Here is a 72089-nt window from a genome sequence, read left to right on the forward strand (position 1 = left end):
TGTGATGAAACCATTTCACAATTGATATTTTTTTCAAAAGGAACTATTTAGTCTTCACTCCAATTTCAAACCTGTTGTTACCACAGCCTCATTCAGTATACAGTACCACTCAGCCACTCAAGTGAAAAGTAGTGGTCATTTTTGATTATCCTCTTTCCACCACTCTCCATAGATATTCCACCAATAAATTTTGCAGAATATATCTCAAAACTATATCTCGAATCAATTTGGTTCTATCTCTCCTGCTACCATTATTGTGATACAGTCCCCACTATTTTTTGCCTACATTACTGCAGTTGCTTCCTAACAATCCCTTGGCTTCCACCTCTTGCACCTTCAACTCATTTTTCCACTGTCATCGGGGTAATCTTTTTAAAATGTAAATACAAATCACATCACCCCCCCCACTTGAAGTGCTTCAATTTTTCCCTTAGCAATTAGACCAATGTTTAAAATCTCTATCATGATTCTCATGGTTATATTGACTTCTGATCTTTTCCTCGACTATTCTTCTTTCTCTTCTAACTCATGGCATTGGTTCTTGCTTTCTTGGTTTCCTTTCTGCCCAGAATGAATTTTCTCTGTGGCTTAAAATAACTGACACTCTAGTCTTTCAAATCTCATGTTAAATGTCCCCACTCCAGGACATCTACCCTCGTCACCTACACTAGGTTCTTAGCCTAGTTACTCTCCAGCATATGAACCTGTTTGATTTCCCTACTTGAATACAAATTAAAGTAAAAGCATTGCATTTTTCTTTTATACAACCAAATGCCCATAATCCCACATAGTAACTGCCCTGAAATATTTTTTCAATTAATAAATTAATTGATAAGAGAGCGCACTTGTGATTTAAAGGCCATAGGATAAACACATAAACACAACGTAGTACATTCTCCAATTCAAGTGGCTGTAACAGTCTTAAAAAACAGAAGGGATTTATTTTCACAGTAACAATAAAGAAGGAAGTGAGAATGTTGGAGGCAAATAAATATTTGGTTGGGGATAAAGACATAGGAAAGGAAAATAGCCTGTTCACTATATTTTATCAACAATACTGAAATGATGCTATCTATTTTAAATGAGCATCTATGGAGAGACCTGTGGACCAGGGAGTGTGAAATTACTATTAGAGAACAGTTGGTATATGGGTCAAGACAGGACATCAACTAAAATAAATAGAATGCTTGCTAAGTGGCATTGATAGTTTGAGTGAAGTTACAGTCAAAAATATTTAAGAGTACCAATCTTAACTGTTGTATAATTTCCTCAACAAATTAATAATAAGATAGCAGATTAGACCAGTTTTTTTTTTTTTTTGATTGATCTATGATTGGGATTTTGCAGGGAAGTTGAAGAAAAGCAATGGAATACAGAAAGTGAAATCAGCATCAAAAGAGAAGGAATAAATGTCCTGAGTTCTAGCTGGATTGAAGAACCGGGAGGAATTACATTGTGAAAGAAGGCTGGGTGCAGTGGCTCATGCCTATAATCCCAACCCTTTAAGAGACCTAGGTGGGAGGATTGCTTTTGGGCCTAGGATTTTGAGAACAGCCTGGAAAATAGAGTGAGACCCTGTCTCAACAACAACAGAAAAACTGTGTGTGTGTGTGTGTGTGTGTGTGTGTGTGTGTACGCACACATATATATGTGAAATTACTGTCATTCATATATATATAAAATTAGTCAGGCATAGTGGTACATGCTTGTGGTCCCAGCTAGTTGAGAAGCTGTTGGGAAGCTGTGGTGGTTGTATTGCTTGAGTTTGGGAGATTGAAGCTGCAGAGAGCTATGAAACATGCCACTGCATGCTAACCTGGGTGACAGAGTGAGACCCTGTCTGGAAAAAAAAAAAAAAATGATAGAAAGAAGAGTGAATAAGGAGTAATAAAGTAGTACATGAAGGAAGGAGAGACATGACAAAAAACATGAAATTGTCAGCTATAAGATTTTAGAGTCAATAATGGAAAAGATACTCTATTATGAATAGGATATTGAAGTAGTTGTATTTGGGCCAGTGTAAAAACTAATTATATTGAGTTTCTAGCTACAGTTAACTTGGTGGTAACCTGGGATTTAGCTATAATATTCTATACCTGCTAACTTCACACACAAAAAAGGAAATACTAAATTATTGAAGACTGAGAAGCAGTAACAATGATTGATAGGCTCCCAAAATTGAATATATGCTAAGCAGGACAATTTTTTTGTTTTATTTTTGCTATTTTCAGTTTTATTTTTCTTGGCCCACAAGATGACTCAAGCATCCAGATGTAAGTGGATAGAAAGAGAACAGTAGAGGAGGAAAAAAAGGAGAATGAAATGAGAGATAACACAGATTTGAGGAACACTGACAGACCAGCACAGCATACAGTGCAGCCTCTGCTCAGGAGGGTACTTAAGTAGAAGCATATAGAGTGGAAGGAAGCATATAAGATGGCAGGGTTTCTAATTATTTTTAATTGACAAGTCATAATGCATATGCTTATGGAATACAATGTGATGTTCTGATAAATGTATACAATTTATCAAATGCTTAAGTCAAGCTAATCAACATATCCATCATCTAATTACCCATTTTTGTGGTGAGACATTTAAAAGTGACTCTCAGCCATTTTGAAATATGTAATACGTTATCGTTAACTGTGGTCACCCTGATTTACAATAGATCTCAAAAAGTGTTCTTCCTGTGTAGCTGAAATTTTGTACTCTTTGACCAACATTTCCCCATTAAGATGCTGTTTTTATATACACAGAGTCTAGATAATGTGATTTTATTACTTAAGTGTCTTTTCAGGGCTAGAGTTGTGTTCTGAAAAAAGAAATTCCATTCTGCCCTACTTCATGGTCACGTGGAATATTTCTGAAGGTCTAACCACCAACACATCTGTCCTCTTGCTGGCTTTTAGATCAGTAGACTATAATGTAATAAATCCTTCAAGACTAAAGTATGCCAGGTTAATCTATGGCAATGCAGTGTGTCACCATAGAATATAAGTTTACTAATGTATTATAGGCCTCTTTAGAGGTTAAGGAAAACTGGATTCCTTCAAGTCATCATCCAGAGGAAGATTTATTCTTGGTGCAGTAGAACTGACATGACTGCACTTTCTTAGTCATAATCATTCATAAATACTCGAGTTTAGTTTTATCATGCTTTCATGTTTCCCAATTTTGAAAGGCTCACATGATAATGGATCAGTTAATTTATCTTTTCAATCTTTAGTCACATATTCAAATAAAATAGCTCCCAGAGTAACTTCTTCAAAAACAAAGTGTTTTATTTCAAAGACTTGAAATAAATAATAAAATTCAGTGACCCTTGTTTTAAAAGTGTTAATGATAAATTTTGATATTGTTAATGAGCCCCATTTTAAGTTCTAGAGTTTTAGTTGGAAACTTATTTTCTTTCCAGAGTTGAATTAGATACAGTCTATATATGTTAAACGTTCTGATGATGTCAGTTACTAACAAGATAAAGTTGGTAATAAATTAACTATGCAGTAATGAGTATTTTATTTTGGCAGAATTGTGTTGTAAGAAATTCTGTGGTATATAAGAAGTCAGTAAAAAATTTTCACTATAGGTTATACTAAATATAAATTTAAAATTTGATTTACTGTACTTTCTTTCATTTTTTTAAATTTCTATGGTAGTTATGAAAATGGTTTTATCAGAACATGAAGAGAAAAATACTTGTAATCTTTCCCAAAGGTAAATGTACAAAATATTCTGTATTAATCAGAAATTATAACATAAAGGATTTAATCAAACTATCGTACTAGTTTAGCATTCACTGAACAAATGAACTTTCATTTTTAACTATCCGATTAGCAAATTTGTAACTAAAAAATTCAAGGAAAAGAGCAAGAAAAACATGTAACTCTACAAAGTCAGAGAATCTTCCACCAGAGTATGAGAACCTTTCTACAGAATCCTGCTATTCTGATTCTATAGTAGCAGTTTACAAGCTCTTTTTTAAATTTTAATTTTTAAAAAAAATTTTGGATATACATCCATGTAAATGATGTATGTCTAATGATGAAATAATAACAATAAAGCACTCATCTATGTTCCTATCAGAGTTTGAGAAATGATAGCAATGGTGTAAAGCCTCAGCTGCTACTTCACAAAAGCACCTTCAGCTCTTTTCCAACTTGCATACTACTTTGCATATGTAATTCTCTCTCTTTTTTTTTTATTTTGTTACACACAGTATTTTTTTTACACACAATAGTCTTAGTAGCCTAGTGCAGTGGCTCATGACTGTAATCCCAGCACTTGGAGAGACTGAGGCAAGTGGATGTTTTGAGCCCAGAAGTTCTAGAACAGCCTGGCACATGGCAAAACTCTGTGTCTATACAAAATATGAAAAATTCATCAGGTGTGTGGCACATTCCTACAGAATCAGCTATGCACAAGGCTGAGGTTGGAGGATCACCTAAGCCTGACTGAGGAGGTCAAGGCTGCAGTGAGCTGACATGGTGCCACTGCACTCCAGCTAGGTAACAGAGCATGATCCTGTCTCAAAAACAAGCAAAAAATAGCCTTAGCAATTTGCAATGTGAAATGTATCACATCACAGAAGGTATACAACATATAACTTGTAACATTTATATGCATGTGTTTATAATTATAAGCAATATACTCATGCTGTTTGCGTTAAATAATATATGTTTACACACAATTACAATTATAAGCGCCAAAATTATTTATAAATAAGGAAATAAACTCAGAAAGGCTAAGTATAATAACCTAATTATATTTATCTAATACTAAAAGAGGACTTGAACCCAGTTCCTCTGACACTAAATCTGGGACTCTTACCAAACATTTCATGATATGTATATATATATTTTTTATTTTTTTTATGATATGTATATATAAAGATCATCTCAGTAAATAAATACTTGATAAAATACTGCTATAAATTTATTTTTAATATAAACTTTTGCATTATAAAACAAGAGTGTTACATTTCTGTGCAAAATATTTTGTTTATTCAGATCGTGAAGAATGCTTTGTGTGTATCTCGATTTAGGCACCTTTTCTGATAAATTCAAAGACGCCCCCCCCTCAGATTCCTCGACCTTGAAGTTTGGAACTTGACTAGTCTAGAGTCTAATCACTTCAGTTTTGAGTTACTTCTATAATGCAGTAGTTTGCTCTACTGATAAAAGATATCAACCCCTTGAGAAGACAATCTCGTTACGGTAAAATCCACACTGGAATGTCAAATTCTGCTTCATATGGGAGATGTATCTTTCCAAAAAACCATATATATGCATTAAACAGAAAATCTCATACCTAACCAAGAAAAGAGATCATGGTCAGATTTCTGCTTACTGTTCTCAGGAGATCTTTCATTCTGCTCTGGGAAAAACACTAGGTCTCCTTGTTATTGGGCACTTTCTGTAGTGCAATCTTATAACAGGCATTTCTTCATGAGACATTGAAGAAAATAAAGATATTTGAACAATTAATCTCATAGTAATACTATGCTGAAGAGAACTAGAGAAAATGGGAAGATAGTCTCAAAGAAAAGCTATTCTACAAATAAGTAAGGTATAATGAAATTATCTAGAACATATGCATACATGCAAATTTTAGAATTATGCAAATGCTCATCCGTGTGACTAAGCCTAAGACTTTTGTTATACTGATCTGATCTGAATTATCTGTGAATTTCCCTTAGTCCACACTGTATTGCTTTCACTGTTACGCATTGTCTTGGAAAGGCCATATAGCAGGTCATGTTAATGTTCTGCTCTTAATTCCTCGACCCAGCTGGTGCATCTATAGCTGCTATAAGTTGTATAGGTTTTCGTTAAGCTGGCAGCTTCTCTCTTAAGTACCCTTGTCTCTTTTCTCTTCCTGAGGGTTTTCTTCAGCACCAGGAAACCTTGATAACACCTCCACAAGCAATCTTGTTGTTAGAGGATAAATGCCCAGCCTTCTTTTTTCTTTCCCTTTCTCACCTTAATGGAGTGATTCTAAGACACATTCCACATGGATTTTTGCAGAGTTGCCTGCAGGGCTGAGGTCTAATGCCCTCTGTAATAGCCCAATCACGAATACTCCCCTTATCTTATTTCTCTTGCCAGTTTTACATCCTTATTTTCCACTATAATGCATCCCAGGTGGATCTTGCTCTTAATAATCTACCTGTGATCAACCCCCTGTCTTACAGTCTGCTTTTGTAGAACTCAGACTAGGACATTATTCTGATTGTGGCCATCATCATCATCATCATCATTTTAATCTTCATCTTCATAAGAAACACAGACTAAGTACTTCCAATGTGCCAAGCACAGTTCTAAGTACTAGAGATATGTTAATACATGTAGTCTTCTCCAAAAAATTTTGAAATAGCTAATTTTGTCATCCTTAGTTTAACAACAAGAAAACCAAAGCCAAGTACAAAACAATTAAATATATAGCCTAAGCGGTGACACCAGAATTTGTACTCAACCAATGTGGTATACAAATTTAAGCTTTGCTTTCTTTGTAGGTATATATGCACAGTTTGTTAGATGATATAAAACCATGGCTTTTTCCTTAAATCATGTTGACGCATACATTTTTGTCAGTCTTCACAGCTAGACTCACTTTGGTCTTCACTGAAAGGAACCCAAACAGACATTTCTGCTGTACCTTTCCAACACTTCAAGTTCATGCATGCACAAACCCTGTAAGACCTGGGATGACAGGTGTTTCCTGAGATGACCAGTCACATTTTATATATTACTCTGATAAGCAGATCACTCAACAAAGAAAGCCCAACTTGAATATGTTTGTAAGAGCCTAGTTTCAAAAAATTATAATAAAACACCAGGCAGGTCTTGATAGGTCACATATGCTTCTCATTTGGTAAATTTATTAAAATAGACTATTTTGAAAAGTAAGGCCATGGCAGAAGTTGATTACTTTCTACTCTCAGCCAAATTTTTTATTTTGTGAACAGCATCAGGGATGAAGTGCCCTTTCAATAAGTAACATGTAGTTCACTAATGATTTAGTATTTATATATTTAGCAATATTAAAATTTTACATTAACATGCATCATAATATAAAATCTGTATATATTTGTGTGCAGATATATATTGTGTGCAGATATATGTTCTAACTGTAAGAACATATTTAATGCCTTCGCTGTCTTTTTTTCCCATCTCTCTCTGTGAATGCTGGTTTTTGAAAAGCCATTAAAAAACAACCAAAAAAATGAAAATAAAAAACCACTGCAGTTTGGAAATGGTAAGATGAGAACTAGATTTATTGAAAGGGTACAGATTCTGATATTGCTCAGGGCACCAAAAAAGTGAAGTTTTGAAATTAAGGAAAAGCAAAGAAGTAAAAATTTTGTCATGGTTTGAGGTATTATGACACTGACGTTCACATGTATATTTGATGGTTTATTCAATGCCAAAAAGAACGTTCACTGTCAGGGAGATTCTCCACGTGATAGATAAACGTTGGCTTAGTTTGCTGTTCTGTGAACATTATAACTCTCCCAGATGGAAAAATGTGCTAAAGTATATATTTCCACATCTCTAAGTCCGTATTTTTTCCTTTGAATACCAAATATTTGAAGAATTTATATGTATCACAGAGATAGAAGGTGACTTAAGAGTGCTAAAAAATAGCTAATTTATTCCGTATATTCCAAATCTTCCAACAGATGGAATATTTTAGTAGATAACACCTAAATTGTTATCTCTCAGATGATCATCACTTGATAATATGTGGCTAGACAGACACATATATTTAAAACATGAAACTCTACATCTAGATAAAGAAATATTTGGAAACTTTTATATATTTTCCTTTTTATAGTTAATATTTATAACAATTTACATAAAGTCATGGAAATTACCCCATTAATGACTATACCTTTATTTGTATATTTATATATAATAGAATTGATATCTAAATGTAATATCTCCATTAGTCTCTTTCAGTGCCACTGTTTGTTTTGATTTATATGGTAAAGATAAAAAAGATTATTTATTTTACTTAATAATTTATTTATCTTTTTGAATATATTTAAATCTTAAATTGATGGTTATTGACATCTTAAATTGCTTCTCGCCTGCTTTGTGACAACTTTTGTTTTTTTCTGTTATAATCTAGCTCCAAAATTTGCCATGATGTAAAATGAATCCCTCAGTATCTTCAGGAGGTTAGTTCCAAAACCCCCTTGCTACCAAAATCTGCAGATGCTCAAATCCTTTACATAAAATGGTGTAATATTTACATATGACCTAAATATATTCTCCCCTCTACAATTGATACTTGAACAACGTGGGTTTGAACTACATGGGTTCATAGATTTTCTTCTATCTCTGCCACACAAGAGACAGCAAGACCAACCCCTCCTCTTCCTCCTAGCCTATTCAACCCGAAGATGAGCAGGATAAAGTTTTATGATACTCCACTTCTACTTTATGAATTGTAAATATATTTTCTTTTCTTTATGATTTTCTTAATAACATTTTCTTTTTGCCAGCTTACTTTATTGTAAGAATATAGTATATAATACATACACAAGATATGTTGATCAATTGTTCATGTTATTGGTAAGGCTTCTGGTTAACAGGCTATTAGTAGTTAGGTTTTCGGGGAGTCAAAAGTTTTATGTAGATTTTTGACTGCTCAAGGATCAGCGTCTCTAACTTCCACTTTATTTAAGGATCAGCTCTACATGAAGTCATCTCTAGATTACTTATAATATCTAATACAGTGTAAGTGCTATGTAAATTGTTTTTATACTCTTTAGAAAATAATGACAAGAAAAAAAGTCTGTGTATGTTCAATACAGACAAAATTATTCATTTTTTTCTTAAATTTCTCAATCCACAATTGGTAGAATCTGCAAGTATGAAATCCACTGATAGGAAGGGCTGACTGTACTTAAAATAGGAGCTATTTTCCACGTCGATAGAAATGTCACCAAAAACTTACAGTATGTGGTACATCAAATTATCTAATATCAAAATTAAATGTGATGTTGAAATTACAAAACCATCTTGTCAATAAGAAAACTTAGGTTCAAATCAATACCAGCTGTTGAGAAACTATGTTTAAACCCACCATAGTAGGATGTGCTAGCATTAAGTGGCAATATTTATATATTTCTTACTTTGTTTATATTGGATTCAAGTTTAAAATAAAACTATTTTTTGTTACAAAACGTAACATTTAGAGATGCTTATTTTGTAATGTGTATGTGTTTCATTGATACCTTTCTAAAATTATACAGCCTTGCACATGGAATGCAAACTTTTTTTTTTGAGACGGAGTTTCGCCCTTGTTACCCAGGCTGGAGTACAATGGCGCAATCTCGGCTCACTGCAGCCTCCGCCTCCTGGGTTCAGTCAATTCTCCTGCCTCAACCTCCTGAGTAGCTGGGATTACAGGCACGTGCCACCATGCCCAGCTAATTTTTTTTGTATTTTTAGTAGAGACGGGGTTTCACCATGTTGACCAGGATGGTCTCGATCTCTTGACCTCGTGATCCACCCACCTCGGCCTCCCAAAGTGCTGGGATTGAGCCACAACATTGTAAGTTAATTTTTTTTTTTTTAAGGTAAGGAGATTAGATAATTAAAATCAAAGTAAAAAGTGATTATTACTTTTATAAATTTGTTTATTAACCATAATGGAAAAGCTCATTATGTATCTATATCATTTTCTATCAACTTATCTAACTCCAGCAATCAATTTATTGCTCTATCATTGAAGTCCATAAAGCTGGCTTACTGTCCTCTGGGTTTCTAATTTAAACTTTGGAAAAGTGTGCCAGTCATACTGGAAACAACATGATAAACACAACTTTATTATTATTATTATTGTTTTCTTTCTTTCTTTTTCTTTTCTTTCCTTCTTTCTTTTCTTTCTTTTCTTATTTTCCTTCTTTTCTTTCTTTCCTTCTTTTCTTTCCTCTTTTCTTTTCTTTCTGTTTCTCATTCTTTCTTTCTTCTTTCTCTCATTCTTGGTTTTTTTTTTTTTTTTTTTTTTTTGAGACAGAGTCTTGCTCTGTCATCCAGGCTGGAGGGCAATGACAAGCTCTCAGCTCACTGCAACCTTTACCTCCCAGGTTCAAGCGATTCTCCTGTCTCAGCTTCTGGAGTAGTTGCGATAACAGTCGCCCTCCACGATACCCAGCTAATTTTTGTTGTTTTAGTAGAGGTGGGTTTTCACTATGTTGGCCAGGCTGTTCTTGAACTCCTGACTTCAACTGACCTGCCCACCTTGGCCACCCAAAGTGCTGGGATTATAGGCATGAGCCACCACACCTGGCCAACTTTGCTTTTTTTTTTTTTCTTTTCTAAAATTACAAGCTCCACAATGTAAAACAGGCCAAGACCTAGACTTTTTAAGATCCCCCCTTAGTTAATAGAACACTATTCATGTGGGTTCAATTACAGAGTAGTCTGATGTACTGTAATACACAAGGGTCTCTATTAGTATGTAATTGGTGATTTTTAGATTTAAAAACTTGAGTGTTTTAGCTTTGAGAACATGAGTTCTTAAATATGTTTGGAATATTTATAGACTTTTTAAATTTAAATTTATTATCCATGCTGTTTCTATGTCTCTCTTGTTTATATAACAAAATTCTACTCTTACCCTAACATAAATAGTATAGTTCATGAGTTTGTTGCAATGCTATTTATCACCTGCATAATATTTTTTAGTTCAGAAATTGTATAGTAAGCATCAAATATTGAATATTTTAGGCACTGTTGAAAAATACTGCTGAAAAGTAATTAATATTTCACTTAATATTTCTATTTTTATTGTTTGTTTTCAATCTGATTTATATTAATAAACCTAAAAACAGGTATTATAAATGGTTGGTGTTGGATTTGTTTATAAGGTACTTTATTTTTCAAAAAGCATAATTCTATACAATATAAGCTACTTTAGTTGTAATGATATTAGCTTTTTAAGTTGTAATGACCTAATATTTCTATTCAAAAAGAAGTTATCTTAGAGAAGAAACTGATGTTTTGCAGTATGAAAAATGCTGTAATACAAATGCCAGTATCTAAACTTAATAAATAAGAGTCTTGAATTTATTGAAACTCATAAAAGCATGTGGGAAGAGAACTGTAGAGAAAATACCAGAAAATTATGCAAAACAGTGTAAATAATTTTTAAAAATAAATTATTTATGTAAAGTATGTATTTACCACCTGTAAGACTCTCCAGAAATACTTCTTTGCCACTCACGTCATTTCTGAAGCTAATTTCCAAAATTAAGCTGAGCCTTGTTAGATTTTCTTTCTTGCAATCCCCCAAAGAAAAACCATGTAAACTTTTTAGGCAAGATGTACATATATGATTTTGTATTTAAATTTATAATTTTAAGAAGTTTTAGTTTAAGACATGTTTTGCTTTGAAGAAGTCATCTGTTTCTATTGTGTATTTGTCATGTGAATTTTAATTCTTTATCAGAATTGTTTGCGTTGGAAATAATTAGGGCCTATGAAATGGAGAGCTGAAAGATGGAAGACTTGGCAGCGTGCTGATTGCCACAAAATGCTCGTTAGTTTTCAATGCTTTGCATACAGAAACATTTTCAAGAAAACTCGCAATTTTTCTCTAAACTGTGCCAATCTGCAATATGTAGAAAAAAAGAAGAAACATAGTAAATATGATCCCTTAAACCCTCTGTAGCTATTGAACACTATCAGTGAGTCCACAAACTAAGAATAAACACTTACCTCAGGCAACATTTTCTATTGACTTTATTTTACCCAGCCCTAATTAAATACAGTTCTATTTTAGTTTCTTATGCTCCAACCTAATATGTATTTATATTCTACTTTTAAGATAAGTGCTTCAGGAGATTAGAATGTAAAAGGTGGTTAAAAGTGAAAGGAGGTTGCAGAAAAAGAAGAAACTCAAAATATGTAGCCTTTGCCACATATAAAAAAAAGTGTTCATATTTTTTCCTATGGATCTTTTAGTAGAATTAGCTTTTCAGGGTTTATAAAAGTGTAAATTTTTTAAAAATTAAATCAAAATTCAAAAAAGCTTATTTGTATGGTTTCAATCAGTATACTGTAGACTTACAGAAAGTCTCTGGTGTTCCACTAATACTATGAAAGCTACTTCTTTGAAGTGGGAAATCATATTTCTATAGCAATAAATCAAATTTGAACTTTAAGTGTTAAATTCACTTCAGTACTTAGAACTTATAGACTGTTGCTCATCCTAACTAAAATCTGAATTTGAATTGAATAATGAGAAGTAGAAACAGATTTTTAAATACCATTTTCACAAACATAAATTAGGGAACATAACACCCATAAATATTGCTTAAATGTCTCCAATAGAGTAAGTGTATATTAATAGGTAATATAACACATTTATAGGGTAAAGCAAATAGGGCAAAACATTCTTAATAAATAAACAAAATTGAGCATTTTGGGAATAAATCATGTCAACCCATGGTTTACTGCTTACACCACACAAATACGGTGGCAATTCATCAGTGATGGAATAATGCTCTAGGAGAAAGAGTATAATTTAACAATATAAATTGTCATCCTATTATTGCTTATTAACCCTTTCTCATTGTTTTAATGCCATTTGCTTAATTCTTTTTGTGTGATTTCTTTCAGCCAACCAACATGTTCCAATTTTATAGTCAATGCAGAACTTTGAACATTCTCTTCTTAATCTAATCCAACCCATGCTTACTAAGCATTATATATGTTACAAGCTTTGCTAGGATTTGTGAGTATAATAATGTCGCCCCATTACTAAAGCAATTACAGCATAGCTGTGGAAAGAGATGACCACATAAGTTTCATGTTTTCTGTAGTTACTTAGATAAATCTGTACAGAGAATAATGGGGAAGATTGTTCTTGGGCAATTAATAAGCTGAATAATATAATACATAAAATCTAGAAGAATAAAGAGGACTGTAGATGAATATCTACACTGGACTAAACATTTGCAAATATATGGGGCTACAAAAAAGTATTCACTGCAACAAATGTTTAATACATGAGTCAGGGAGTCACAATTAAGTGGTTATTGAAAAGGATAGGCATAAAATGAGAAGGTTTTAGGATAAACACTTGTAGACAATTAAGCTCAACCTAACTCAAATCTGAATTTGAATTGAATAATGAGAAGTAGAAACAGATAGATTTTTAAATACCATTTAAAATGGTATTTATTTAACATCAGGATTCTATGACTGATTAGATGTGAATGTGAGAGAATAAAATCCTGAAATAAGGGCTCAATTTTTGAGGTTGTATTATTGAATATGAAAAACTGAGATAAAGAATATGGAATTGGAAGGATTGTATAGAAAGGTGAATATTTTGAGTATCAGTGTCTAATGGGATACCTGAGTAGAGGCATCCAGAAACAATAAGGTGTGTGGTTCAGAAACTTTACAATCATGTTTATGTAGAATCACACACACACACACACACACACACATATATATGGCATAGAATAGTGAACAAATCACAGAGAAACCATGCATACATAAAAGTGTGTAGAAGAGGCCGGGCACGGTGGCTCAAGCCTGTAATCCCAGCACTTTGGGAGGCCGAGGCGGGTGGATCACGAGGTCGAAAGATAGAGACCATCCTGGTCAACATGGTGAAACCCCGTCTCTACTAAAAATACAAAAAAAACTAGCTGGGTGTGGTGGCACATGCCTGTAATCCCAACTACTTAGGAGGCTGGGGCAGGAGAATTGCCTGAGCCCAGGAGGCGGAGGTTGCGGTGAGCCGAGATCCCACCATTGCACTCCAGCCTGGGTAACAAGAGTGAAACTCCGTCTCAAAAAAAAAAAAAAAAAAAAAAAAAAAAAAAGTGTGTAGAAGAACGAGACCTGGATTGTAGGACAGTTTAAAGTCTGGGGACTGAATGAGAGGCCAGAATAGAATTGTCCCCTTGATTATAGAGTGGAAAGTACTAAGAAGGAGGAAGATGTAAACAGTGCAAAATACATATGTGATACCTAGCAAGATAATTGAAGAGTATTAGTAGGATATTATTGGTAAACTGTAGAATTTTTGGAGTTTGGGAGGCATTTCAGAAAAAACAAGAATAAGAACAACAACAAAAATAGAAAAGCCAGCTAAGGGTGGGTGAGCTCAGGTGTGGATAAAATTGAAGAAAATATAGTGAGTATAGACTGAAACAAAGAAGTTTGGCTGAAAGGAAGAGTGAAAATAAGAAACTGCTCAAACTGAAGAAGAAACTCTCCCCATCACAACGTTTTGTTGTTGCATTTTCTAACTTCTCTTTTTCTCTTTCTTTTATAAAAAGATCTCCTAGTACGCTTTGCTCTGTTGATCATAACCAATTTCACACCTGAAAGTGAAACATCCTTAAAATGATTCAGAGGTCTACAAGTACTCTAGGGAAAAGTAAGTTACCCATTTGTGTTTTTTTTTTTTTTTTTTTTTTTTTTTTTTTTTTTTTTTTTAGACAGGTGCCTGCCACCATGCCCAGCTAATTTTTATATTTTTAGTAGGTACGGGGTTTCTCTATGTTGGCCAGGATTGTCTCCATCTCTTGACCTCATGATCCACCAGCCTCTGCCTCCCAAAGTGCTGGGATTACAAGCGTGAACTCATTTGTAATTTAAATGATATCTTAACCAGGAAAAGCAAAATCACAGAACTGCTTTTCTTAATACTGGGGTTTTGTTACATAGAGGATTTTAGTATGTTTAAGAAGTGGTTCAAAATGTTTCACTTTGCAAAGTTTCCATTCTATTTCCATTGCAGATGTTAAAGCCTGTTTTCCGAGATGGAGTTTCACCCTTGTCACCCAGGCTGTAGTGCAGTGGCACAATCTTGGCTCACTACGACCTCCACCTCCTGGGTTCAAGTGATTCTCTTGCCTCAGCCCCACAAGTAAGCTGGGATTGCAGGTGCCCACCACCACAACCTGCTAATTCTTTTTGTATTTTTAGTAGAGACAGGGTTTCACCATGTTGGCCACGCTGGTCTCAAACTGCTAATCTCAGGTGATCTGCCCACCTTGGCCTCCCAAAGTGCTGGGATCACAGCTCACTTTGGGAGGTGAGCTTTTTTTTCCCCACAGCCTTTTACCAATTTTCTTCAGATTCAGTTTGTTTTGTGTGTGTGAATTTAATATAAAGATGAGGAGTCCATTTTGCAATAAAAAATATTTATTAAAGCTACATTAATACTTTAATAAACTACACAAAAAGATAAACATGTACATTTATGGAACTGCATGTCACTCAGTCCAACTCCCTGTAGAGGGAATTCCCAGCATGCCTTCATTCATCTGTGAAGACACAGAGCAGTCCTTGTTTAGACATACAAATTCATTTGCTGCTCTCAGCCTGGTCAGCCCACCACTTCTTGATGGTTTCTTTCTACTATGAATGCGCATGTCCAGTTGTCTGCTTCTTAGAGCAGACATTTACCTTCCTCGTCCACCAGCCATTGGCAAATGACTGATTTGACTCATTCTTTGGGGAGGGTTTCCTGGTGGCTGTCTTCCATCATCATATCTGGAATCAGATGAGTTTTCATAGCTTCTTTTTATTTAAGCCTTTGAAAAGTTATCTTAGGGAATAATCACCCCCGTGCAAAAGGAACAACACAAAATTGATTGCAAAATGTAAATAGAATATTCAGCAAGCATTGAAGCCTTATTAATGCATTCAAGAAAATGGTATCTGTAATTCTTGGAACTATAAGCAAGTATTTATGATATAATAACTCATGCAGTTGCATCCTTTCCAGAGATGCACTCTCTGCCACATGTATGCACATAATTTAGTATTATATGTGCAATTTGAGCAATTTATTATTTAGACCAACTTTTACACAGTAATTCAATATTCATTGCCCTATTCTTTATGAGTCTATGGTTTCAGACATGAGTTTTCTTAATTCCCAGAGGGAATAATAATATGAAGATACAATGCAACTAAGAAACTAGATTGTACTTTCATATTTATTATGTCCTATAAATATCAAAAAGAGTGTGCCAGAATAAAACCATATAGAGAGAAGTTGGCAAGACAAAGACAAATTGCATATGTATCTGAGCTTTGACTCAGAAATTCCACTTCCTATTTTCATATTTTACTCTGGAAAAAACTATAGATGGATTCATGACAAGGCTATTCGTATCAGCACTAGTGAAAATGTAGATGAAAAAAAGAAAGAAGAAACCCAGAGTTGCTAATATAAACTATGGAACATGCACACCATAAAGTATGTGAAACTATAAATGGAATGAAAAAAATTTCTGTATATTGCCATGCAGGGATCTCCAGAATATATTGCTAAATGAAAATAACAAAGTAGAGAAAATTATGCATACTTTTCCAGTGGTTTTCAAGGAAGAGAGAGGGGAATGATATGGTTTGGCTCTGTGTCCCCAACCAAATCTCATGTTGAATTGCAATTCTCAATATGAGGGAGAGACCTGGTGGGAGGTTACTAGATCATGAGGACAAATTTCTGGATTTCTCCCTTGCTGTTCTCATGATAGTGAGTGAGTTCTCACAACGTTTGATTGCTTAAAAGTGTATAGTACTTTCTCCTTTGCTTTTTCTCTCTTCCTTGCTACCATGTAAAGATGTGCTTCTTCCCTTTTGTCCTTCTGCTATAATTATGTTTCCTGAGGCCTCCTAGACATGCTTCCTGTACAACTTGCACAACTGTGAATCAATTAAATCTCTTTTCTTCATAAATTACCCAGTCACAAGTAATTCTTTAAGCCAGTGTAAGAACAGACTAATACAGGCGAGAATTTCTTTAAGTACACATCTGAATGTTTATGATTTGTGTATATACATATGTATGCACACACATGTAAATGCTCACTACTTACATCTGCATGAACATATTATATTTAAAAGAGGAAAACCATATATTTCAAAATATTTACTTATACAAAGAGAAAGAGAAAATCAGGTGGAATGTGTTTGGAACAACACTTAGTTTTCTCTGAATATAACTTGTTTTGTAGATATGACTTTAGAAGCATACAGATTTTTGCCTCAAGAGACCAATAGCAAGGGCTGGAGTTGAGGCAGCAAATTAAAAGCCTACCAACTAAAAAAAGCCCAGGTCCAGATGGGTTCAGAGCCAAATTCTACTAAGTAATTCTACTAAGTAAAATATGGTATTCTACTAAGTAATACAGTAAGCTTACTTATGCCCAGGTAAACATTATGTTAGTTTTTTTTTTTTTTTTTTTTTTTCTGTGTAACAGATTGTTACAAATGACACAACTTAAATTATTTTAAATTGTCACAAATTTACTATCCCCAAATTTCCATAGGCCAAGAATTTGGCATGTTATATTTAGATTATCTACTCATTTGCTCATTTCATAAAGCTAAAATGAAGGAATCCACTGGAGTCTCAGTAAGGTAGATGTCTGCTGCTAAGCTCCATAGGTTGTTAGTAAAATTTAGTTTCTTGCATTCATAGGACCCAGGCCTCTGCTCTCTTTATTGACTACTGACTAATGTACATCTCGAAGAATGCTCTCAGACCCTTGCATGGGTGTGAGAAATCTCTTACCTCAAATCTCCCTTATGTTAAATTCTTCTTACACTTTGAATTTCTCTTGTGTTTTTCTGCAACCAAAGGGAGAAAACTCTTTGCTTGTAAAGGCTTGAGTGATTAGGTTGGACACACTTTGGCAGTCTCACTATCTTAAAGTCAGCTGCACCAGATAATAAAACCTAATCATGGGAGTTAAACCCATTGTCTTCACAATCCTAGAGATTATGCAGAGAGGGTACATGGGGTGGAAGGTGGGAGTGGATCATAAAGAGCATCTTAGAATTCTGCTTTATCACAGTCATTATGCCCACTTTCTACCATAAGGTACCAGAACATGCTTAACAAATTGCTCGCTTCAAGTCTATAATAGTGCATGTACTTGATGAGTCTCTAATAATCTTCTTAGATCACAATCAAGAAAGCTATCAAATTATACTAGTTATCAGAATTGAGGAATCAGCTTGAAAATTCTCCTACTAGCCAAAAATGAGGCAAAATGTACATCAGTAAGAATAATTACAGTGGGTTAAATCATACCAAATATAAGTCCAATTAGTTTGCCAAATAGCAAATTCAGAGGGAGCAGTCCTCTATAGGACTGTCTTCACTCCAGAAACTAGCTGAAATTTCAGAGGTCAGCAGTTCCAAACTTACTTTTGACTAGCTGGCTACAAATTTGGGAGTTCTTATTACTACTCTCACATGTTGAAAGGACTGACAGAACTCACAAAAGTGCTATCTTTATGATTACAGTTTTATTAGAAGCATAGAAATCAAAATCAGACAAATGGAGAGAAGCATAGATGAAGTCTGGGAGTGTTCCAAATTTGAAGCTTCTGTCATCCTGAGGGTCTCAACCTCCCAGGACATCAATGTGTGACAGTAGGTAGAATATTGTCAAATATGCAAGCTCGCCTCAGTCTTTATTGGAGTTCAATCACATACTGCCCATGGGACTAACCTTTTTAAGCTGCAGCCCCTCTGGGAGGTTTATGTTAGTATCGTTAGTCTCCAGAACATTGGTGTGTTTCAAAGATCCCATCGTATGTCACATTGTTAGACTACCTGGTGGTCAAAGATCCCAGCAAAAAAGACACTCATCTCAGGCAGGACATTTTAGGGGCTTGGAGATCAACTCCAAGTAGCTGAAGCAAAGGCCAAAGCCATCTCTTTCAGTAAAGTGAATTCTTCCCTAAACAATATGGGTATTTCATTAATTCATAATAATGCTTAAAAACAATTACACGCACACTGGTCAAACTAGAAGGATTTTGGGGAACCAGTTGATGATTTTTTAAAATGATAAGTAATTGCAAAAAATTTAGCGTGCATTTTGACTTTCCTATCTGATCTATAACTGAGTAGCAAATTGGTCTATTGCTATCATGTTAGTGTTAGCTAATAAAGATAATACTATAAAATCACCATTCCTAATGAGTTGATATTATTGGTCTGTGCTATCATATTACTATTAGCTAATGAAGATAATGTTATAGTATCACCACTCCTAATGAATTGATAGATGAAACTTATGATTTTCAATGTCTTCTAACATCACAGAAAGAGAAAAAGGGAGACATTATGTTTCTTCATGAAAGTACACAGAAAGTGTGTCCAAAAGTACATGTGGAAATAAAATTTATCTACTAATTTACAGGAGATAGGTGAAAATATTAAATAACAGCACAGAGATGCAATACTCCAAATTCACATTATAAATTGCAACAGAAAAAATCACCTGCTATTAAAAAAAGAAGTAACAAAGAAAGAAGGAATAGGAATCTACAGATTAAAAAAGTTTAGAGACATATCATCAAGTACAAGGGAAACGTTAATTGTGTTCTGTTATTATAGAAAGTAATGAAACATTTGTGACAATGTGATGGCTATTTGGTGATATTGAAGTAATTATTGATATCCTTGTTTGGAGCGTGAAAATGCTATTGTGATTTTATTTGGGGGAAATGAGAGTATCTTTTCAAGTGCATATTACAATACAGATTAAATTTGGAAATTGCTTTTATATAATAAAGGAGGAGTGGGAAGAGATATATCTAAACTGACATTGGGAGAAAGTTGATATTTGTGTCATAAGCTGTATGAAGTGGTTTTAGGGTTCATTATACTGTTTCCTATTTTTCATAATAAGAAATTTAAAATTTAGAAATTTTAAAATGTATGTCAATTGTTCGGAACTTATCCAACTTAAAGCCAATTGGTGTATAAGTAAATAGATTATATAGAAATAGATTGGAAGAAGAATTCAACTCTATGGCAGCAATCAAGAGAAAATCCAAAGAAAATCGTATTCTTTTCTAGTTAGGCTAAACTAATTTATTGCTAACATAAATTTGTTTTTTTTTTTTTTTTAAATAAGTGATTTAATTCAAACAATAGATTATTGGTTGAATTTATCTAAACCTGCTCCCAATTTAATAAAAACAATTTCTGTTTATATATAGTTTTAATAATGAACCTTGTTACTTATCAATAATGTAGAGTATTTTTCCTCTTTGAATTAATAAATTTGGTTATAATCTTCAGTGCAAGTTATTAACTTCAGAGTTAGTTCAAATTGTTTTCAGTATATATTAAATAGAAAAACTAGATATTTAGAAAAGCAGTACAGAGCATCTTCACATTTCTAAAATTTATGATGGATTTTGAGTACACGTATGTGTGTTATTTTTGAATATTATAATTGTAAATGATGTTTGCATTATCTTTTTTTTTTTTTTTTTTGAGACGGAGTTTCGCTCTTGTTACCCAGGCTGGAGTGCAATGGCGCGATCTCGGCTCACTGCAACCTCTGCCTCCTGGGTTCAAGCAATTCTCCTGCCTCAGCCTCCTGAGTAGGTGGGATTACAGACACACGCCACCATGCCCAGCTAATTTTTTGTATTTTTAGTAGAGACGGAGTTTCACCATGTTGACCAGGATGGTCTCGATCTCTCAACCTCGTGATCCACCCGCCTCAGCCTCCCAAAGTGCTGGGATTACAGGCTTGAGCCACCGCGCCCAGCTGCATTGTCTTGAGATGTTATGTATCAATCTCCAGAATGGTAAAAGAAATTAATTTTTGATGAATATAATAAATGTAATTAAAAGCATATTTAGGTACTTTATTAACTAAGCTTTCAAAATGGTTACAGAAGACATGCTGTTTCAATGTAACATGAAAGCATCATTTTGTCATGATTACAAATAATATTCTATATAGGTTTCTATTATAGCTAAGCATAAGAGTTTTTATTTAAATTATTATTTTAAATTATATAGTTTTCTTTCTTTGATAAAAAAAGACCACTGTTTTCAATTAGCCTATAGAAAGCTGGTAGTAAAAGATTACCAATATTTTGCGTTCTGCAAGAGGACCTTATATTGCAGTTGAGGGGAGGAAAGTAAGCAAAAAAAAAAAAACAAAAAAAAAAGAACAAAAGTACTTGAGGTCTGATATGGTTAGGCTTCATGTTCCTACCCAAATCTCATTTTGAATTATAATTTCCATAATGCCCATGTGTCAAGGGAGAGATCAAGTGGGGGTAATTGGATCATGGGGACAGTTTTTTCCATGTTGTTATTGTGATTACGAGTTCTCACAAGATCTGATGGTTTTGTTAATGTTTGGTAGCTCCTTTTGTGTTCATCTCATTCCTACTGCCTTGCTTTCTCTTTGTCTTCCAACTTGACTATAAATTTCACAGTTCCTCTTGGCTGGGAAGGCCTGAGGAAATTTACAATCATGGTGGAAGGCAAAGAGGAAGCAAGGCACATCTTCAGAGAACTCAGGATCACAATAACAGCATGGAGAAAAGATTGAATGTTATCTGCCTAGTTAGCTTATTATGTTTTACTTAAATTACTGTGGTTTATTTTCATTATGAAAGCTATTTCTTCTACATATTAATATAAACTATCAAAAACAAGAAGTAAGAAATATGTCCCTCTCTTTTTGAGTTGCTGTTTCAAAAATAAAGGCTTTAGAGTTTACATGTAAGTAAGAAGTATATAAGCATTTATGGATCACCCTGTTATGTGGCATACACAATAAAGTCTTGTTATAAAAAGACAAAGGGTGTTCTCAAGGAGCCTATTTTCTGGTTAACAAGCAACAGACAAGTAAACATATTATTAAAATAGATTACAATCAGTTCCCAGAAAGCAAGAATCAAAGAATGTTATGGGAGTGCCATTCAGGTGGAGCTTCCTAGAAGAAATAAATAACAGACCTGAGTCTGAAATGATGAACAGTTATTATCCTGTCAAATGCATATTTGCTGTTATCTGGGGACCTGGGGATTCACTGAGATAGAGGTGGAGGTAAAAGGGAAAGAAAAGACAGTGTTAAGGGCATATGTGCAAAGGGCACTGGGTTCAGGGAAATATTACTTGTAACTGTAGGGCTGAAACATGAAGTTCAGGAGGGAAAGCATAACATGCCTTCACTGGAGGGGAAGAAAGCTGCTATTCTAGGCTCATGATTTTACTTCCTTTAAAGGCCATGAACAATTACTGAGTGGCTTTAAGTAAGGGAATAATATAATTGAGATTACATTGTTTATTTGCTAAAATCATATGAAACTCCCTGAGTTTCTGTTTTTATTATTATTTTTCAGAATGTATTATGACTGTGAAAGTTAAAACAGGGCCGCAATGTAATAATAAAATGTTTAGCATTCTCAAGTCCTACTAATGCACCCACATTCAGTTTCAAATCCTGTGAAGTTTTAGCACTTTAACTCCACAAAATACACAGGGAGGGACGGAAAACTTAGGGAATCTTATATGCAGAGAACCCTGTGAATATAATACTTGGGAAAAGAATAAATTATGAGAACAATCATTTAACTCACAGAGTATCAGTACTGATCTTTTAAGTACTCTTCCTCCTTTTTATTTGAAATCTCTCTGAAATAGACATTTATGTCAAATTTTCCAGCCGGAGAGTGACATTTTCTATCTTTTTTCATACTGAAATTGCCTTTATGATAGTAAAATAGACCTGATCTAAATGGCCCCATTGTGGCTTTTTTTTTTTTTTTTTTTGGAGACAGTGTCTCTCTTGCCCAGGCTGGAGTGCAGTGGTGTTATCTTGGCTCACTGCATCCTATACCTCCTGGATTCAAGTGAATCTCCTGCCTCAGCCTCCAGGGTAGCTGGGATTACAGGTGAGTGCCACCACACCAAGCTAATTTTTGTACTTTTGGTAGAGAAGGGGCTTTGCCATGTTGGCCAGGCTGGTCTCGAACTCCTGACCTCTAGTGATCTGCCTGTCTTTGCTTCCTAAAGTGCTGAATTACAGGTGTGAGCCACTGCACCAGGCCCATCTTGCCTCCAAGCTAATACTACCCTTAGTCATTTCTGGGCACAAGTCAAGCTAGCTTTGGGAGAAATTTAGTTTATAGTTTACAATATTATAATAGCCCTTTCCCAAACTAAACCACCATTGTAAAATTAAAAGGAGGATGAGAGGGGGTTGAATTCTTCTAAGATATAGGTGTAGTTAAATGATTACCAGCCATTATTCCAGAAGTCACAAGTTTTACAACTTTCTCCATTATTTCTGTAAATAGCATAAGTATTGTAGAACCTAAGATTGGCCTTTTGAAATATTGTTTCCATCTTTTTGTATTTCTGATGATCACATGGCCCCACCTGGACCATTGAGTCCTCTGAGACCCCCACTCAGGAGAAGAAATGCACAGTAGGACTGTTTTCCACACCCCTAAGATTGTATCCCCAACCAATCAGCAGTACCCATTTCCTAGCTCCCTGTCTGCTAAACTATCCTTAACAAATAGTAACCTTTGAATTTTGGGGGAGGCTGATGGATAATAATAAAACCCCAGTCTCCCACTCAGCTGGCTCTACATATATTAAACTCTTCTCTATTGCAATTCTCCTGTCTTGGTAAATCGACTCTATCTGGGAAGCAGGCAAAATGAACCTGTTGGGTAGTTACAATACCCTTTTCTTCGTATGGTATCCTGTAGACAAATATTTCTCCCTTATGGTATTATGAATAACATAATTTACATGTGTTTACACACACACACACACACACACACACACAATACAAATAAGTGAATTCACTTAATACTCTTCTATTTCTTTCTACTTAGTGCCAAATTTCTAACAGTTAAGCTTTATATATCTTAGTCTCTTGCAATCTGACTTTCACTTCCAATATTCATTGGAGGAAATGGTGAAAAAACATTTAGGTGTAATTTTGCTTTATTTTTCTGTCACATAGGATGCCCATATTTGAAAACTGTAAATCACCTATAACTTCTTACTTTACCTGTCATTTAATTGATCACATATGGACTATTTCTTGAGAGCTACCCTCTTGTGATAAAATCTCATAGTCTTCTCAAGGTCATCTCTTGTAAGTTGTCTGAATGTCAGACAGGAACATTGATGAATATAGTTGATCCTTGGGGAGAAAGGGATTACCTAAGGGATTATGTAAGAAAGGTGTGAGTGAAGACCTCTTCCCCTGGGCATTTTGGCTAGTGAAGGAAAATGGAACTCAAACTATCAGGAATTAAATTGCTTCCTGGATAAGTGCCCCACTGAAATTGTTTTGTTGAAAAATAATTGAATTTGATTATATGGCAATTCTCTGTAGAATAAAAAGTGAGGGGTGTGTGTGTGTGCACTTGTGTGTGTGTATACTTTTTATTAACATTAAACAACCTTTTTCTCTTGCTCTTCCTCTGCTGTCAGTGACTCTTAAGGTTTAGTTTCTGTGGTCTCTTGAAGATGTTTATTTGTCTGTGAAGTCAATTAATCCCATTATTCTATTAATATTTTCTTATCCTTTAAAGACTGTCTTGGAAATTAAAGAAAAGGTTTTGCAGCTTTGATGATAAGATTTCATAAAACTTCCCAAATTGTCTGAATAATTCTCTTCCCAAGAAAATTAAAAAAACCTCAATACAGAGAAAATTTGGAATCAAGGTATATATGCAAATTGGTATCAGAACCAGCATTCAATAATCTGCAATGCAATACTGTCTTATAACAGTAGAATTGCTAGTACATTTGTTATGGTTTAAGGCAAAATAGGGATTTCTATACTGTCCCTCTTCCCTCTCCAAACTTTATCAATCCAAATTTCATAATGAGATTAAATTTGCTACTCCTGTGTGTTCCAAACTCAAGTTCTCTTAGCCTTGTGCTGCTACTGATATTGACCTTTCCAAGTTTTTGAGATTCGAACAATACATGATCTCTGCCATATGGCTTGCTCTCTAAATCTTGCTGGTTTTTTAGTTTTTTTATTTTTTAATTTAATTCTCAGAACCATAGTTAACATCAATTGTGGTTGTTTTTTACCAGGAATTATGCCGAAGTATCTTGATGAAAACCAGTAATGGGGATATGTGAATACAGAAGATTCTTTCTTAAATTATCCTTCACAGCCATAGCTTGAAGGAGAAGGCAAATATGGTCAGAGGCCTTGTTGCCAGGACCACCTAGCAAATGTACACCATTCTTTGCTTGCATACTGCAGGGAGAGGGCAGTGCATGGGTGTTATCTTTGAACCATAGTAAGATGGCATATTAGGGAAGAGCCATCATTATAATTAACCAGGTCACTAACTTCTATTTGACAAAAACTATTGGGAAACATGGAGGAGTAGGGGAGAGGAGAGGCAAGCAGTCAACTACTTGTAGATGTTTCACACACTGTGTCCTATAGTTGAATACGTATACAATTAGGTTAATGAGATTACCATTTTTGTAGGTCAAATTATGCTGAATGTTGGCATTTTCATGTTATTCAGCCTCAAGAGATCACAATTGGTTTCTGTCTGTAGAAATCATTAATGAAATGTGAGAATGAGAAGGAAACTATCCAGAGAGACTCTAGTTGGCTAGAAGATCTAGAGTCTTTAACCTAGTGTGCCCACCTACAGCTAATAATTCTATATTCTTAATAGGGACCACAGAATGGACTCCTGGCTACATATTTATAAAATTTAAAGATTGTTTTGAAAGACAGAACTCTTTGTTACCTACAGCTCTTAAGAGAGAAGGCTGCCAGGCAGGGCCACACCCCAAAATAGAATTGTACCCAGAGATAGGAAAGCAGCAAGCTGCAGCTGTAGAGGCAGCTTCTATAAAGCAAGTATAATTTCTAGGTTTTGTGGGTATAGATGAGCAGATTTGAATAGTATTCTGCACACCAAGGCATAAAACTGTCTCTAGATGTCTTGTACCTGACCACAGGATGATTAGGGCAGGTAGGTGTGTAGTGGCCCAAAATAGGAGAGCTAGATAAGGAAAATGTTGAGCATATATTTAATTAGCTGCTCAAGAAGGAAAACTAGCCCCAAGTCAGGACCTCAAAACTGGGTCAAAATAGCATTTTTAAGAAATCAAAACTGAATACAATTGATTGTTGTTTTGACCTCAGTTTTGAGCTTAATTATTTGTGGTATTTGAGTGGCCTTTATAGTAGGGAAGACCTTTAGAGGATCAGGCTTAAGTTGTCTAGAACAACATAGAAAAACTTTTTATTATGAGAGTAAAAAGGTGGAAAGCAAGTAGAGGAGTAACACATTCTTGTAAGTCAGCCAGTAACTAAGTTTCCCATTTATGTGGCATTAGCCAAGGAAATAAATCTGAAAATTGGAGGTTTTTAACAATATCATTGTGGAGATTTATAATGCACTGAAAGTGTGAGTTACATTTTTTTTTTTAACTGTAATATCCTGGCATATTCTAGGGGTCAAAGTGGCAGGTCAGGCAGTTACATTATTGGAAAGTATTAACTGATAGTTTAGTAAGGTGTATGTAAATATTAATGGTACATGTTTTATAGCTAAGGGGAGGGTCTGGTTGTTTGCTCATAGTCAGAAACAAAGCATGCAAAGTAGTGGAAAGCTGGAGGGGATGTAAGACCTGGCACTTGAAACTGAAATGTCCTCTTCCCAGAAGTGCATAGCAACACAAGACAGTTGCCTTTTGGGGAAAGCAATAATCTCCATTCATTTTTAGAGCAGTGCAGATAATAAAGCATCTACCAGATTTCTCTTTAGCAATGGAAGTATAAGGGTATATACCAGGTCATTGGTTGAGCAAACAGCGAGCACCCTAATATCAGCAGAATAAATGCAACACATGTTCCCTGTCCAACTTGTCAGTGCTTTATGAGGAACTGCCTATGGGTGATGCTGGGGCAGTAGTCTCAGTGTTCAGGATAAAGTTGCCTCTGACACAGATCTGGAACTGGAACAATGTCATTTGAGGTGGTTTCGTCTCTAGAGGTGAGCTTCTGGGCTTGGAAAATGCTGTTTGAGACTTGGGACTGCAGTATGTTTCCCAAGTGTATCCTACTCAGGTGGACATGAGTACAACATTGGGCTGGAGAGCTCGATCACCACCTGTAAAGGTGATACTACCATAATGCATCAAAATACTAGAACCTGGCTGGCAAGAGAGACATCTCAATTAAACGTAGCCAGATCTAAAATCTCTCAGCAGTTTAAGATGTTCCCAGATGGGTGATGAAAGTTTTTTTTTTTTTTTTTCAAATAGGTCTTAAATTACATGGCCTGATTTGGGTGTGTGTGTTTAATAGAATGTTACATTGCTTGCCAATTAAAACATCCAAAGCTACTGTTGGAGCTCCTGCATTATCCTGTAGGCAGACCCTCCAATTTAGCTGAGGTCTCCTCCTTTCTTCAGTTGTCAATGTGGTTGATGATGGCAAGTTAGCAAGGTGTTTATGATAAAGAGCTTGTGTTAGCCACAGCTGAGCTTTTAAAGCTCAGAATTTGTCCTGTTTGATTCAAACAATGACTCACTTGGAAGATTTGAGCTTCCAGGTCGCAATTCAGTAAAAGCAATCAGACCAGTACTATAACAAGAGCAATAGTCAACAGGTTGGTGTGCACTCGTACATGGTAGGCTTTTATTATTTGATGTTGATTTTTCTCCAGCATCTATTATTACCAAGTAGGGGTTGTCTGGCGTTACACTTGTGGGATAAAATGTTGATTCCATTATTATCTTCAAATGTGATTTTATTCATAAGTGAATTATTTAATTTCTGTTTCTGGTAGCCCATATTTTCTGTGGGATTTTCCCAGATAGGTGATGAGAAGGGTTATGCTGCAGATAGATCCTGCATGTGTGTTAGACTATTCTTTATTTTTTTTAGATGGAGTCTCTCTCTGTTTATGCTGAGATCCTCAACAAAGTTTAGCAGAATAAAGTGCTCATGGCGGGAATTAAAGGTAAATTCTTATGAAAAAAATCTCAAGGGTGTCAACTCTCTCAGAGTCTTGCTCTTATAATTGCCTCTGACTGAGACCCATCACATACAATTATCCATGAGAATAGAAAATGCCTTCTTTACTTGCTTTATCTCCTGCCTCAACTATCAGGACTTCCCTCACTATTCTATCTGACAGCTCCTTCTGTCTCTCCCCGACAACTTTTCACTCTTTACCATCTTACCTTGCTCTATTTTTCTTCAGAGTACTTTCATTAACTGGCATATTTTGTAATTATTATTTATTATCTAACTCATTTTTCAAAAATATCCCCAGCATTTAGAACCATGAATGTTATATAGGAGGTGTTCAAAAAATGTTAACTGTATTAATCAAAAACGTATTTTGAACATTCCCTTTTTTTTTTTTTTTTTTTTTTTTTTTTTTTTTTTTTTGAGATGGAGTCTTACTCCGTCACCAGGCTGGAATTTACATTTTAGTTCACCCAGCAAAATTTTAAATTGAATTTCAAATACTAGCTTTATTTATTTTAGGAAAATTATTTTTGCGTTTTAGAATTAGGTTCATGAAAGATTAAAAACACATACCACAAGCATAAACCACAACATAGTTGTTTTTTCAAAAGCAAATTAATATAAAGCAAGAAAAAGGGATACATGCATAACATTTAATGTCAGCCTCATATACAGCTTGACAGAGTTCTAATTCTCAGCTGACTCTGCCTACTGTGAATATATTCCTTCAGCATTTCTATTTAGAGAAACGTATGGTATAAAAATCAATATTGAGATGTATTTCAAAGCAATTGAACTGCTCAACCATTTATTGAAAAACAAACCAATTACAATTTATTTCTGAATTTATAACTTTTTATTCAAAATAATTTAATATTTGATTAAATTTAAAATTGTTATTTTAAATCAGCCACTTAATTGCCACACAGAGTCACCTTGTAAATGTTACTGAGTACTTTTATATGTAATTAACAGTTCAAATATACTGTGAATATCAAATAAAGATTTTCCATATTTCCAAATAAAAGTCATTATCTGAAACAGAAACCAGGGAAATTTTTGAAATATTATCTTATTAATCATCATTGTTTTACAAAATGATGGTGGTAGAAATGCAGTCTACAATAATAATGAGAGTATCATGTGGTTCTATAAACCTAATTTTATGCTTTTATTGGCTTTGTGAGGGCACAGAAAGGGCAAAAATGTCTCCACAAGAAGGGGGACATGAGAATAGGATTTCACTTTGGCAGATAAATTCTAAATTCAACACAGCATATGTAATATCAGAGATACTCAAGTATATGAAAACAGAATCATTTGCAAGCAAGAAGAACTTGACAGTAAATAGATCAATATATTACCTGCTAAATTTAAAAATTTGCCAACTGGAAAAAAAAATATCAGAAATGTATACAAAGAAGAAAGGAGTAGTTTTGGCTGCAGCCATCTATCATTAAGCAAGGAAGAGATTGCCTTGGACCAATAACTGAACCCGTCAATGGAATAAGAAGTAATTCTATTGATACATTTGGTGTTTTAGCCTGTGAGCATCAAATATTCAAATGTTGTAATTATCCCTTGTCTCTATCCCTGTCTTTCAAACACCAATTCCAGTATCATACTCAAACCAGCAATCTTCTGATATTGGTCTCCTCATGTAGCTTGCCTAAAGGAAATGTGCTATGACAGTTATATTTCTGTTATAAGAAAATAAATTGGCGTTGTAACTTATATATGTCACTTTTGATTTTAATCAACATTAGTTAGCCTTTTCAAGTCTGATCAATTTTATACTGTTGAACTGTACCAAGAATTTGTCCTTATAAAGCAGAAGACCAGGTCACCATATCCTACACTATAGTAAATATTGTTTTGCAATGTCTCTCTTTGGCAAACTTGCAATTGTTTTTTCACGATATCTTTAAGAAATGATCTATAAATACTATTGCAGTGTAGTACAAATAATTACAAACTTTTAGGTAAGTATATTCTCTAATTTTATAAATGTTCATTGTCATTGCATTGACCATAAGCAAAAATGTTGTTGTATAACTTCTTCCCCTCCTTTGAAATTAAAATTTTCTTACTCTTATTTAAATATCTAAGTTTATTGATTATGACTTTTTAAAGTATGTATAGATATAAAGAAATCTGCATATTTTCTAATTCCTTCTTAATAAAATTCCACTTATTATGATACTAAAGTATCTATCATTTGGGAATTCTGGTCCTATTGTTTATTTCCAGACTGTACTTCAAGCACCTGCATTCACATAATTGTCTCTGAATAACGCTTCAATTAGTTCTTAATCAAAAGCAGAAATCTTTCCATGTGAAAGTTCAACCCTATTAAATGAAGACTGAATTTTGCAATATCTCAACTCTGGCCATATTACACATGATAATGACTATTTGTGATCTTCGCTAGTAATTTAAAATCCTTCAATTAATAGATAGAAGGATAAATGTTTAAATAACTCTTTAATACCTTTAGGCTTGTACCTCTGGGTTGAGGTTTCCTACTCAGACTCCACTTTCAACTAATTCAATAATTAAATGTTTAATAAATAATTGAATAATAAAATCAACACCTTAAACATTTGGAGTAATGTAGGTCATTCATACATACATTTATTCTACAAATACTATGTCTAATTGATGGACACTGATAAATCAGATTACAAACTGGGAACAGAGGGACTTCAATGCACAGAGAATATATACACATAGAACAATAAGACACATAGAAGTAGGTGTTTGCTTTAGAGAATTATTTGATTTTAATTCAATTGAAATAATATTTACTTGAATATTTTATGCTAAAAACATGATAGTCAAAAACTGCAGAGTTGTAGAAGAAAGGATTAAAGAAGACATAATTCAAAACAGAACTTATGCATGCTTTCATAAATACATATACCATAAAGCTGGAAGCCATCATTCTCAGCAAACTAACACAGGAACAGAAAACCAAATACTGCATGTTCTCACTCATAAGTGAGTGTTGAACAATGAGATCACATGGACAGGGTGGGGAACATCATACACCAAAGCCTGTCAGGGGGTCGGGAGGACGGGGAGGGAGAGCATTAGGACAAATACCTAATGCATTCAGGTCTTAAAACCTAGATGATGGGTTGATAGGTGCAGCAAACCACTATGGCACATGTATACCTATGTAACAAACCTGCACATTCTGCACATGTATCCCATAGCTTAAACTAAAATAAATATACACATACGTACATACATACATATACTGAAGTTTGGAGAGAAGACAAATTGAAAAGAGTAACTCTCTCTCTCTCTCTGTAGCAAATATGGAAGGGGTAGTGGTGAAAGAAAATGGAATTTAGGGGAAAACATCCCAGAAACAATCTGGATCTTAAAAAATAACTGGATGGTTAACCAACAGTGGCATTCCAAGCCAAGGTAACAGCATATGCAAAGGTGTAGAGGTGCACTAGTGCAGGTTTTATATTCTGGAATAGCATTCTGCTTAATGTCCTTGTGCTATTTTAATGGAGGATGGCCTCTGAAGATATTGCCGTAAAGATGATTTAGGGAAGAATCATTGAATTGTGGCATTATCATCCAACAACTCCCACAGGATAGTTAACTTTGACTGGCACTGAAAGTACAGAGAGAATAATTGTACTTACCTTATAGAATTGCTGTGTGAATTAAGTTGTTTGATATTCTAAAGCACTTAACTGAGTGCTTGATTTTTAGTAGAAGCACTGTATAACCGTTAGCTTCTTATAGAACTCAAAAGTAGAGCTGAGGCTAAAAAATGCAGATTTTTCAAGTCACATGCATATGTATGGTTGTTTCAGCCATGGCAGTTTAGAAGAGATGGCTCATAATGAAGCCTTGGCGTGAGAACACAAGCAGTCCACACTAACATCCTCAATGCACTGAGGAATTACTGAAATTTTAAAAAAGACTTATTTTTAAAAACATTCAGCTGAGTCAGATTGAAAGGGAGATTGGAATCTTATAGGTCATGGAAGATGAAAGTGTCAGAATGGAGTGTTTGTACATTTGTATCAAATTCTTAGAGAGGTGGCAAAGTAATTGAATTGGAAAGAAGTCAATAAGGTTTTGGTTTCTAATGACAAACACGGTTCTTAAAAGTGAAAATAAGGTAGAAGTCAGATTTTAATGGCATGATCAGGTCGTACACAATGTAACAATCATTAGCAACATTTTTAAGAAATGTGATGGTAAACAGAGAAATAGATGTTTATAAAAAAGAAGGAAATTCAATGATTTTTAGTGTTTCTCTTAGTTTATTTTACATTTATGTATGTGAACTTTAAAGATAAGGAAGATGAGTATTTTGTTTAGAGGAAGGAGAAACTGAAGCATCGTGAAATTAAAGGAAAAGTTAATGAATAAAGTTCTTAATCTGAGGTGAAACATCATAAAGCTCAAAATTCAGGGCATTGATATTCAGGCAAGGAGCAGCAACATCTATCTCTAACCCTCTCCGATTTATGGAGTATCTTGATCTTATGCTTGGCTTGGTAGTAGGTAAAATAGCCTACAGATAACGGGCTATCTCAACTGGCGTATGTAAGATGAGACAAGGGTAGGTTAATGAATGGGATCAATCAAACATGTGTAGTGAAGTCAAGGCATTTTAGGCGGAGGAAATGACAAGAATAAAACTAATAGCTTTTCATTTCCACATGCTCTCTTCTTTTCATTTCCTTCTTGCTTCTTTCTTTCCATATATTATTATTATTCATATATCATGAATAAAATAATCATCTCTCCATTAGTAATAGGTATAGGACAGGCAACACAGCACAATGGCGAAGAGCATGGTAACCTGATTCTGCATGAGATTGGATCCTGAGTATACCACTTATTATATGTATAACTCTGTGATGGGTCATATGTAAACAATTCCCAAGGACAGACTCATCTGATCCCTCCAACATATATAGCAGCTGAGGGAGTGACTGCAGTAGTCTTAATGGGAAAATTAGGTTGCATACCCTCTATACTTATTCTCCTCAACTATAAAAGTGGTTTTCAACCCATCTGGAAGGCAGAGGCAAGTAATGCTGCCAAACATCCTACATCCCAAAATATCATTATCCAGCAGAAAATATAAGTAGTGCCAAAGTTGAGACATTCTAAACCAAAAAAAGAAAAAAAAGAAAAAAGAATAGAGACAATAATTACTGTGTATCAAGCTCATAGATTTATGGTAAGGTTTAAATATGTTAACTCTTGTAAAGCATGTAGAGGAATGCCTAGTGTTTAATATATACAATGAAGTCCAGTAACATAAAAATAATGATGACAATGATAATGTTTCAAACTCTGTCCTGTATTACTTCTTTAAAGTATATGAAATTCATATCACTGTTGTACCCATGTATAAAGATAATTCAAGATGTGCATATCTATATGAGTAAAGAAGGCTTCTTATACTATTTAATCGGTATAAATATTCCTCGCTAGAAAGTTAAATATTATTTAAAGTAGTCATTGTTCTAAGATAAATAATAAACTTAACACTCTTGTATTCTCATTGAATTATCCAAACATTTCAATGACAAATAGATTCAATTTTGACAGAATATTTTATCTTGTTTAGAGGTAATACATATTTGCAGGAATAAAAAAAAACTGGTGAATTTTAATACAGAGAAATAAATATAAAAACCAATACTTGAGCAGAGAAAAATATTCAATCATAACTATAAAACTAGTGATGGTTATTTTCTTTACCTGTACCACAATAGAACTTACATTTTCCTCTCCTGTCATCCATTCATTCTTTCCAAAATTGAAAGGGCTAGAATTCCCTCAGCTGCAACATTTAAAAAATAACAATTTTTAAAAATAAATAGATTTAATGTTAGTTAACTTAAATATGTAAGTTTTGTTGTTGCTTCATTTCAATTTTGTTTGTTTCTTTGTTTTATCTCATGTAACAAGGGTTCCACCAATGCAGAGCCAGTATCGTTAGGGCTCTGTTTGCATTTGTCTTTTGTTTTTCTTGGTCCCTTCTTCCTTCTTCTTTGGGCTTTCATTATCAGACAAGTAGAAAAACAGCTAAGACAGTTCTTGAGAGTCTTTTAAAGGTCCAATATATAATAACATCCAGAGATAAGAAAAGGGATTTTACTTTTATTGAAATCATAACACTTTGAGCAGAAATTCTTCTTCCAGCAGATTTTACCTCATAACTCATTGACTTATAAATAAATAATTTTCAAACAGAATTATGCCATCACCAGTTTAGACAAATATAGCTTCTCTTCTAAGGAAATGCTTTCCCTGAATAAATGGTTAAGAAGCAGAGGAGACTATTTGATTAAAGCTGAGACTATTTTAGGAAAGAAGAAATAGAAAGGATAGACAAGGGTTCTGTATCACTTCATCTTACATTTTAATGTGTACATGAACCACTTAGAGATCTTGATAATGTGCCAATTTGGAACCAGTACTCCTGTAGGTAATCTTAGATCCTGTACTTCCAATAACTTTCCAGTGGTGTCAATAATCCTGGTGACTGGACAACACTTTGAGGAGAAGGGTGTGAGAACTTTCGTTATGCACTTACTCTGAATTTGGTCTTTAAGGAAATAAGAGAGGACACAAATAGATGAAAAAAACAGTCCATGCTCACTGTTAGGAAGAATCAATATTGTGAAAATGCCATACTGCCCAAAGTAATTTATAGATTCAATGCTTTCCCCATCAAGCTACCATTGACCTTTTCACAGAACTAGAAAAAAACTAACACTTTAAACTTCATATAGAACCAAAAGAAAGCTGGCATAGCCAAGGCAATCCTAAGTAAAAGAACAAAGCTGAAGGCATCGCACTACCTGACTTCAAAGTATAGTACAAGGCTAGAGTAATCAAAACGGCATGATACTGGTACCAAAACAGAGATACTAACCGATGGAACAGAACAGAGGCCTGGAAGCAATGCCAAACACTTGCAACCATCTGATCTTTGACAAACCAGACAAAAAGAAGCAATGGGGAAAGGATTCCCTTTTTAATAAATTGTGTTGGGAAAACTGGCTAGCCTTATGCAGGAAGCTGAAACGATCCCTTCCTTACACCATGTACAAAAATTAACTCCAGATGGATTAAAGATTTGAACATAAGAACTAACACCATAAAAACTCTAGAAGGAAACCTAGGCAAAACCATTCAGGACATAGGCACAGGCAAGGACTTCATGACTAAAACACCAAAAGCAATGTCAACAAAAGCCAAAATAGACAATTGGACCGAATTAAACTCCAGAGCTTCTGCACAGCAAAAGAAACAATCATTAGAGTGAACCAGCAACCAACAGAATGGCAAAAAAAATTTTTGAAATCTACCCATCTGACAAAGGGCTAATACCCAGAATGTACAAAGAACTAAAGCAGATTTACAAGAGAAAAAACAAACCCATTCAAAAGTGGATGAAGGAAATGAACAGACACTTTTCAAAGCAAGATATTTATGAAGTCAACAAACATGAAAAAATGCTCATTATCATTGGTCACTAGAGAAATGCAAATCAAAATTACATTGAGATACCATCTCACGCCTATTAGAATGGCAATCATTAAAAAATCTGGAGACAACAGATGCTGAAGAGGATGTGGAGAAAAAGGAACATTTTTCACTGTTGGTGGGAGTGTAAATTAATCCAACCATTATGGAAGACAATGTGGAGATTCCTCAAGGATCTAGAAATAGAAATTTCCTTTGGCCCAGCAATCCCTCTACTGGGTATATGCCCAAATGATTATACATCATTCTACTATAAAGACACATGCACACCTATGTTCATTGTGGTGCTGTTTACAGTAGAAAAAACCTGGAACCAACCCAAATGCCTATCAATGATAGACTGGACAAAGAAAATGTGGCATATATACACCATGTAATACTATGCATCCATAAAGAATGATGAATTCATGTCCTTTGTAGAGACATGGATGAATCTGGAAACCATCATTCTCAGTTAACTGACAGAAGAACAGAAAACCAAACACCGCATGTTTTCACTCATAGGTGGGTGACGAACAATGAAAACACGTAGGCACAGAGAAGGGAACAACACTCACTAGGGTAGGTGGTGAGGGTGGAGGGGAGGGGAGGGACAGAATGGGGCGGTGAGGATGGGGAGGGATAACACTGGGAGAAATGCCTGATGTAAGTGAAAGCCGGGGGTTGGGAGGAGGGCAGGATGAAGGCAGCAAACCACCATGGCATGTATGTAGTTATGCAACAGTCCTGCAGGATGCAGGATGTGCACATGTACCCCAGAGCCCAAAGTACAGTAAATCGTGGTCTCTATTCTCAAGGGAATCAAAACTAATGGGGAATTTATAGTGTAGTGTTAGTCTGGATTTCTTGTAGGAAAAGAAAAATACATGAATATACTATTACAGTATTGTAATTTGAAATATGGTTATATTTATACTCTCATTATAAACTAACTTAATATTTAACTTCTATGGATTACATGCTAATCCAATAACTCTGAAAAAATATTTAAAAGCATTATCATTTATTCCTATTGTTAATAGATGTGATATGGAGATAAACTCTGTATTTTATCTCTACATCTTTAGATACCGAGAAATAGTACTTTTTTAAGTTTATAATTTACAGTTTTCTCTATTCACCTACTTGAAACTATTTATAATTTTTTTTTCTGGTGTTCTCAAATATTTTGTAACAATAATGCACTTTAGTATGATAAAAATAATAGGTCTACATATTCATGGATTTTTTTTTTTTTAAGAACTTCAGAATATAAGAATTGATTGTTGTATTAGCCTAGATTCTCTGAGAAGCAGGCACCAAAATAAAATTAAATAAGAAGAAATCTCATAGAGGAAAAGCCTGTGAGAGAAAATGGGGAGAGAGCCAGGGAATACGTACAGAGTCATTAAACCATGATACTGCTAAAAAATTAGAGAGGATGGTAATTTTAATTAGTTAGTGTGGCAGCATTTCAAACTGCCATGTAGATATAAGGTAAATTAGGTAGTTAGACAAGGCAGATGATAAGTCCTCAAGCCAAAGTTGTGCATCAGAGGAAAGCTGCATCTCCCAAAAATAGGCCTGCATTGGTATCCCTGCCATACTTAATCTTTGGTTGGGAGCAGCCTGAAGGTTGTTCATCAGCACAAGAACCTATGTGAATTTCAGAGCACTTCTGCTGGGCCCTTGGACACTTAAGCTCCCTGCAGCTATAGACTTCAGAGGCACATTCTCATGGTCATCATGGTTATATCAACTAGACGGTGTTCTTTGCAGAGTTAATAGAGCCAAACCAGGTTCCTTATATTTAAATTTGTTCTGTTCAGCCATAGGCATAAAATGACAATTGATCTAAAGGTTCTGGCAGCATATGCTTCCTGTATCTTGAAAATAACTCCAGGAACAAAGTGAAGGAGGAAGAGATGAGAACGACCCTGGGAATGATCAAAGCCTGTGCACTGCTGTGCTGCATCCTTGCCAAATGCCTATGTCCTGTCCCCTGTCACCACCACCATGTCCAAGAGAAAGGCTGAAGGGGATGCTAAAGGAGATAAAGCCAAGGTGAAGGACGAACCACGGAGAAGATCCATGAGATTGTCTGCTAAACCTACCCCTCTAAAGCCAGAGCCCAAGCCTAAAAAGGCCCCAGCAAAGAAGAGAGAGGAGGTGCCCAAAGGGAAAAAGGGAAAAACTGATGCTGGCAAGGAGGGAAATAACCCTGCCGAAAATGGAGATGCCAAAACAGACCAAGCACAGAAAGCTAAAGGTGCTGGAGATGCCAAGTGAAGTATACATTTTTAATAACTCTGTACTTCTGGTGACTGTACAGCTTGTACAGCTTGAAATACTATTTTTTTAATCAAGTTTTATAAAAATGCAGAATTTTGTTTTACTTTTTTTTTTAAGCTATGTTGTTAGCACACAGAACACTTCATTGGTATTTTGGGGCAAAGGGGCATATGTCACTAATAGAATGTCTCTGAAGCTGGAACGATATAGGGAAAAAACACATTTACCTTCTAGTTTTGAGAGACTTCTTGGCTCCCAAGAGGAGGGATTCCCTGACTTTGATGCACATGTGCCACCTCGGCACAAAAGTCTTGTGATATGGAAGCAAATTCATTTTTTTTTATGTCCTCTTCCCCCTTTTCATCTTTCAGCATAGATTTAACTCCCTTAAAACCTGATATCTGTTGGGACCTGACCCCCAGTCATTGGTAACCAGTGTGTCAGGCAATCTAAGCTTTCAGTGATGCCACCGAGATGGCACCTGTCAAAAGAGCAGTGGTTCCCATTTCCAGATTGTGGATCTTCAGATAAATTCTGCCACTTTCATTTCACTTCCTGAAAGTCAGGGTCGGCTCGTGAAAAGTTGTAAAACAGCATGCTAAATGTGAAATGTCAACCCTCACTCTAAACTTTCCCTGTTCAGAACATGAGATGAAGATTTCATTGACTTTTATAGTGGCTTCCTGATTTTTGGTAGTCCATTGAAGAAGGGAGTATGAAAGTTGTTGTATACTGTTAACGACTGTCTGCTCATGTCCTGCCTGAATTACCATGATTGTTTATGAAAAGTCTCTTTAATAAAGCTGGATACAGTTTGGCTTGGAAAAAAAGAAAATAACTCCAATTTATATTATTATGTATATAAGCAAAAATGTTAGATTTAAAATTCCACTATGCATGAAACTTCTGGATGCTTTATACAATTCTCACTTTGTGAGAAGTTAGGTAGATAAAACTGGACATGCGGAAGGACACGTTTCAGTACATTCTAGGAAAGCCTTAACATGCAAACGTAACACTACAGCTACTTACTACTGAAGTAGTGTCACTTGGGCAACACAGTAAGACGTACAAAAAAGCTAAAGTGATGAAAATCACACCTGGAAGACTCCCAATGTATTACATGACACACAAGCACAGACCAAATGCTGGGAACAATATAAAAAGTATCATGTTTAATCCATTTATAGATGAAATCTTGAAATTTAAGTACAACAGATATATGTGATGGTATTATGGTCAATTTCTTTAGCAGTATTTATTACCTTTTATAGACATTTCTATATTAAAAAATTCAGGATCATCAAAATTATTGCAGTTCCTTGAATTTTCAGTCACTATTGTGATTTCGGTGGCATGTTCATTCAATGAAAGCGTGAGCGAGTTGCTCAAATGTTATGAAATGTCAATGACTATATATGGTGAGAAGAGAATAACTAATTTAGCAAAGCATTGAGACTTGGCTTTAAACTATGGCAACTGTCAAGTTCTGAGAAGAAAACAACAGCTGCCTGGTGCCTACATTTGGGAATGGGGTTGTTCTGCAATCAAGACATCTGGCCAGCCACAAGTCAGAAACAATATTTTAAATGGTGTCTAGTTTTTAAAATGTATTCTGTAGTAGCAAATCCAATAATCAATGCTATTAGAGCATTAATGTGGAACAAACTTTTGGTTTGTTTTCATGCAATTTATCTTAGAAAACGGATCAGTTCAACAAAAAATGGGGTGCCCACCTTTATTGTCAGCTTCTTGTGCCACTGCATAGTATTTCTAGAAATATATTCTGTGATAAATTTGAAGCAATAAGCCTAATTTTATTTTTTTATCATTCTATGAGAAAGGCATTATTTTATCTGCTATGAAACATCTACATTGTCCTCTTTGATGGCTTGTAGATTTAATAAAAAGCTAATCGTTTCATGTCATAGTCGAGCAAAGTCAACTAAGAAAGTTAATTAAAAATATTTCAAGTCTTGGGGAGATAAAGAAAAACTAAAACAACCTAGTTTAAAAATTGAATTTAGCGTGTTAAAATTTCAAAAGCAAAACATTTTGTAAAGCTTTGAGAAAAAATATAGTGTAGAACTTAAAAGAATAAATTTGTGCTTCAGAAGTTTGAAATGCTATAGAAGTGTAACCTACTATTAATAAATAGTATACTCCCACAGTTATTATCACAAATATAATATACCCAACAATCAGGATAAAATTCAAAGATTACTTTTAGGAACTTGAAAGCCTCTCATGATTACTGCTAAAAGGAAAATCAATGTGCTTTTAGAATATAATATTTTAGAAAATTGCTTATAAATATTAAAAGAAGCATGTGCAGTAGCTTTCTTTGTCGTAAATTAGAAGAGGCAATCTCATATGCTTTTCAGTTTACATTATTGCTTCCACTTAAATCCTGAGCAATTTTTAGAAAAAAAATTAAAGAGATGCTTAATGGTTGAAAACTCTCTATGACAGAGGTAACTGAACTTTAAAATTTAAAACCCTTGACTTCTTTAAGTAAAGGGGCCATAGGAAATTTTCACAACTCTTTTGAATTAAAAACCTCATATTGAAGGTCTGTGACACAAGGACCCAATTGAAACTTAAAAAAACAATATTTAAAATTGGTAAGCAGATGTAGTGCTAATACACAAGTATGACTGAGAGCTCATCCTTTCACCCTTATCTTTACGAAAAATATGAAACAAATTTGCAGAAGAAAATAGCAGATAGCTTCCTTGAAGGCAAATTTTCATTCCAATTTTACTAGATCTTAGCTACAGTTTGCAAAATTCACTTCTGATGTTTTATGCTAAGCACATCTGTTGTTAGTAGCTGGAAGACAAGCATGCTCATTTTTTTAGAAGTCTATATAAATGGAAAAGAGTGGCATTATGCAAAGGCTTTTATAAGTATCACTTAGGATAAAATCAGAGCTGTTTAGTCCATGTAAGCATATTCAAGAAGGATTTGTCTCTGAGCCTCAAAACGGATTTCTGTAAATTATTTTATTCTAAGAGATGTGAATCCCGCTTGTGGATTAAAAACAGAACACTTCATAGAAGTTTAGATTACAGTAATCAGCTACCTACACACTATAACAAATTATATAAATAATTTGACCAATTGAAATAATTTAAAAAGTAAATTCCAATTCCTAGGTTTCATTATTTAACAAATTTGAGAGATATTACACTAATACATTAACAAATAAGAGAGATAATAAAATACACCTCCAAAGTAGGTGTCATTACTTGCTCTAAGTAGCATATAAACCAACTCAGAAAAGTACCAACTTTAATAGTAAATTCAAATAATATTGGAGAACTGTGTATTTGGGGTGTGGGGTGGAGGGTGATGTATGACTTATCTTACCATTAAATATGTTTGTCTGCCACAGATCCTTAGAGCAAGGTGAATCAGTCTCTTTAATATTCAACATATTCCATTGTTGTAAGCCTCCTTAAGAAGGTGTCATTTAAGTTTAGAATCCAGTAATTACAAGGAGCCAGACATATGAGGAGAATAAGGTATTATGGAGAGGAGAATCATTCTATGCAGAGGAAAAAGAACTTGCAAAGGTCCAGGAGCAATGTGGCTAGGCAGTGGCTTTCAAAATACTTGACCCTGACCCACAGTAATACTTGACCCTGACCCACAGTAAGAAATTAATTTTATATTGTCACCTAAGACACACCTAGAGACACCAGACACAGACACACACATACACATGTATAGCTTAAACCAGAGCTTTATGAAGCATTTGTCTTTTACTACACATTATGCATTTTTACCTTTGTTTCTATTCCTTTCTTTAATTTTTTTTTGCAATTGCGCTCGCTCTCTCTCTCTCTCTCTCTCTCTCTCTCTCTCTTTTGTTAAACACAGGCCCTTTGAGTTGATTTCACAACCCACTGACAGGTCACCCTGCAGTTTATTAAAAAAAAAAAAAAAAAAAAAAGGAATAGAGAAGAGTGTGTTAGAGACTGATATAGCATGATGCAATCAAAGCAGACAGATGCCAGAATGAGTAGGATTTGTAGGCCACTAAAAGGGGTGTACTATATCAGCTAAACAAGAGTGCCAGATTTAGCAAATAAAAATAGAAGCTGCCTAATTAAATTGGAATTTTAGATAATTACTTTTGGTGTAATTGTCTCATCCAATACTTGTTCTGCAATAAAATAATACTTAAAATATAACACTTGTCCTATGTTTTGTCTGGCAATCCTTATCTAAGGGTGATGAGAAGACATTATAAAATTTTACTTCAGAGTGATTAATGGAGAGATAAATAATCTGATCTTTTAAAAATGTGCCTCCAGTTTCCACGGGGTGAATTATTAATAGTTGGAGAGGCAATAAAAGCTTAGGTAGGTGTCTGTTGTTGTAAGAAAAGCTCTTATTTCCTTCATGGAATGGGACAGTGACCCATGGAGCCCAGAATATTGGTTTCATATAATTTATATAGTGAGTTGCAGAAATATGCCAGGTTTCAGAGAAAAAATACTAATTGAAGTAAGTTTGCTTATTCAGTCCTAACATACTCATTATATAATCTTTAAGTTGTAATGTTTATTTCTCAAAATAGCATTAATTAAAATATCCAGATAATAAACACAAACTTTTATAATTCTAATTGTAGAACATCCTTCTCCCCACTCCTCACACTCTATCAACCTGGCTCCACTGAGAACTTCAGCATTCTCCCAACGCCCTGGGACGGAAAATTGGTCATGTTTTCAACCCTAAAAAAAGAAAATGGCCCCTGCAAACTGTGAAAAATAAATTTCTGTTTTTAATAAATTTAACAACAACAAAAAAAGATAAAATGAACCCAGACACTTTATCACCAAGATCTTAGAACAGCTTGTGTAATTGTGTCTATAGGTGCCCCCGAGGTTCAGGGGAGAGTTTTAAATGGAATTTTTTATGTGGTAACATGTTTTACAGAAAAATTATATAATAGTGTCTTTCAAATGCTTTTGGTTTAAATTATTTTTATACAATATTGACAAAATCTTATTTGATGTCTTGGCTTCTTAGATAATATGTCGAAACATAGTTCTATCTTTAATGCAGTAAGTTACATAGTCATCCAAATGTTTATTTTACATTTTTATGATTTTTTTTTTCTTTTATGTCCAGGGGTACTTGTCCAGGTTTGTTACGTAGGTAAACTCATGTCACAGGGGTTTATTGTACAGATTTTTTTGTCATCCAGGTACTAAGCCTAGTATCCAATAGTTGTTTTTTCTGTTCCTTTCCTTCCTCCTACCCTCCACCCTCAAATAGGCCCCAGTGTGTGTTGTTCTCATCTTTGTGTCCACGTAGTCTCATCATTTAGCTCACACTTACAAGCAAGAACATGTGGTATTTGGTTTTCCGTTCCTGCATCAGTTTGCTAAGAGGGATGGCCTCCAGCTCCATCCATGTTTTTGAAAAGAACAAGATCTCATTCTTTTTTATTGATGCAGAGCATTCCATACTGTATATGTACCACATTTTCTTTATCCAGTCTACCATTGATAGGTATTTAGTTTGACTCCATGCATTTACTATTGTGAATAATGCTGTAATGAGCACATGCATCCGTCTTTGTGGTAGAAGGATCTATATTCCTTTGGGTATATACCCAGTAATGGGATTGCTAGGTCGAATGGTAGTTCTGTTTTTAGCTCTTTGAGGAGTTGTCACACTGCTTTCCACAATGACTGAACAATTACACTTAAAGTAGTTTATCTGCTGAAAGAGATTTTTGGCTGATACTGTGGGATTTTCTACATAAAAAGTCATGTTGTCTGCAAACAGAGATAGTTTGCATTTCTCTCTTCCCATTTGGTTGTACCTTTATTTCTTTCTTGTGCCTGATTGCTCTGTCTGGGACTTCCAATACTATGCTGAATGGGAGTGATAAGAGAGGGCATCCCTATCTTGTGCTGATGTTTTAAGGAGAATGCTTCCAGCTTTTGCTCATTCAGTATGATGTTGGCTATGGGTTTGTTATATATGGTGCCTATTGTTTTGAGGTATATTTCTTCAATACATAGTTTGTTTAGGGTTTTTAGCATAAAAGGATGTTAAATTGTATCAAATGTCTTTTCTGCATCTATTGAGATAATCATGTTGATTTTTTGTCTTTAGCTTTGTTCATGTGATGAATCACATTTATTGATTTCCGTATACTGAACCAAGCTTGCATCCCAGGAATCAAGCCTACTTGATGTGCTTCTAGATTCAGGTTGCAAGTATTTTGTCGAGAATTTTTGCATCAATATTCATCAAGTATATTGGCCTGAAGTTTTGTGTTGTGTCTCTGCCTGGCTTTGGTATCAGAATGATGCTGGTCTCACAGAATGAGTTGGAGAGGAGTTTGTCCTTCTCAATTTTTTGGAATATTTTCAGCAAGAATGGTAGCAGGTCTTCTTTGTACATTGGCTGCAATTCAAATGTGAAGCTATCTGGTCCAGAGATTTTTTTGTTAATAGGCTACTTATTACTGATTTAATTTTGGAGCTTGTTATTGGTCTGTTCACGGAATCAGTTTCTTCCTGTTTCAGTTTTGGGAGGGTATATATGTCCAGGAATTTGAGCAGCTCTTTGAGGTTTTCGAATTTGTGTGCATAGAGGTGTTCATAGTATTCTTCGGTGGTTATTTGTATTTCTGTGGGGTCAGTGGTAACATCCCTTTGTGGGTTCTGATTGTGTTTATTTGGATCTTCTCTCTTTTCTTTTTTATTAATCTACCTAGTGGCCTGTTAATCTTATTACTCTTTTCAAAAAACCAAGTCCTGAATATGCTGATCATTTGAATGGTTTTTCATGTCTTGATCTCCTTCACTTCAGCTTTGATTTTGGTTAATTTTTGTTTTCTTCTAGCTATGGGGTTGTTTTGCTCTTGATTCTCTAATTCTTTCCATTGTGATGCTAGCTTATTAAATTGACATCTCTATAATTTCTTGATGTAGGTGTTTAGTGCTATATATTTCCCTCTTAACATTGCCTTAGCTGTGTCCCAGAGATTCTGGTATGTTTTATCTTTGTTCTCATTAGTTTCAAAGAACTTCTTGACTTCTACCTTAATTTTATTGTTTACCCAAAAGTCATTCTGAAGCAGGTTGTATAATTTCTATGTAATTTCATGGTGTTGAGTGATTTTTTTTAGTTTTAATTCCTAGTTTTATTACACTGTGGTCCAAGAGGTATTTGATATGATTTTGGTTCTTTTGCATTTGCTGAGGATTATTTTATGTTTGATTGTGTGGTCAGTTTTAGAGTACTGTATGTGCCTTTTGCAGATGAGAAGAATGTATTTTCTGTTGTTTTTTGGGTGGAGAGTTATATAGAGATCTGTAAGATTCATTTGATCCAATGTTGAGTTCATGTCCTGAATATCTTTGCTTTTCTGCCTCAGTGATCTGTTTACTACTGTCAGTAGAGTGTTGAAGTCTCCCACTGTTATTGTGTGAAAGTGTAAGTCTCTTCATGGGTCTCTAAGAACTTGCTTTATGAATCTGGGTGGTCCTGCATTGCGTGCATATGTATTTAGTATAGTTATCTTCTTGTTGAATTAAACCCTGTGCCATTATGTAACACCCTTCTTTGTATTTTTTGATCTTTGTTGGTTTAAAGCCTGTTGTGTCTGAAATTAAGATTGCAACTCCTGCTTTTTTTCTGATTTTCTTTTGGGTAGTAGATTTTTATCCATCCCTTTATTTTGAGCTTATGGGTGTCACTGTGTTTAAGATGGTTCTCTTGAAGACAGCCTGCCATTGGGTCATGCTTTTATAAACAGCTGGTCACTCTGTAACTTTAAATTAGGCATTTAGCTCATTTACATTCAAAGTAGGATTGATATTGTGAATTTGATCCTGCCATTGTGTTCTTAGTTAGTTATTGTGCCAGCTTAGTTGTTTGGTTGCTTTATAGTGTCATTGGTCTGTGTACTTACATGTGTTTTTGTCTTGGCTGGTAACAATCTTTCCTTTCCATATTTAGTTTTCCTTTCAATATCCCTTATAAAGTGGGTCTAGTGGTAATGAACTCCCTTAGCATTTGATTATCTGAAAAGCATCTTATTTGTCCTTCACTGAGGAAGCTTAGTATGGCTGGATATAAAATTATTGATTGAAGATTCTTTCTGTAAGAATGTTGAATATAGGCCTTCAATTTCTTCTGGCTTGTAGGGTTTCTGCTGAGAGGTACATTGTTAGCCTGATGGGTTTGCCTTTGTGAGTGACTGCCTTTTCTCTCTAGCTGCATTTAACATTCCTCCTCTCATTTCAACCTTGGAAAATCTGATGAATAAGTGTTTTGGAGTTAATCTTATTGTGTAGAATCTTGTAGTGGCTCTCTGCATTTCCTGAATTTGATTGTTGGCCTCTCTAGCGAGGTTGGGGAAGTTTCCACGGATGGTATCCTGACATATTTTTCCAAGTTTTTTACTTTCTCCTCATCGTTTTCAGGGATGCCATCTATTCATAGATTTGGTCTCTTTACATAATTCCAAATTTCCTAGATTTTTTGTTCATTGTTTTTTATTTTATTTGTCTGTTATATTTCAGAGAGCCAGTTTTCAAGTTCTGAGATTCTTTACTCAGCTTGGTCTTTTCTACTGTTAATACTACAATTGCATTGTGAAATTTTTGTAGTGTGTTTATTAGCTTTATTAGATCCATTAGGTTCTTTTTATATTGGCTATTTTGTCTGTCAGCTTTTGTATTATTTTAATGCGATACTGTTTTTTTTTTTCTTCATGGATTGGGTTTTGTCATTCTTCTGAATCTCAGTGATCTTCATTCTTATTTATATTCTGAATTCTGTTTCTATAATTTCAGTCAAGTTAGCCTTATTGAGAACCCTTGTTAGAGAAGTATTGTGGGCATTTTGAGGAGATAAACACTGGCAACTTGAGTTGCTGGAGTTGTTGCATTGGCTCTTTCTCATCTCTGCATATGGGTGTTGCTTAACACTGCTGGGCTGCCTCTGACTGAAGTGGTCAAGTTTGGGCAAGGATATTGTTCTAGAGTCTTAAATTGGGCAGCTCTTCCCAGTGAGAAGAAATGAGAACCAGGAGAACAATTCAGCAGGGAGAGGAGAAAGTTTGAGGCTGGTTAGGTAGATAGGGAAGAAGGGTTTCAGGAGTAGAAAAATACCTGCAGGACCACACCAGCACAGCCCCTGTAGCTAGTGGAAATAAATGTGGTTAAGAATGCCAGGATGTTGCTCAGAAGGGAATGTCTCAGCCTAGGCAAAGGAAAAATAAATCAACCTAAATGTCTTTAACTTGACTCAACTCATTGTAATGTAATTAACATGACATTAGCATTGTGGTTTTAGCGCTCCTGTGAGTTTTTCTTAGGCACTCGTGTAATAACCAAGATATAGTCACTCTGGCCAATCCCAGGCATACGCAGGTGCAACACCCTTAGGAAGGAACTTTGCTCCTCCCATTTTGGGCAGACCCCACAGAAGTCTTTCTTCTCTTTGCCACATAGAAGACCCAGACCTCAGCCCCATTTCAGACAACCTACTTTCAGGTCCCCTCTCTTTGCCAAGAGGTTTCCTTTTGCTTAAAAATCCTACTCTACTCTCTCTGGTGTTTGCATGCCCTATTCTTCTTGGTTGTGGGACAAGAACTCTAACCCAGCTGAACTAGGGACTAAGCAGACTTCAACACAGCCACTTTCCTTTGAGATGGATGCTCTTTGTCGGAGTCTGGACCTGCCCCAGGTCCCATGGACTCTGCAGAGCCTGGAGACAACAAGGGCAAGGGCTGCAAGAAAGCAAAGATGGCAATCTGCCCCTTCCACTGAGAGCTCTGTTCCAGGGAGTTGCGGAGCTGCCACTGGCTTGATAATCCCAGATCAAAGAAGGGCTTATGGGAGAGGGTAGCTGGAGACCCAGACCAGTAAGTAGATATGGGATCAGGAGCCCATGTAACAAACAATCTGGCCACTTTTACACAGGGCTGCTTCAGTATGCTGGGGGGTCCGCTTTAGTCCCTAGTCACCTCAAATTTTCAGTACCTGAAAATATTAGCAGTGTATGCATAAAAAAATTACAATTCAAGCAAAAATAATTCCACAGAGTCAAATTCATGGAACAGTGATAGCCTTATATCTTGAATGACAGCATTTTAGTTAATAATGTAATGTTGTTTCAGCACCCCTTCAACTAGATTTTGGAAATGTAACTAACTTTCAGCACCCCTTCAACTAGATTTTGGAAATTTAACTAACTCTAATTTAGAGAGACTTACTTTCACTGCATAATTATCCATGAAATTACCAGGATTTCTCTGCAGCCTTTAAAAGGATGTGAGTAAAATACCTAAGCCCTATGAAGTAAGTTAAACAAAGAAAATCAATTTCTTATTCTTCAAAACTAAACTGGCATCAGCTGAAATAGCATAAGAAAATCACTGAGACCAGTGGAAATGTAGATGGTGAAAAACTTATTTGATATCAAAATTAAATCAAATACAGCTACCCTGAATCAGTTGTAATCTTCAGAATTAGAGGAATTATAATCCATATACTTCCCTCCCACAGCAATTTTCTATTTAGAATCCAGTTAATATCTTTTTCCATCTCGAATATTAATAAAGTCTCAAGTTTGTTAATAAAGAGTGTTTATAATTATTCATAGCTGTGGGCAGTTGGCATACACTTATGATAAAGATTGCAATGCCAATTATTTAAAAGTATCCCTGGTATTAAGTCACCTCAGAGATCTCTAAAAGAAATAAATTAAATAAACTTAGGCAGATCACATTTTTCGAAGATCACTGAAAAATCCTTCAGTGTGATATAATTCAGTTTGTTCCAATGCAAGTGATCTTATTTTTATAAAGTGAAGTTAGTAGGATTTTTCTTTATTTAAATACTAATGTATTTTTTAATCCAAATATTTTAAAGCCAATCCATGATCAGTAAAATCATGTATGATTCTAATTTTTGATGTATAAAATAGCTATAATTATAATGTGACTAAGGAAAGCTTTAGTAATTCCTGAAAATCAAAAAGGAATAAATTATTTTTTTCACTGATTATGGATTAAAAACTGCTCACCAAGTTAATTACTGTGTTTTAATACCCTTATCTCACTTGGGAAAGGAGGTTTATTGTTAAACCACCACTTTAAAAACCTAGGATCTGTGGTCAATGTGAAAAAAATGACCTGTTGCTCTGAATATTTCCTTTCCATTTGCTTTTCCTGCAATATAAGAGAGAACATTTTGAGATCAGTATATATTTCCATTCATTTTCTTCAGGCAACTGCATATGAAAAATATAGTAAGTCGTTTTAATTTTGTTTTGTTTTGTTTTTTTTGGACTTTATACCCTAGTGATGAGACATTTTAGTTTTGTTGAATGAAGTTAACATCATTTATAATCATCAGAATAGTTTTTATGTGACTGCTCTATATGAGGCTTCCCTCACAGACATGCTACCATGAATGGCATAATATAATTCAATATGTGATATCTTTCATTAATACATTACATTTAATAGGTCAATACATTAATAGATTAAGAAAGCATCCAAAATCTCCCAGCTAAGCAAGCTAGACTTTCTCAAATATTTCTGCTTTGGAATGCAGAATTTTATCTCTTGAAATCCACAACTGATAGTAAGACTATCAAGTGAATAGATATATTAGCAACTTTGACAACTATAATTATAGCATAAATGACAAAAAGTTAGCCTCAAAGGCATTTATGTCAGTAGTTATAATGTGAAACACTTGATAGAAAGCATAAATGATCAACAATTAGAAATTATGGCACAAATAAAATAAGACATTGAAAAAAGTTTTAAAAACCAGCTTCAAAACAATCTTTATAATTAATCTTATTTTGGAAATACTAAATATAAATTTTTCCATCAAAGACTATAATATTAATAGTTGTGCATAAATTTTCACATGATATCTAACACTACTAATATGCAACATATTTAGAATCAGAAAGTGTGTTTTAGGGCAATATTTTTCATATCAGATAAACTAAAAAATATTAATATTTGAACATATTAAGGTAAATTTCAGTATTTGTATAATTTGTCTTCCTAAAAGCCATATAATGCATTTTAATACTAATTGTTATATGCTTATTGTTTCATTATAACACATTTTTCATTTGTTAGCAAGAGGACCAAACTCTCCAATAGCAACACACTACGTAGGTGAGCATAGTTTAATTTCTGTTGCATATTAATTTTGAAAGTATTATATACAGGCTTAAAATGTGTGAAACTTTTTATTTTGGATAAAAAATAGACCTATATCTTTTCAAGATAGTAAATTCTCATTAATCTATATAATCTATGTCTTAAGGACACCAATGTGGAGATTATGCAACTTAAAACATGGCTCAGCCTAATTTTAAAATAAAGATGTTTTTCAAAAAAGAAGAAACACAGAGCAGAATCAGCATAGGAAATGACAGGTCTCCCTTCAATCATCCAATAAATTTAAAGCAAATGGCAATAATATGTTAGGGCAAAACACACATGAAAAAAAAGGAGACAGCAGGAAATAAATTAAGACATTTCACGATGGTATGCTGACCTATCAAAAGGAGGAGGAAATATTGCTGTCATACCATATATATGTACAGGTTTTCCAAATTATAGGTTTGGGAGTAATAAAACATGAAACAGACATGAGTTCCTTTGAAAGGAATGATTTTTACATAAAGGAAACTAGAACACACTTCTGAAGAGCATAAGAGTGCATTTGAAAGTAAAGACTTGCCATCTTTTGGATAGGAAGAATTAAAATCACACAGAAGTAAATTATTTCTAACAATTTATGAATTCACAGTAGACTCCTACAAAATACCAATAAGTATTTTTATGGAGGTAAACGGGTAGATTTTGATGTCCCTGTGGAAAAAAAAAAATATAAGAAGAACAGGAAAAAATTTTGTAAAAGAAATAAAATAAGACAAGCCTTACTATATAGGATATTATAAAGCATCAAAACTTAATAGTATTGGCACATAAAAAGAGAAAAAAATGAAACAGGAATATTACTGGCCACAATTGGGAAACTAGTACGTGTTAAAGACAGACTTTCAAATCAGTAAACTAAAGATGGACTGTTAAATGTGAAGTCAGATAGGTATAATTTGTAAAAGAAATAAAGATTAGCTTAACTAATGCCTCACACCATACACCCACATACACTGCAAATCAATTATGAATAAAAAACAAAGAAACCATAAAGCTGGTTGGGTTCAGTGACTCATGCCTATAATCCCAGTATTTTAGGAGGCTGAGGCAGGAGAATCATTTGAGCTTAGGAGTTTGAGACCAGCCTGGGCAACATAGTGAGACCCTATCTCTACAACTAATAAAAAAGTCAAGTGTGGTGGTACATGCCTGCAGTCCCAGCTACTTTGGAGGCTGAGGCAGGAGGATTGCTTGAGCCCAGGAGGTCGAGGCTGCAGTGAGCTATGATCTCACCACCGCACTCTCGCCTGGGTACCAGTATGAGACCCTGTCTCAATTAAAAAATCAAACAAAACTATTAGTTACTTATTAATTTTGTTGTAGGAGAAACCTTTTAAATAAAACTTAAAATTCAGATACCTTAAAAAGATAATTTTGATTGTATTAAATCCCAAGACATTCATAATGGAAAGTGATGTCAGCAAGGTCAAAGAACAAACTACAATGTTATATAAAATCATTAGACAGATAGTAGATGGAAAACTGTACATATATTTAGTGCCAAGTATCATTGTACAAATTGCTTTCAAGTTGTAGAGGGGAGCACCAAGCAGTGCAATGCAGCATTGCATGGTCATCACCAAAAATTTAGTGGTCAAGCTTAGCATCAGTAATGGTGGTTCAAGCATGTTATGAGCCTCCTTGGCTGATGCAATGTGAAGTTCACAATATCACCTTGAAGACATTCTGGAAACAAACAAAAACTTGAATCCAACAAGCTTTCAGATGCACATTCACATTTGAAGAAAATATAGTGATAGAAAAGTAAGTCATTCAGTATCTCAAGGAAACAACCAGACAAATTGTGAAAATACATCAATCTGCAGGAGAACTAGCCTAGTCTGTTTATCAAGTCTGAAACAAAAACTGAAGTAAGCAAAAAATATATTGTCCTAGGGTAAAAAATGTTAACTGACCTCTTGAGAAGTTGATTGCATGCATTTATGCACACACTCACGTATACCACACATACACACACATATGCACATACACATGCACATATTGTCTCTCACACACACACACACACACACACACATATATTTTAAAAAAGAGAGAGAGACTTAAGGGACATAATAAGTAAGTACACTTGAAACTGGATTGAATCTGGCTTAGCTAATCTAGCTATAAAGGATAGCTTGGGTAAAAGTGAAAAAGTCTGAATACATAAATCAAATATATTAATATGTAAAAATAGTGATAATGAAAATGAGCAAATTGCAAAACAAATGAAAAGTCTGATATGCATATAATTATGTATACACATATGTAGAAAATTTAAGTATAGGTAAGTTTTTAAGGATACCAATAACGTTTTCAGACTAAAAATATCTCTATGATCAATACAGATTTTACTTATTTTTGCTTATTTATATCTTTCCGTATTCAAAATGCATACATTTTATAAAAATAAAAGGCTGATTTTAGTCTTTTTGAAAACTATATTGGTTCTAAAATTTTAAAAATGCTTCTCTTTTTAAATTTTCATTTTAGGTTTAGGGGTACATGTGAAGGTTTATAATGCATGTAAACTCATGTCACTCCCCCACTAGGTTATTGTATAGATTATTTGATCACTCGGGTATCAAGACAAGTACCCAATAGTTACTTTTTCTGATGCTCCCCCTCCTCTCACCCTCCACCCTCAAGTAGACCCCATTGTCTGTTGTTCCCTTCTTTGTGATCTTGAGTTTTCACCTCTTAGCTCCCACTTATAAATGAGAACATGCAGTATTTGCTTTTCTCTTCATTTGATAGTTTGCTAATGATTATAGCAAATTCCAGCTCCTTCCATGTTCCCAGAAAAGACATAATCCATTCATTCTTATAGCTGCATAGTATTCCCAGTTGTATATGTACCACATTTTCTTGATCCAATCTGTCATCAATGAGCCATTAGGTTAATTCCGTATCTTTACTATTGTGAATAGTGAGGCAAAGAACATTCATGTGCATGTATCTTCATGGTGGAATGATCAATATTCCTCTGTGTATATACCCACTAATGGAATTCCTGGGTAAAATGGTAGTCTTTTCTTTTTAGCTCTTTAAGGAATCACCACACTGCTTTCCACAATGGTTGAACAAATTTACATTTTCATCAGCAGTATATAAGGGTTCCCTTTTCTCCACAAGGTTACCAGTATCTGTTATCTTTTTTTGACTTTTAGTAATAGCCATTCTGATTGGTGTGAAATGGTTCTCATTGTGGTTTTGATATGCATTTCTCTAATGATCAGTAATATTGAGCTTTTTTCCATGTTTGTTCGCTGCACGTATGTCTTCTTTTGAAAAGTTTCTGCTCATGTTCTTTGTCCATTTTTAATAGAGTTATTAAAAAAACCCTTCATTTAAACATAGTGTTATGCCCACTGGTCATCTGCTTGAAGAAACATATAGATATCTTTAATGTGTGATTTCTAATTCTCCTATTTCACAAGATGTAATTGTATATGTTTTTATAAGTTTCAAAACCTGAAGAGGAGCAACTGTAAAAGTCAAATTGTTTCACATTTTATAGGAGAATTTGATTTTGATCTGCATAAGGACAAGAATTCCAGCAGAACTGTTGAAGTCTTTTAAATTTTGTTGTCCTATTTATTCTCCTCCCACTTTTGTTCTGTTTCAAACTTTAATATTTTGAGGTGAGGAAATGATTATTTTACACACATTTGAGGTGCTTTATCTTGCTTTCCTGGCTTCCTGATTTTGTGAGCAGTTTTATCCATTCCCAGAGCTTAGGTCATGTAGTTTGCCCTCATAAATATTTAAATAGGCATAATAATATTATTCACATATATTTAATAGCAGCGCTTCATAAAAGTAGATCTGCTGCCACCTATAAATCTAAGCGACACCTTTTGATGGATATTGTTTTGAGAGGAGCTGTAAAGAACAAAATAGCAGACTGACAGCTGCAGTAAAGCAAGCATACCTTCATCCCAGGACAGGCCAGCAATTGCCACTGGAAGTACAGTCACCAGGTGGTTTCATTTATCTCTCTGATACCTTTCAAATACCGCCCTAGCAAAATGCCTCAAGCAAAACACTCAGATTTCCAGGTGTGATCTTATTAGGAGAATACTGTAGAGGTGTGCACAGCATTTTCAGGAAATCGTTCCAAAAAATCATATTTTTAGGGGAATGAATAGTTTAATCATTTGCCTTCAATAAGTTGACTTCAAACAACTTCAGTTAATCTTGTGTGGTCTGAATCATTCAGTATCTGCCAAACATTCAGGATCAAAAGGAAATTACCTTTAATCATGCTTTCTACTCTAAGAATAACCAGATTATAGGGACTCAATTTTAAACTTAAATTCTAATGAAAATAAAATTTGTAGAATAGTATGCAAGAATTATTTTTGTTAAATGAAATCTCTGTTTAAACAGAAATCTCCCCGTGCAAACATTTATGGTGACTATGAGTGTTTCCTCATGTTTCCCCAAAACATGCTCTACTGGTAGCCAAGAATGAAAAGTAAAATTACACACACACACACACACACACACACACACACACACACTTTCTCTCCACCAAAGTATCAGGATTCATAATTATATTTCATGATAATTGTCCACAGATAATTACAAAGAACAGACAGGCAAGACCATTTGCTGAATGAAAACCCCTCTAGTTTCTGCCTCCTTCTCTTTATGGGTGTGCTGTAGTCAGTGTGTGTTTTGCAGCTGTAGCTGCTCGAATGTGGGGGACGCTAGAAAAAGATATTAAAGAACTTAAAGAAGAGAAGGAAAGGGTGAATGGAGGCGGATTGTTTCTCTTTTGAATTAATAGAAAAACTAGCAGAGGACCCTGTTTCCCATCTGTATTTATATCAGTGCCATTTATTCCAATATGGAAATAATCTGAACTGATATACACAGAAGAAAAAAAAAGGCAATAAAGTAATCTATCTTAGTTTATTCACTTAAAAATATGAAAAACCACACAACTAGAGGATCACTGTCACCCTTCACTCTCTTATCTCTGACTTAATTATCATCTATATTATGTGTTTTTCCTCCTTTTGTCTTTCTTGATTCATTATCTTTTTTATCCATTTATCCTATGTAGGGGTGGTCTGTTCCATGTTTCTAGACACAATATTCCTGCTCAGATTTGATGAGTGACATAAGGTTTGTGTATTCAAATACCATTTTGCGCACCATTCCACACTTCTTATCCTCAGGATCATTAGTTTTTATTTTATGTGACTAAATGTTGTGGTATTTCGTTATGCAGCAATAAATAACTGAAACAGAATTTGTTTTCTAGATGTGGAGTAGTTGCATGAAAAAAAAAAAAATCAAATGGCCAGGTGCGGTGGCTCACACCTGTAATCCCAGCACTTTGGGAGGCCAGGGCAGGCAGATCACCTGAGGTAGGGAGTTCAAGACCAGCCTGACCAACAAGGAGAAACTCTGTCTCTACTAAAAAAAAAAAAAAAAAAAAAAAAAAATTAGCCAGGTGTGGTGGCATATGCTTGTAATCCCAGCTACTCAGGAAGCTGAGGCAGGAGAATCACTTGAACCTGAGAAGTGGAGGTAGCGATGAGCCGAGATCATGACTTTGCACTCCAGCCTAGGCAACAGAGTGATATGCCATCTCAAAAAAACATTTTTTTTTAAAGATATAGAATATGTGAAATTAGCTTTCAGATCAGACTTGAGAAAAAGCTGGAAGACACTGAAGAAATAGTGTTATCGCTGAAAGAGACTCAAAGAGGCTGTTGGCAAGGCTTAAAAAACACTGAAGAAAAAGTTATCAAAAGCTAGAGAAAAGGCACAAATTATGTTATACATTGATAGAACTTTTTTTTTTTTTTTTGAAAAAAGGAAAAGAAAAAGAGAAAGATAAATAAATAAATAAGGAGAGGGAGGAAGAGGAAGAGGGAGAGAGAACAGAAGTGTTGCTTTATTGCCCAGGCTAGAATGCAGTCTAAAAATGGGTATTGAAAACATCTTTTATACCAATAATTGTGCTTAATAGTGGAGACAGGAAAAAATGAGGGAAGAAAGTAACAAACAAACAGCAAACCAATATTTCATTTAAACCTGTAAGTAGGTGTGATGTGGTACTGATAAGAGTATATTTTGTGTATTTAAAGTGGAGAGTTCTATAAATGTTTATTAGATTTACTTGTTCCGGATCTGAGTTCAAGTCCTGGGTATCCTTGTTAATTTTCTGTCTCATTCATTTGTCTAATATTGATTTTGAAGTTTCCAACTATTATTGTGTGGGACTCTAAGTCTCTTTATAAGTCTTATGTATCTGGGTGTTCCTGTATTGGGTGCGTATATATTTAGGATCATTAGCTCTTCTTGTTGCATCGATCGTTTTACTGTTATATAATGTCCTTCTTTGCCTCTTTTGATCTTAGTTGCTTTAAAGTCTATTTTATCAGAGGCGAGAATTGCAACTCCTGCTTTTTATTGATTTATTTATTTTTGCTCTCCATTTGGTTGGTAAATCTTTCTCCATCCCTTTGTTTTGAGTCTTTGTGTATCCTTGCATGTGAGATGAGTCTGGATGCAGCATACCGACGGGTTTTGGCTGTGTCTTTTGATTGGGGCATTTAGTCGATTTAAATTTAGGATTGATAATAATATATGTGAGTTTAATACTGCCATTTGATGTTAGCTGGCTGTTTTGCCCATTAGTTGATGTAAATTCTTCGTTATGTTGATGCTCTTTACTTTTTGGTATATTTTTGGTATATTTTGGTATATTTTTGGTATATCAGAACTTTTAGAAACTGTTATCCATCGTGAAAGGGATTATAATGATCTTGTGACTAAGTAAGGAGGTTTTATCACTAAATATTAAAAATTATGGTCTGCTTTTTTTGGATGTGTATAATATAGAAGAGAAATTTGTTTTATAAAAAACATTTTCACCCTCTGATTCCTTGAATTTGACTTTTTTTTTAATATACAGAGGCTGTGAATGGGGGGATTGAAGAGATGTTAATCAAAGGACACAACATTTCAGTTACACAAGAAAAATAAGTTCAAGAAATCTACTGTATATCATGGTGACCACAGTTAATAACACTATATTGTATATTTGAAAATTGCTGAGAATAGATTTTGATTATTCTCACCACAAAAATATGTGAGATAATGTATACATTCAACAGCTTGATTTAGCCATTCCACAGTATATACATATAACAAATCCTCATGTTTTATACATAAAGGTATGCAGTTTTTACTTGTCAATAATTTCTTTAAAAAGAAAATTGATTTTTTTTTCAGTTTTTAAAGATAATTTAGAGGACATGTATAGAAATCAGGACTTTCTGGACTCAAAGATCTTTCTTATCACCACCAAAATATTCTCAAACTAAGAAATGGATGAAGATAAAATTCAAAGTAAGGTTCTTTGTTAGGATTAACGGTACTGCCCCATAAAAAAAATTCTGCTATTCAAACGATCTTGTAAGAGTCTTAAGGACATATCTATTGAATATTTTGTTAAAGACCCTTAGGACTTTAAGAGAGTTGTACCACAGTAGCCTTACATAAGGCCCAAAATAGAAAATGGCATGTCTAAAAGAGACCTATGGTTGTGGCTTTTGGTTTACGTAATAGGCCCCAGTACGACTAGTAGAAATATCACAAGAATTTTATTGGAAGAAGCATTGCCTGTTTGACTAAAGGCACAGAGTCAGTACAAAATACAGTGATACTTCCTAGAGACAGAGATGACAAACTGGATCCCAGGAATTCCTGCCATCCCAGTCCAGTTGCCATACCCATGAGTACAAAAGTCCTCAGAGGTCACAACATCAGTCTCCATCTAACTGCAACCTAATTGTATGAGGGACTCCATGTGGGAATCACTCAGCTGAGGCTGTCACCCCAGAATTGTGAATAATAATAATACATTTTTGTTTTAAACCAATAAGACTTTGAGGACATTTGTTGTACAGTACCAGATAATGAGAATGAAAAGTACCTCTTGAACAACCTATACTAAAAATTAATTGTGTAATATAGAAAAAAATACAAAATCTATTAGAATGGACATTTTAATACCTATCTAAAACCTTAGTGTATACAATTTTTTGAAAATTATGTTCTTCATGGTGTTATTCAAAAGTGATGTAAGAGTTCCCTGATTAAGTTTGAATGATGTGAAAGGAGGGAAAGAGGGGGATGAAATAGCATAAGGAGTTTTTTCCATACATGGGTGACCAAGAAAAGCATTTTTCAAGATGCATTTCATGATTTTAATGTAATTATATCAAACATTAATAAACACTGCTATTATCTCTGAGTCACATACATGTAGTGAGTACATGAGCACTGCTTAAAAGCTGGAGATGAGATGGTAAAGAGTTGAAGTCTTTAGACTTTAATAACTTGCGTTGTATCAAGTTATACTATTTTTAATCAAAACTAAATTCATCATTTAAGCAAACTCATAAATGACAACTCTAATCCTAACATACAATCCGTTCATAAGCTTAAGGAAGCCTTAAAACATGTTAGTCCTACATGTTGTAGCAGAAAAGTACATATTATGTATTCTAATTCTGGCTCTATCACTAGCATCTTCAGGTGTCAATTTTACCTATAATATGAGATAATTAGACTAAATTATCTCCAGTATTTTGCCCACATCCAGTTTTAGGGCTTAAGTTTCTATATACAGTGTCAATGGAACTCATATCTCTTCATGGTACTAAATATTTTTAGGGTGGTTGATATTGTGCAATAGCATATAAGATTCTTTGTTTTTGATTCTTTCGAAAAAAGATTACTTAATAATTTATCACAACAAAAAGTAATATATATCATTCCAAAAGATCATACCTGCTAATACCAAATGAGCCAGTCCAAAAGAATATTTGCCATATCAGCCAAGAATCTCCAAAATTGGAAAGCATCAAAATCCCTGATTTTGTTGAATATTATTCAACTATTATTTCATATACTCTACTTCAATTTCAGCATGAATTACAATGTTTTTGTAATTTGAGTTGAGAATATTAACCTGCATATTAATTATCTTACCTAGCTGCAAAAGCTACCTTTAAACTTAAGAATAAAGGCAAGACGGGCAAGACTGCCAACCTGTGTGTTAGCCAAACTGAAAAAGGTCTACATAGAACCTAAGCGTAAATAAAAGTAAAAGTCACGTTAAATGACTATATGTGAAACTTGAAATGTACAACATGTTTTTCTACACATTTTTATGAGTGTTGGCATTTACAAATGTCTTGGAAGTTTTTATAGTAATTATTTTCTAAAATGAAACCAATTGTAGAGTCTAGTGTATTATAAACACACATTTAAAATTTCCCTGCTATGATACTTAATGTTAGATGTCAGTTTGACTGGATTAAGGAATTCTTAGAAACCTGATAAATTACTGTTTTTCAGTGCATCCTTGAGGGTACTTCCAGAAAAGATTAGCATGCTAATATGAGTGAAAAGGTGAGGGATATCCACCATCAATGTTTATGGCACCATCCAACTGGCCTGTGACCCAGAGAGAACAAAACAGAGGAAAGGGGAATAGTCTGTCTATCTTCTGGAGCTGGTATATACTCTTCTTCTCCTGTCGTTAAACAATTCCGGGACCCCCCAACCTTTGGATCCCAGGACTTACACCAGCTAGGACTCAGCCTCAGACTAAGAATTATACTATCCAGTTCCCTGGTTCTGAATCCTTTGGACTTGGGCTGAGCCACACTACTGACATCCCAAAATCTCCAGCTTGCAGATGGCCTATCATGGAACTACTCAGTCTCCATTATCATGAGAGTAAATGAGTCCTCAGATCTAGTCACTTTCAATATCACTTCCCTATGATCTGAAATTGAATGAGAAAAAGAAACAATTTGTTTATCATAGTTTTTTTTTTTAATAGAACATGCTAATTCAATTTCCTAGTAAATATTTCCATTCACTTTTATTAGTTTGCAGTCAATACCAATACAAAGAGTTCAAATTAGAATCACTGTTTTTATAAAATCTTAGAGTTGGAAAGGCTTTGAAGGTACTGTTACCCAAATTTCTACTCAGTGCAGCCTTTTCAATTGCATTGCACCTGAATCTCATTATTCTCAGGTATCATGGAAGCCCTACATCTTTTCCTATGCATTATAATTTCCTTCCTACACTACTTCATGCTAAGGCACTTCATATATGGTGACTTACAACCTACTTTAAGTAATTTACCCTCAAAAGGATCAGGAATCCCAGATTAAGATTATTACCCCTCCCATTTTAAAACTAAGAAGTTTGAGAGATTTGATAACATTCATACTGTATTCTTATATAGTGCCTAAACTTAGGAAGGTAGATTAGAAGCTCCTTTAAAGGTATAAAAGTGTTACATTACTAAAATTCTTATCTAAAAGCCCAAGCTACAGTACAAATAATATAACAAGAAAAATAACAATATAAAATCAAATACATTTTCCCTTCTTTGTACTCAGTTTTTTTCTATTGTTATGTACCCATTCATTCATTTTCAAGTTAGCTCTTTTTCTACTACCTAAATCAATCTACTCTTATTCTGGAGCCTTGACTCTACTACCTAAATCAATCTACTCTTATTCTGGAGCCTTGACTTTATATCAGACATATGATTCTATACTATAACAGAGAAATGATGGAACAACTCATCAAGTCTAAGATAATGAGCCACCAGAGAATTTTCTTATAAATAAAGGATTGAAAGATGCCCAGGAAGTAATTGCATTTTCACCCTCTCATATAGCACTCCATTTTTCTTAAAAACCTGTTTTTATGGGCATAATAGCTATGTTAATTCATTTACACACTGCTGATAACAAAATACCCAATACTGGGTAGTTTATAAAGAAAAAGAGGCTTAATGGACTCACAGTTCCACGAGGCTGGGGAGGACTCAAAAACATGGTGGAAGGTGAAAGGCACTCCTTACTTGGTGGCAGACAAGAAAGAATGAGAGCCAAATAAAAGGGGAAACATCTTATAAAACCATCACATCTCATGAGACTTACTCACTACCACAATAGCAGTACAGGGGAACCTGCCCCCATGATTCAGTTATCTCCCACCAAGTCCCTCCCACAGCAGGTGAGAATTATGGGAGCTATAATTCAAGATGAGATTTGGGTGGGGACAAAGCCAAACCATATCAATATGTAGTGTTTCAGAGACAGTTATCTGTGAATATTTCATGGTAACTACACGAATTGCAACATAGAGAACAGCAAGTGTGTCCAAAGTACAGACAATTTCACAAACCAGGTCAGCATGATGAAGTGACAATGATTCTGAAATTTAAATTTACACATTAGCATCCTCTTAGGAAAACTCCCACTTGAAGATAAAATTAAGTATAGGAAATTAAACTATATTAATCAATGCTTCTATTCTAATAAGGTTATGCTCATAAGAAAAACTAATCTACTGAGACAAGTAATTATATATTTGAGAAACTGAAAAAATAACCTATGCATATGTCCCAAATTTTAAACTACCATGTTTCTTCTTTCTAATAGATTATGACATCTTTCTGTAGCTCCAGAAACATCCATTGTCCAGAAGTATTAGGTAATCATTACCAAAATATCCTTGACAAGGAACTAAGAGTTTAGAATGACCAAGTATTTACGTCATATTCAATTCTTTTGCTTGAAAATGGACAGAGCAAATATAAAATATTAATGTCAATCTAACAAGATTATATACAAATTAAAACAAAAATCCTTTATCTGACCATATTTAGTTTATCATTTCTAACAATTGGCTTTCAGGCTAGCCAAATAATTTCCTCTCTTTACCAATATTATGTCCTAAATATTCTTATAAGTAGGTATGTTGTTTAACAAGTCTTTCCATATTTCCTTGTAAGATTTCATTATAAATTGAATCATCAATCTATTAGTCATTTCCATGACTCCTGTACACATTCCTCACCATTTGTCAACAACAATAAGAATAACCTCAGCACTATATACTTGGCCTTACCTAGCTTTCATTAAGATTGTCACCTACCTCGCATGAACTCATATACCTAGTTAACATGGTATCAAACATAACAAATGTATTCTTCTCTTGATATATAATTAGGTACCTGCTATCATTGTGATTTCAAAATCTGATTTTGATTATTACTATATTTTTAGTATACAGTCTACAAACTGTGTATTTTACAAACTAACACTTTTTTCTGTTACTCTATGATATTTGTCAAGTTGTTTCTTCTAATAATATAGAAGAAAATTTTATCTTAGTCCATTAGGGCTGCTATCACAAAATGCTATAAATTGAGTGGTGTAAAAAAACAGCAATTTATTTTTCACAGTTCTGGAGGCTTGGAAATTCAAGACCCATATGCAAAAAGATTCAGAGGGTCGACTTTCTCATTCACAGACATTACTTTCTGTGTCTTTCTCATGGTAGAAAGAGCTAGCTCACTCTCTGGGGTCTCTTTTAAAAGCACAGTAATTACGGGGGTTCTGTTCTCTCAAAAGCCCTACCATCTAATATCGTTACTTTGAGGATTAGAATTTCAACATACAAATTTTTTTTTTTTTTTTTGAGACAATGTCTCGCTCTGTCAACCAGGCTGGAGTGTGGTGGCATGATCTTGGCTCATTCCAGCATCTACCTACCAGAGTCAAATGATTCTACTGCCTCAGCCTCCCAAGTAGCTGGGATTATAGGTGCCCACCACCATGCCCAGCTAATTTTTTTGTATTTTTAGTAGAGATGAGCTTTTACCCTGTTGACCAGGCTGATTCTAAACTCCTGACCTCAAGTGATTCACCCACCTCAGTCCTCCAAACTGCTAGGATTACAGGTGTGAGCCACCAGGCCTGGCCTCAACATATGAATTTTGAAGGGACACAGACACTCAGACCATAGCAATTTTATTGATAGAAAAGTAGAAATATGAATGTTAAATAAAATTTTGAAAAACCTATAATAGTTAAGAACAAACATAGTAACAAAAAGTCTAATTCTTGCTACTTGCTAAATTTTGAGCATAAAAGCTTTCCAAATATCCTTTTATAAAACAAAGAATGCAACATTGCTATTCAATATATATGTGAAATTTGTTTTAAACTAAATCTATCTTAATTCTCTCACTAGAGCATTACTTTAGTAAAATGAAAACTGATTTTTTAAAGTTTTTCATCCATAAAGTGAAATTGTGGCATATATAACAAGAAAAAACATTACAGAAATGTGCTGCTATAATTTCAAATTCATGCAAATGGTAGGCTCTCATTGCTGCACCTGGTTATGCTCTTTTCTTTTCTTTCTTCTTTTTTTTTTTTAAAAATATTTTCTCTCATTCACTACCCACTGTCATCTATCAAACTCTATTGATCTTCCAAGGTCAATTCAAATATCACCTTCTCTATAAAGTTGTTGCAGTTCTAACCCAAATAAATTATTTCAGAAACTATGACTTGGGAACATTTTGTTACAGTTATATAGAAACATTATTCTTATTTTCCTCTATTAAAATATAAATTCTATCATTCACAGAGTCTATATCTTACTAACTTTGTAGTTTAGTAACAGCTAGCAGAAACATTTAGTCATCCAACTATCAGTATATTGATAGAGCTACAGAGTCAGGGAGGATAGCATGGTTAAGTACCCAATATAAAAATAAAAAGAGGAAAAATCCATATCAGGGTCCATGGGTTTGGTGAGCAAGTGCCCCTAAATATGTCTTATACCAAAGCTGAAATAAAAGTTTGTGATATTAACATGAAGTAATCTCTACATTTATTTTATTTTATTTGGTCTCTAATAGCCATCCCCATTTGATCAAAAAAAATGGACACCACCTTTTCTCTAGAGAAAAATTTGGAACTAAATAAGTTGTTGATAAAATGCTATTTTAGAGCCACAAGGTGAGAGGGGGGCAAATTACTGATTTCTGACTTTAAAACTGCAGTCCATAGGTACAAATCAAAATATTGGAAAAACTATGTAAACCTAGAAAAAAATGTCTTGTCTTCTAAACTTAACCCTCAACTTCTCAGAATATTAAACTCTTGTTGAGTTGGAGAGAGAGGGCAGAATTTGAAGACATGAAGGAAAACAATCAGTTTTGAACATAGAGGGGACTTGAAGCTCTCAAACCAAGACATTTATTCAAGTTTGAGAATAGAAATGTGAACAGAATGTGAACTTCTTATTTATATTGGAATTTGGCAGCCTCGCTGATGTGTACCACATCTAAGGTTGGAGTGACAGCAGCAGAGGTGTCAGTGGGTGGATTTAGTCAAGTGACTGCTGAGTGCAGCCCACTGAAATTTCTGGAGACATTCAGTGGCATTGGTTGCTATCAAGGTCCATGAGTGGTTCTCTTTTAACTGTGTCTCTCAGTTGACCTATAGTGCTTCTGCTATACAGTGTGGCAACAGATAATGGAAGTTCCAGAGAAATTTTCCATCCTACTTGTCTAACATCTTTCAGGCCCACAAACTGAATGATGTAAGATGATTTTATAAGAGTTATTTATGAATCAATGTGCTGTTCAAACATGTTATGATGAAGGTCTACTAATCTGATTTGCAAACTTTCCACAGTATTTCTTATGTAGCTCTTAAATGTGTGGTGGCTAGAATGCGTGATATTTTTATTCCATGAAAAATTACTAAAATGTCAAAGAATTTATCACAAAGATATTTTTCCTTTTCATTTTCTTTTCATCTTTTTCCCTAAATATCAACAATATAGACATTAAATCCAAGAAAAACTGACATCATAATTCTCCACATGCTTGCAAATGATAGCTAGGAAACAATGAATGTGTTTAGAAATGTTTAGGAGAGGGACCGACTGGAAGTGATTTAATGATTTATAAGATTAAAGTAGTCTGAAGGATTTAATAATATGAATTACGGAATGAAATTCAATAATAATATGGCTCAACTTGCTCAGATGTTTCTTGCATTTCTTGACATTAACAATCTTTACTTTGTCCACTGTAAAATCATGAATGTTTGGTTACTCAGACGATTTTTCCAAATTCTGTCAGCTCTCCACTATCCAATTATTTTTATAATACAGCGCCTTGAATATCTTAATGGAGTAACTGGCACCGACTCTCTTCTCTGTTAATACTGGATCTTCAAACACCTTCATCACTACAACAAGCTTAGGGAGACAATTAGGATAAATATTTTTGCAAGATGTTTGAAGTGAAATAGTTTTGAGTTATTCTTTATATAAACTGATCTATTTATGGCTTCCTAATGAAAAGAAGGAATGTACATTGAATATAGAAAAGCAAGCTACTGTTGGGAACAAAATATGCTTGCAGAAGTGTCGTATTTAATCAAACTTCTAAAGAAAAGTGATATTTTTTGTTCTTATTTAAACACATTAGCACACCCACACATATATATCTGTCACTATGGAAGACTCCAGGGGTGACTGTTCATTTTGACTACCTAGCCCTATGTCTTGGCTTGTCACTCACATGGACAGTATTCTTATTGTCTTGGCTAGAAACCACAATTTTTACTTCTATCAAAGGCCTGGTTATCTTCAAATTGTCAAATGCTTTATACTGTGAAGAATGCTTAGCACCTGGGCTTCCAATTGCAGCTGAATACAGTATCAGGCAACGTTGTGATTACTGTAAGAATTTCAGGCTTCAACATTGCTTTACTTTAGTAAATCATGTTCAATAACAGATTTTCTATATGTTCCATGAAAGTAGGTGACTATGCATCCCACCTTTATTCATAAAAATCTAGTCTGTTTTACAACTGACAATTGAAGTTTATCCTGCTCACTTTTTAAAATTGCCTGTAATTACAAATTAAATGAGAAACATAATTCTGGCCTTAAATCTCTGTAGAAGACTGATGCCTCAGATATAAAAATAACTAATCATTTTATGATTCTATGTTCCTCTTTTTATTATTTTTTTTCTTCTTTGCTTCTTCTATAAGTCACAGACTCAAAAGGGCATATTCCTTTATGTATTTGTTTATTTCGTTTCACTTTATTTAAGGCAAGAATGGTTATCTTCCTTAGAGACTGATAAAAATAATGCATTCAAGATTTTATAACAATTTCTTTAGATATACTTTATAGTCAAGTTTTCAAAGACATTATATCTTTCAAAAAAATTATCTTTTCTATTAATGAAATTCAGAATCCATAATTGATAAATTATGACTGATGAATTAAACTAAATATAAGTCAAATAACATATAGGTCAAAACACACCTCAGCAAACACATATGACAAACTAATACAAAATTACTTACAATACATCATAAACAAAGAGGTAATGCACTCCCTGTATAAAGAATCATATTAAATAAATGAAAAGGCAAGTGGAAAAATGAAAGATGATTACTGTAACAGTATATGACATATTATAAGATCATTAAATGTTTCTATGAAGCAATTGGTAAAGAAATAACTTGGCCGAGCGTGGTGGCTCAAACCTGTAATCTCAACACTTTGAGAGGCTGAGGCAGGTGGATCATGAGGTTAGGAGTTCAAGACTAGACTGGCCAACATGGTGAAATCCCATCTCTACTAAAAAATTAGCTGGGCGTAGTGACTCGTGCCTGTAACCCCAGCTACTAGGGAGGCTGAAGTAGGAGAATTGCTTGAACTGGGAACCGGAAGGCAGAGGTTGCAGTGAAGATCGTGCCACTGCACTCCAGTCTGGGCTACAGAGCAAGACTCCATCTCAAAAATAATAATAATAATGATAAAGAGAGAGAAAGAAAAAAAGAAGTAATTCTTTGGGCAATTGTCCAAAGATTTCAATTAAAAGCTTCACTTTCTGAAATATAAATTTTCTGTTTATATTATGTAGATAGGAAAAGTAGAATGTATTTCCTATTTACAAAAAAGATCAATATACAAGTGTTAACTTATGAATCATATTATCTCAATTTAGGTTAAGTTATTAGCTATACTTTATTACAAAGAATAAGAGACATGATAATGATAAAAATGAAGATAGATAGATGAGTAATCAATGCAAATTCAATTGTTGTTTTTAATTCCTCACTGCCTTTTTCAGTTAGATGACCTTTCAGTGCACTATCGTGGGTGGAGTATATTTCTCCATTTCATCTATGTTGGGTTTTGCCCCTGAGAATTGCTTTGGCCAATAGAACATTAGCTAACATGATTTAAGCAGAGGACTCAAACATGCTTGAGTGGTTTGGCATGAATGGTTTGGCCTCCTGTGCTCCTAATGCCTGAATAGCTGCTTATCAAAGAAAAATGTGGAAACATATGGCACATACCTGAACCAAACCCACAGCCTTGAGCTGGAATCTAGCCTGTAACTATTATGCAGAATCATGAGCAAATGTGTGTTTGTTAATATAAACAACTGAATCTTAAGGTGATTTTCTGTACAACATTATTTCAGTATTAGTTAGCCAATTTTTTTAAATGGTACCAAAAGTAGAACACTGTCATAAACAACCTTCCCCTGCCCCAAAAGAAAATGGCTTCCCAGCTGGGTAATGAGTGTTGAAGCAACTATTAGAAAAGAATGAGAAAATTGTAACCCATATTATATGATAACAAAATATTTGGTAAAACTATCACCTGTGGAAACCTAGAAGTCAGAAAATGTGTTTAATAAACTTCTGGCCCTGGGCACATTTGTTGCCCAAACTTGGCAGTATGTTGACATTGTAACTGGCTGTTATTAGCTGTATGTTATGGTATCTTGAAGTATATGAGTTCAGCGAAAAACTAGCCAGTTTGCAAGCAGAATTTAAAGGAAATATGGAGATTCCTTTCCCAACAAGACTACTTTTCCAGATAACCACAGGGTAGTTGGCAGTAAGTCGAGAGATGCATAAGAAAGAGAATGCAAAGAAATACCTTATGCTTGAGAATTTGTCCTAAAAAAGAACTTTTGGCATAACTTGAGAGAAACAAATAGATCAGAAGCCTAAAGAATTTTTTTAGTAAAGTATATTTTTAAAAACCCCACAAGCTTGTAGTTTAAAGTCATTTGATTATTTAAGAATAATAATTGAAATTTTTGACAAACATGGTCTGAATTTATAATATGAGGACCTGGCTATAAAATTTTTACAGTACCTGGTAAGAAAAAAATATTTATGATAATTCTTAAATAGTAAGGCAGATCTTTTTCAAGTCCAGCATGAGAGTTGTAGGGACCACAGCAATGGGGTTTTGCAGTAGAGGAGAGGGATGGGACTCAACTCCAAATACAAGGAAAAGTCAAAATCTATAATGAAGGAACAGAGTGGGGCTCATTAGATGTAAAATTACTAAAAGAAAATATTAAGAGTAAGGAGGAATTACAGCTAAACTGACTTTAGATGATTCTTGCTGAAAGCACACCATGGTGGTCAGAAATCACCTAGGGGGGGATGGAGGATGAGGAACCCAATCAGATGTGAGAATGATCAGAAAATGTGGGTGGTGTCATACACAGAAAGTTTAATCTTCAAAGCCTATTTCAGCTGTGTCCATGGAATATAATAAGCAAGGGTTAATTTTCTAGAAGACGAACAAAGCCGATGAAGAACAAGGAACAAGGGAATTGCTTCTAGAGCAAAATATGGATCTAATTCAGGAGCTTCCCCCTTGCCTCCTCTCCCTACCCTAACTAGGGCAGAACCACCTGAAAGTTTGTGATTATTAGTTATATTCTTCAACATCTGAGTAATACTCACCTATATAGGTCTATCTTTAAAACTGTAATACTCAGGCTAGGAGTAAGATGAGAACTTTTATTTATGTTGAACTCTTTGTGTTTAATTTTACCTCCCTCATAGCTACAGTTTTCACTGCCGTGTAAGGTAGGCCTGTGAAGGAAAAACTGTTATTCATTATGTGCAAAGTCTGAGTAAATGCTTCTTCCTAAGAAAAATGTAAGATTTCATTACCTTGTAGCCTTCTAGTAGCTACAAATATTTTAGAGATATTTTGACTTCTGAATAAATCTGGAAAAATATCAAACGTCCTGATTTCAAAACTAACCTAGTCTTGCTAGTAAGGTGAATTGACTCATTTGCACATGCTGTTTTTAGAATAAAAAGCTAAAAGACTTTCTTTATAATTCCCTGTTAAAAGGAGTTTAATAATTATTACACATAAACTTAAAGGAAAAGTTTCTAAAAGAAATAATTAATTGTCCTTCTTTTGATGTTTTCTTACAAACTAATTTGTATCTCAATAGCTTTTTTCTTTTAGAATTTCTATAGCTTTTTGTTAAACTAAATAGATTCAAATGATATTGTTTTCTTAGTTTTCTTATGTTAAAAATAGTCTCACAATAGATATCAGAATCAAAGAATTGTACATAATAGTTAATAAGAGAAAGGGTGCTTTTATTTTAACTTAGAGGAAATTGATTTGAATGAAGTCCAGTTTTTATCAAACTGTATTCAACTAAATTGATTCTCTCTACTTTAAATAAAATTTTCATACTTCTTTTCTCAGTGTCATTTGCATAGACTGTTTTATAATGCTGATTAGGTTCAATGCATGCTGAATACTGTGGGAATTAAAGTCCATGAAATCTTCTTTTAACTATTATTTGGGGGAGTTTTTTGGATCTAAATGTCTCATTCTATGCCCCTATACACGCACACCTCATATAAGAGGGTGATTGACATTTTTTTTTTTAAAGAGTCATTTATTTATTTCACTAACTTTAAGATTCTCTTTTCAAATCTTTTTATCTCAGTCAAAGTGAATGTGAAGTTCTGTGTTGGTATAAAGTGACAAGAGTGAATTACCTTTTGCTTCATAGTGAGATTTTATTTCACTAGAAGGACACCGTATTTAGATTTTATTTCACTAAGTAGAATATTCATAACAGCAATTTAACAAAATGGAAATACTTTCCATTAATACTTTTCCTACCGAGCAACTAATTTGTATTATTTTATGTCACTCCTTAGAATATATTTAAATCTCAGATTCGTAAGCTACAATAAAGATCATCAAAATTTTGTGCTAAAATCTTAAGCTATGGTTTAAATATTTTAAGATATTTAAAAAATATTTAAAAATATTTTTAAAGTATTTTAAATGAGTTCAGAGAATTTATCAGCAAAAGTAAAAAAATGTTTATAGTAGTCATTTCAGATATTTATTTTTTTATATTTTAAAATATTTTTTAAATAGTGCTTTGAAATGCATTGTGAGATTTCTAAAAATATGCCATCTGTAATATTTTTGTCAGAGGTATTCAAACCAGAGCTACTCCATCTTGAATAGAGTTTGGATAAAATGAGGCTGAAACCTTCAGGGCTACTTTCCCAGATGGTTAAGGCATTCTAAGCCACAGGATGAGATGGGAAGTCAGCACAAGATACAGATCATGAAGACGTTGCTGATAAAACAGGTTGCATGCAGTAAAGAAGCTGGCTAAAGCCCACCAGAACCAAGATGGCAATGAGGGTGACCTTTGGTCATCCTCACTGCTACACTCCCACCACTGCCATGACAGTTTACACATGCCCTGGCAATATAGTTACCCTGTATGATCTAAAAAGGAAAGGCATGAATAACTCACCCTTTCTTTAGCTTATCATCAAGAAATAACCATAAAAATAGGTAACCAGCAGCCATCAGGGCTCCTCTGTCCTTCGAGTAACCATTCTTTTATTCCTCTGCTTTCCTAATAATCTTGCTTTTACTTTCTGGACTCAGGCTGAATTCTTTCATGCACAAGATCCAAGAACCCTCTCTTGGGGTCTGGATCAGGACCCCTTTCTGGTAATATTTTTATCAAATTCATATGCTTGCTCTCACTGGCATATGTCAGGAGAGGTGTATTCCTCTTAAAACATTTTATTTTTCTGCTTAAAATATTCTGTCGTTCCAAGATTGCAAATGCACCCTAACATGGTGGGAAAGATGATTTCTTCTCCATCTGGGAATGTTTATGTTTACCCTAACTATTGATGAGGCTTTTCTCTAATAGCTGCAAGTAGAGCCTGACCAGACTGACACTGTGTGCATGCCAATAAAAAAGAAAAGTGACAGCTAAGATAACCCTTGAAACAAACTCTTTTCTCTGGCTATGTGGTCTTGCATTTGTCACTTGGATTTCCTAACAATGTTTACACTATACAATTATGAATTATTTACTAGTTTGAGTCTTCAAATAGAAAATAGATGAGGAAACACTTTGTTCCCTTCTAAAGAGTTATTTTTGTTCTCTTTGTGATTTCGATGTAATTGATGTATCCGAAAGAATCATTTTTTGTTAAGAATTAAATATATTCTCTTAATATAAGCATAATCGTCTAAATTTAGATTTAAGCACATTGAGTTGTAAAATTTACTTTTCAAGTTTTTAGAAAATCAAAGACTAATCTGAAAAAATTTTATTTCTATATGACAATAATATATAATGCTGACCATTACTATTAAATTTAGAAAAAAATAGGGAAGACCTTTTATTTTAGCTTACAGTTATTTTGTTGTGCTATAAAATAGTGAAGACAATGCTGTAAGGCAAACATGTGTCTGCATTTCTATCACACTCTGGAAGGAAGCTGAGAATACTCTTCCCTTGATGTACTTGGAATTGAGGATGAATTCAAGCTATAATTCAAGGGAGGTACTGCAAAGAGTTACAAATCACCTTCCTGTAGTAGAATGCTAACACATTTAGAGAGAAATAGTCAGAGACCATTTGATATGTTTTATGCATGAAAACTTGCTCATAGAAGGGGGTTGAAATACATTACTAGATATTAGACACGTTATCTTTATTATTATTATTATTTTTTTCACTAGATGGAGTCTTGCTCTGTCACTCAGGCTGGAGTACGGTGGCGTGCTCTGGGCTCACTGAAACCTCTGCCTCCCAGGTTCTCCTTCCTCAGCCTTCCAAGTAGTTGGACTACAGGTGAACACCACCACACCCAGCTAATCTTTGTATTTTTAGTAGACACAGGGTTTCACCATGTTGGCCAGGCTGATCTTGAGCTCCTGACGTTGTGATCTGCTTGACTCGGCCTCCCAACATGATGGGATTACAGGCATGAGCCACCATGCCCTGCTAGACATGTTATCTTTTTCAAAATTAATTGTTATTGGAATAACAGAAAGTACCAACATAACAAGCTAATACAGTCTCCAAAAATATGGAGGTTTTGAGTTTTGGAGACACTGGCAGGAACCCTAAACCTGAAGATGCCATAGAGAAAGAAAAAGGTTAATGGGTCTCAGTTCCACGTTCAACAATTCACCTCCACCCTGTGAAAAACC

At 34.4% G+C, this 72089-nt stretch overlaps 1 pseudogene; it reads left to right on the top strand.

Moving 5' to 3' along the window:
* Positions 1-37351: 37351 nt before the first annotated feature.
* Positions 37352-37624, top strand: LOC101047510 (non-histone chromosomal protein HMG-17 pseudogene; annotated as a pseudogene).
* The last annotated feature ends 34465 nt before the right edge of the window (positions 37625-72089 follow it).

Source organism: Saimiri boliviensis, chromosome 10 (genome assembly GCF_048565385.1).
Source record: "Saimiri boliviensis isolate mSaiBol1 chromosome 10, mSaiBol1.pri, whole genome shotgun sequence".
Lineage (NCBI taxonomy): Eukaryota > Metazoa > Chordata > Mammalia > Primates > Cebidae > Saimiri > Saimiri boliviensis.